Here is a 72089-nt window from a genome sequence, read left to right on the forward strand (position 1 = left end):
TCTACCTCTCCTCACACGTCCCATTCTACTTCTCCTCACACGTCCCATTCTACTTCTCCTCACACGTCCCATTCTACCTCTCCTCACACGTCCCATTCTACATCTCCTCACACGTCCCATTCTACCTCTCCTCACACGTCCCATTCTACATCTCCTCACACGTCCCATTCTACCTCCCCTCACACGTCCCATTCTACCTCTCCTCACACGTCCCATTCTACCTCTCCTCACACGTCCCATTCTACCTCTCCTCACACGTCCCATTCCAGCTCTCCTCACACGTCCCATTCTACCTCTCCTCACACGTCCCATTCTACCTCTCCTCACACGTCCCATTCTACCTCTCCTCACACGTCCCATTTACCTCTCCTCACACGTCCCATTCTACCTCTCCTCACACGTCCCATTCTACCTCTCCTCACACGTCCCATTCTACCTCTCCTCACACGTCCCATTCTACCTCTCCTCACACGTCCCATTCTACCTCTCCTCACACGTCCCATTCTACCTCTCCTCACATGTCCCATTCTACCTCTCCTCACACGTCCCATTCTACCTCTCCTCACACGTCCCATTCTACCTCTCCTCACACGTCCCATTCAATCTCTCCTCACACGTCCCATTCTACCTCTCCCACACGTCCCATTCTACCTTTCCTCAGACGTCCCATTCTACCTCTCCTCACACGTCCCATTCTACCTCTCCTCACACGTCCCATTCTACCTCTCCTCACACGTCCCATTCTACCTCTCCTCACACGTCCCATTCTACCTCTCCTCGCATGTCCCGTTCTACCTCTCCTCCCACGTCCCATTCTAGCTCTCCTCACACGTCCCATTCTACCTCTCCTCACATGTCCCATTCTACCTCTCCTCACATGTCCCATTCTACCTCTCCTCACACGTCCCATTCTACCTCTCCTCACATGTTCCATTCTACCTCTCCTCACATGTCCCATTCTACGTCTCCTCACACGTCCCATTCTCCCTCTCCTCACACGTCCCATTCTACCTCTCCTCACACGTCCCATTCTACCTCTCCTCACACGTCCCATTCTACCTCTCCTCACACGTCCCCTACTACCTCTCCTCACAAGTCCCATTCTAACTCTCCTCACATGTCCCATTCTACCTCTCCTCACATGTCCCATTCTACCTCTCCTCACATGTCCCATTCTACCTCTCCTCACACGTCCCAATCAAACTCTCCTCACATGTCCCATTCTACCTCTCCTCACTCGGCCCAATCAACCTCTCCTCACATGTCCCATTCTACTTCTCCTCACATGTCCCATTCTACCTCTCCTCACACGTCCCATTCTACCTCTGCTCACATGCCCCATTCTACCTCTCCTCACATGTCCCATTCTACCTCACCTCACACGTCCTATTCTACCTCTCCTCACACATCCAATTCCACCTCTCCTCACACGTCCCATTCTACCTCTCCTCACACGTCCCATTCTACCTCTCCTCACACGTCCCATTCTACTTCTCCTCACACGTCCCATTCTACTTCTCCTCTCACGTCCCATTCTACATCTCCTCACACGTCCCATTCTACCTCCCCTCACACGTCCCATTCTACCTCTCCTCACACGTCCCATTCTACCTCTCCTCACACGTCCCATTCTACCTCTCCTCACACGTCCCATTCCAGCTCTCCTCACACGTCCCATTCTACCTCTCCTCACACGTCCCATTCTATCTCTCCTCACACGTCCCATTCTACCTCTCCTCACAGGTCCCATTCTACCTCTCCTCACACGTCCCATTCTACCTCTCCTCACACGTCCCATTCTACCTCTCCTCACACGTCCCATTCTACCTCTCCTCACACGTCCCATTCTACCTCTCCTCACACGTCCCATTCTACCTCTCCTCACACGTCCCATTCTACCTCTCCTCACACCTCCCATTCTACCTCTCCTCACATGTCCCATTCTACCTCTCCTCACAAGTCCCATTCTACCTCTCCTCACACGTCCCATTCTACCTCTCCTCACACGTCCCATTCTACCTCTCCTCACACGTCCCATTCTACCTCTCCTCACACGTCCGATTCTACCTCTCCTCACACGTCCCATTCTATCTCTCCTCACACGTCCCATTCTACCTCTCCTCACATGTCCCATTGTACCTCTCCTCACAGGTCCCATTCTACCTCTCCTCACACGTCCCATTCTACCTCTCCTCACACGTCCCATTCTACCTCTCCTCACATGTCCCATTCTACCTCTCCTCACACGTCCCATTCTACCTCTCCTCACAGGTCCCATTCTACCTCTCCTCACATGTCCCATTCTACCTCTCCTCACATGTCCCATTCTACCTCTCCTCAGAGGTCCCATTCTACATCTGCTCACATGTCCCATTCTACCTCTCCTCCCACGTCCCATTCTACCTCTCCTCCCACATCCCATTCTACCTCTCCTCACACGTCCCATTCTACCTCTCCTCACATGTTCCATTTTAGCTCTCCTCACATGTCCCATTCTACCTCTCCTCACACGTCCCATTCTACCTCTCCTCACACGTTCCATTCTACCTCTCCTCACACATCCCATTCTACCTCTCCTCACATGTCCCATTCTACCTCTCCTCACATGTCCCATTCTACATCTCCTCACACGTCCCATTCTACCTCTCCTCACACGTCCCATTCTACATCTCCTCACACGTCCCATTCTACCTCTCCTCACACGTCCCATTCTACCTCTCCTCACACGTCCCATTCTACCTCTCCTCACACGTCCCATTCTACCTCTCCTCACACGTCCCATTCCAGCTCTCCTCACACGTCCCATTCTACCTCTCCTCACACGTCCCATTCTACCTCTCCTCACACGTCCCATTCTACCTCTCCTCACATGTCCCATTCTACCTCTCCTCACACGTCCCATTCTACCTCTCCTCACACGTCCCATTCTACCTCTCCTCACACGTCCCATTCTACCTCTCCTCACACGTCCCATTCTACCTCTCCTCACACGTCCCATTCTACCTCTCCTCACACGTCCCATTCTACCACTCCTCACACCTCCCATTCTACCTCTCCTCACATGTCCCATTCTACCTCTCCTCACAAGTCCCATTCTACCTCTCCTCACACGTCCCATTCTACCTCTCCTCACACGTCCCATTCTACCTCTCCTCACACGTCCCATTCTACCTCTCCTCACACGTCCGATTCTACCTCTCCTCACACGTCCCATTCTATCTCTCCTCACACGTCCCATTCTACCTCTCCTCACATGTCCCATTCTACCTCTCCTCACAGGTCCCATTCTACCTCTCCTCACACGTCCCATTCTACCTCTCCTCACACGTCCCATTCTACCTCTCCTCACATGTCCCATTCTACCTCTCCTCACACGTCCCATTCTACCTCTCCTCACAGGTCCCATTCTACCTCTCCTCACATGTCCCATTCTACCTCTCCTCACAGGTCCCATTCTACCTCTCCTCACATGTCCCATTCTACCTCTCCTCACATGTCCCATTCTACCTCTCCTCAGAGGTCCCATTCTACATCTGCTCACATGTCCCATTCTACCTCTCCTCACATGTCCCATTCTACCTCTCCTCACATGTCCCATTCTACCTCTCCTCAGAGGTCCCATTCTACATCTGCTCACATGTCCCATTCTACCTCTCCTCCCACGTCCCATTCTACCTCTCCTCCCACATCCCATTCTACCTCTCCTCACACGTCCCATTCTACCTCTCCTCACATGTCCCATTTTACCTCTCCTCACATGTCCCATTCTACCTCTCCTCACACGTCCCATTCTACCTCTCCTCACACGTTCCATTCTACCTCTCATCACACATCCCATTCTACCTCTCCTCACATGTCCCATTCTACCTTTCCTCACATGTCCCATTCTACATCTCCTCACACGTCCCATTCTACCTCTCCTCACACGTCCCATTCTACATCTCCTCACACGTCCCATTCTACCTCTCCTCACACGTCCCATTCTACCTCTCCTCACACGTCCCATTCTACCTCTCCTCACACGTCCCATTCTACCTCTCCTCACACGTCCCATTCCAGCTCTCCTCACACGTCCCATTCTACCTCTCCTCACACGTCCCATTCTACCTCTCCTCACACGTCCCATTCTACCTCTCCTCACATGTCCCATTCTACCTCTCCTCACAAGTCCCATTCTACCTCTCCTCACACGTCCCATTCTACCTCTCCTCACACGTCCCATTCTACCTCTCCTCACACGTCCCATTCTACCTCTCCTCACACGTCCGATTCTACCTCTCCTCACACGTCCCATTCTATCTCTCCTCACACGTCCCATTCTACCTCTCCTCACATGTCCCATTCTACCTCTCCTCACAGGTCCCATTCTACCTCTCCTCACACGTCCCATTCTACCTCTCCTCACACGTCCCATTCTACCTCTCCTCACACGTCCCATTCTACCTCTCCTCACACGTCCCATTCTACCTCTCCTCACACGTCCCATTCTACCTCTCCTCACACGTCCCATTCTACCTCTCCTCACACGTCCCATTCTACCACTCCTCACACCTCCCATTCTACCTCTCCTCACATGTCCCATTCTACCTCTCCTCACAAGTCCCATTCTACCTCTCCTCACACGTCCCATTCTACCTCTCCTCACACGTCCCATTCTACCTCTCCTCACACGTCCCATTCTACCTCTCCTCACACGTCCGATTCTACCTCTCCTCACACGTCCCATTCTATCTCTCCTCACACGTCCCATTCTACCTCTCCTCACATGTCCCATTCTACCTCTCCTCACAGGTCCCATTCTACCTCTCCTCACACGTCCCATTCTACCTCTCCTCACACGTCCCATTCTACCTCTCCTCACATGTCCCATTCTACCTCTCCTCACACGTCCCATTCTACCTCTCCTCACAGGTCCCATTCTACCTCTCCTCACATGTCCCATTCTACCTCTCCTCACAGGTCCCATTCTACCTCTCCTCACATGTCCCATTCTACCTCTCCTCACATGTCCCATTCTACCTCTCCTCAGAGGTCCCATTCTACATCTGCTCACATGTCCCATTCTACCTCTCCTCACATGTCCCATTCTACCTCTCCTCACATGTCCCATTCTACCTCTCCTCAGAGGTCCCATTCTACATCTGCTCACATGTCCCATTCTACCTCTCCTCCCACGTCCCATTCTACCTCTCCTCCCACATCCCATTCTACCTCTCCTCACACGTCCCATTCTACCTCTCCTCACATGTCCCATTTTACCTCTCCTCACATGTCCCATTCTACCTCTCCTCACACGTCCCATTCTACCTCTCCTCACACGTTCCATTCTACCTCTCATCACACATCCCATTCTACCTCTCCTCACATGTCCCATTCTACCTTTCCTCACATGTCCCATTCTACATCTCCTCACACGTCCCATTCTACCTCTCCTCACACGTCCCATTCTACATCTCCTCACACGTCCCATTCTACCTCTCCTCACACGTCCCATTCTACCTCTCCTCACACGTCCCATTCTACCTCTCCTCACACGTCCCATTCTACCTCTCCTCACACGTCCCATTCCAGCTCTCCTCACACGTCCCATTCTACCTCTCCTCACACGTCCCATTCTACCTCTCCTCACACGTCCCATTCTACCTCTCCTCACATGTCCCATTCTACCTCTCCTCACAAGTCCCATTCTACCTCTCCTCACACGTCCCATTCTACCTCTCCTCACACGTCCCATTCTACCTCTCCTCACACGTCCCATTCTACCTCTCCTCACACGTCCGATTCTACCTCTCCTCACACGTCCCATTCTATCTCTCCTCACACGTCCCATTCTACCTCTCCTCACATGTCCCATTCTACCTCTCCTCACAGGTCCCATTCTACCTCTCCTCACACGTCCCATTCTACCTCTCCTCACACGTCCCATTCTACCTCTCCTCACATGTCCCATTCTACCTCTCCTCACACGTCCCATTCTACCTCTCCTCACAGGTCCCATTCTACCTCTACTCACATGTCCCATTCTACCTCTCCTCACATGTCCCATTCTACCTCTCCTCAGAGGTCCCATTCTACATCTGCTCACATGTCCCATTCTACCTCTCCTCCCACGTCCCATTCTACCTCTCCTCCCACATCCCATTCTACCTCTCCTCACACGTCCCATTCTACCTCTCCTCACATGTCCCATTTTACCTCTCCTCACATGTCCCATTCTACCTCTCCTCACACGTCCCATTCTACCTCTCCTCACACGTTCCATTCTACCTCTCCTCACACATCCCATTCTACCTCTCCTCACATGTCCCATTCTACCTCTCCTCACATGTCCCATTCTGCATCTCCTCACACGTCCCATTCTACCTCTCCTCACACGTCCCATTCTACATCTCCTCACACGTCCCATTCTACCTCTCCTCACACGTCCCATTCTACCTCTCCTCACACGTCCCATTCTACTGCTCCTCACACGTCCCATTCTACCTCTCCTCACACGTCCCATTCCAGCTCTCCTCACACGTCCCATTCTACCTCTCCTCACACGTCCCATTCTACCTCTCCTCACATGTCCCATTCTACCTCTCCTCACATGTCCCATTCTACCTCTCCTCACACATCCCATTCTACCTCTCCTCACACGTCCCATTCTACCTCTCCTCACATGTCCCATTCTACCTCTCCACACATGTCCCATTCTACCTCTCCTCACACGTCCCATTCAACCTCTCCTCACACGTTCCATTCTACCTCTCCCACACGTCCCATTCTACCTTTCCTCACACGTCCCATTCTACCTCTCCTCACACGTCCCATTCTACCTCTCCTCACATGTCCCATTCTACCTCTCCTCACACGTCCCATTCTACCTCTCCTCACATGTCCCATTCTACCTCTCCTCACACGTCCCATTCTACCTCTCCTCGCATGTCCCGTTCTACCTCTCCTCCCACGTCCCATTCTACCTCTCCTCACACGTCCCATTCTACCTCTCCTCACATGTCCCATTCTACCTCTCCTCACATGTCCCATTCTGCCTCTCCTCACACGTCCCATTCTACCTCTCCTCACATGTTCCATTCTACCTCTCCTCACATGTCCCATTCTACGTCTCCTCACACGTCCCATTCTCCCTCTCCTCACACGTCCCATTCTACCTCTCCTCACACGTCCCATTCTACCTCTCCTCACACGTCCCATTCTACCTCTCCTCACACGTCCCCTTCTACCTCTCCTCACAAGTCCCATTCTAACTCTCCTCACATGTCCCATTCTACCTCTCCTCACATGTCCCATTCTACCTCTCCTCACATGTCCCATTCTACCTCTCCTCACACGTCCCAATCAAACTCTCCTCACATGTCCCATTCTACCTCTCCTCACTCGGCCCAATCAACCTCTCCTCACATGTCCCATTCTACTTCTCCTCACTTGTCCCATTCTACCTCTCCTCACACGTCCCATTCTACCTCTGCTCACATGCCCCATTCTACCTCTCCTCACATGTCCCATTCTACCTCTCCTCACACGTCCTATTCTACCTCTCCTCACACATCCAATTCCACCTCTCCTCACACGTCCCATTCTACCTCTCCTCACACGTCCCATTCTACCTCTCCTCACACGTCCCATTCTACTTCTCCTCACACGTCCCATTCTACTTCTCCTCACACGTCCCATTCTACCTCTCCTCACACGTCCCATTCTACATCTCCTCACACGTCCCATTCTACCTCTCCTCACACGTCCCATTCTACATCTCCTCACACGTCCCATTCTACCTCCCCTCACACGTCCCATTCTACCTCTCCTCACACGTCCCATTCTACCTCTCCTCACACGTCCCATTCTACCTCTCCTCACACGTCCCATTCCAGCTCTCCTCACACGTCCCATTCTACCTCTCCTCACACGTCCCATTCTACCACTCCTCACACGTCCCATTCTACCTCTCCTCACACGTCCCATTCTACCTCTCCTCACACGTCCCATTCTACCTCTCCTCACACGTCCCATTCTACCTCTCCTCACACGTCCCATTCTACCTCTCCTCACACGTCCCATTCTACCTCTCCTCACACGTCCCATTCTACCTCTCCTCACAAGTCCCATTCTACCTCTCCTCACACCTCCCATTCTACCTCTCCTCACATGTCCCATTCTACCTCTCCTCACAAGTCCCATTCTACCTCTCCTCACACGTCCCATTCTACCTCTCCTCACACGTCCCATTCTACCTCTCCTCACACGTCCCATTCTACCTCTCCTCACACGTCCGATTCTACCTCTCCTCACACGTCCCATTCTATCTCTCCTCACACGTCCCATTCTACCTCTCCTCACATGTCCCATTCTACCTCTCCTCACAGGTCCCATTCTACCTCTCCTCACACATCCCATTCTACCTCTCCTCACACGTCCCATTCTACCTCTCCTCACATGTCCCATTCTACCTCTCCTCACACGTCCCATTTTACCTCTCCTCACAGGTCCCATTCTACCTCTCCTCACATGTCCCACTCTACCTCTCCTCACATGTCCCATTCTACCTCTCCTCAGAGGTCCCATTCTACATCTGCTCACATGTCCCATTCTACCTCTCCTCCCACGTCCCATTCTACCTCTCCTCCCACGTCCCATTCTACCTCTCCTCACACGTCCCATTCTACCTCTCCTCACATGTCCCATTTTACCTCTCCTCACATGTCCCATTCTACCTCTCCTCACACGTCCCATTCTACCTCTCCTCACACGTTCCATTCTACCTCTCCTCACACATCCCATTCTACCTCTCCTCACATGTCCCATTCTACCTCTCCTCACATGTCCCATTGTACATCTCCTCACAAGTCCCATTCTACCTCTCCTCACACGTCCCATTCTACCTCTCCTCACACGTCCCATTCTACCTCTCCTCACACGTCCCATTCTACCTCTCCTGACACGTCCCATTCTACCTCTCCTCACACGTCCCATTCTACCTCTCCTCACACGTCCCATTCTACCTCTCCTCGCATGTCCCGTTCTACCTCTCCTCCCACGTCCCATTCTACCTCTCCTCACACGTCCCATTCTACCTCTCCTCACATGTCCCATTCTACCTCTCCTCACACGTCCCATTCTACCTCTCCTCACATGTTCCATTCTACCTCTCCTCACATGTCCCATTCTACGTCTCCTCACACGTTCCATTCTCCCTCTCCTCACACGTCCCATTCTACCTCTCCTCACACGTCCCATTCTACCTCTCCTCACACGTCCCATTCTATCTCTCCTCACACGTCCCCTTCTACCTCTCCTCACAAGTCCCATTCTAACTCTCCTCACATGTCCCATTCTACCTCTCCTCACATGTCCCATTCTACCTCTCCTCACATGTCCCATTCTACCTCTCCTCACACGTCCCAATCAAACTCTCCTCACATGTCCCATTCTACCTCTCCTCACTCGGCCCAATCAACCTCTCCTCACATGTCCCATTCTACTTCTCCTCACATGTCCCATTCTACCTCTCCTCACACGTCCCATTCTACCTCTCCTCACACGTTCCATTCTACCTCTCCTCACACGTCCCATTCTACCTCTCCTCACACGTCCTATTCTACCTCTCCTCACACATCCAATTCCACCTCTCCTCACACGTCCCATTCTACCTCTCCTCACACGTCCCATTCTACCTCTCCTCACACGTCCCATTCTACTTCTCCTCACACGTCCCATTCTACTTCTCCTCACACGTCCCATTCTACCTCTCCTCACACGTCCCATTCTACATCTCCTCACACGTCCCATTCTACCTCTCCTCACACGTCCCATTCTACATCTCCTCACACGTCCCATTCTACCTCCCCTCACACGTCCCATTCTACCTCTCCTCACACGTCCCATTCTACCTCTCCTCACACGTCCCATTTTACCTCTCCTCACACGTCCCATTCCAGCTCTCCTCACACGTCCCATTCTACCTCTCCTCACACGTCCCATTCTACCTCTCCTCACACGTCCCATTCTACCTCTCCTCACACGTCCCATTCTACCTCTCCTCACACGTCCCATTCTACCTCTCCTCACACGTCCCATTCTACCTCTCCTCACACGTCCCATTCTACCTCTCCTCACACGTCCCATTCAACCTCTCCTCACACGTCCCATTCTACCTCTCCTCACACGTCCCATTCTACCTCTCCTCACACGTCCCATTCTACCTCTCCTCACACCTCCCATTCTACCTCTCCTCACATGTCCCATTCTACCTCTTCTCACAAGTCCCATTCTACCTCTCCTCACACGTCCCATTCTACCTCTCCTCACACGTCCCATTCTACCTCTCCTCACACGTCCCATTCTACCTCTCCTCACACGTCCGATTCTACCTCTCCTCACACGTCCCATTCTATCTCTCCTCACACGTCCCATTCTACCTCTCCTCACATGTCCCATTCTACCTCTCCTCACAGGTCCCATTCTACCTCTCCTCACACATCCCATTCTACCTCTCCTCACAAGTCCCATTCTACCTCTCCTCACATGTCCCATTCTACCTCTCCTCACACGTCCCATTCTACCTCTCCTCACAGGTCCCATTCTACCTCTCCTCACATGTCCCACTCTACCTCTCCTCACATGTCCCATTCTACCTCTCCTCAGAGGTCCCATTCTACATCTGCTCACATGTCCCATTCTACCTCTCCTCCCACGTCCCATTCTACCTCTCCTCCCACGTCCCATTCTACCTCTCCTCACACGTCCCATTCTACCTCTCCTCACATGTCACATTTTACCTCTCCTCACATGTCCCATTCTACCTCTCCTCACACGTCCCATTCTACCTCTCCTCACACGTTCCATTCTACCTCTCCTCACACATCCCATTCTACCTCTCCTCACATGTCCCATTCTACCTCTCCTCACATGTCCCATTGTACATCTCCTCACACGTCCCATTCTACCTCTCCTCACACGTCCCATTCTACCTCTCCTCACACGTCCCATTCTACCTCTCCTCACATGTCCCATTCTACCTCTCCTCACACGTCCCATTCTACCTCTCCTCACACGTCCCATTCTACCTCTCCTCGCATGTCCCGTTCTACCTCTCCTCCCATGTCCCATTCTACCTCTCCTCACACGTCCCATTCTACCTCTCCTCGCATGTTCCATTCTACCTCTCCTCACATGTCCCATTCTACCTCTCCTCACACGTCCCATTCTACCTCTCCTCACACGTCCCATTCTACCTCTCCTCACACGTCCCATTCTACCTCTCCTCACACGTCCCCTTCTACCTCTCCTCACAAGTCCCATTCTACCTCTCCTCACATGTCCCATTCTACCTCTCCTCACATGTCCCATTCTACCTCTCCTCACATGTTCCATTCTACCTCTCCTCACACGTCCCAATCAACCTCTCCTCACATGTCCCATTCTAACTCTCCTCACACGGCCCAATCAACCTCTCCTCACATGTCCCATTCTACCTCTCCTCACATGTCCCATTCTACCTCTCCTCACATGTCCCATTCTACCTCTGCTCACATGTCCCATTCTACCTCTGCTCACATGTCCCATTCTACCTCTCCTCACACGTCCCATTCTACCTCTCCTCACACGTCCAATTCCACCTCTCCTCACACGTCCCATTCTACCTCTCCTCACCCGTCCCATTCTACCTCTCCTCACACGTCCCATTCTACTTCTCCTCACACGTCCCATTCTACTTCTCCTCACACGTCCCATTCTACCTCTCCTCACACGTGCCTTTCTACATCTCCTCACACGTCCCATTCTACCTCTCCTCACACGTCCCATTCTACATCTCCTCACAAGTTCCATTCTACCTCTCCTCATATGTCCCATTCAACCTCTCCTCACACGTCCCATTCTACCTCTCCTCACTTGTTCCATTCTACCTCTCCTCACACGTCCCATTCTACCTCTCCTCACACGTCCCACTCTACCTCTCCTCACATGTCCCATTCTACCTCTCCTCACACGTCCCACTCTACCTCTCCACACATGTCCCATTCTACCTCTCCTCACACGTCCCATTCAACCTCTCCTCACACGTCCCATTCTACCTCTCCTCACACGTCCCATTCTACCTCTCCTCACATGTCCCATTCTACCTCTCCTCACATGTCCCATTCTACCTCTCCTCACACGTCCCATTCTACATCTCCTCACATGTTCCATTCTACCTCTCCTCACATGTCCCATTCTACCTCTCCTCACATGTCCCATTCTCCCTCTCCTCACACGTCCCATTCTAATTCTCCTCACACGTCCCACTCTACCTCTCCTCACATGTCCCATTCTACCTCTCCTCACACGTCCCACTCTACCTCTCCACACATGTCCCATTCTACCTCTCCTCACACGTCCCATTCTACCTCTCCTCACACGTCCCATTCTACCTCTCCTCAAACGTCCCATTCTACCTCTCCTCACACGTCCCCTTCTACCTCTCCTCACAAGTCCCATTCTACCTCTCCTCACATGTCCCATTCTACCTCTCCTCACATGTCCCATTCTACCTCTCCTCACATGTCCCATTCTACCTCTCCTCACATGTCCCAATCAACCTCTCCTCACATGTCCCATTCTACCTCTCCTCACACGGCCCAATCAACCTCTCCTCACATGTCCCATTCTACTTCTCCTCACACGTCCCATTCTACCTCTCCTCACACGTCCCATTCTACTTCTCCTCACACGTCCCATTCTACTTCTCCTCACACGTCCCATTCTACCTCCCCTCACACGTCCCATTCTACCTCTCCTCACACGTCCCATTCTACCTCTCCTCACACGTCCCATTCTACCTCTCCTCACACGTCCCATTCCAGCTCTCCTCACACGTCCCATTCTACCTCTCCTCACACGTCCCATTCTACCTCTCCTCACACGTCCCATTCTACCTCTCCTCACATGTCCCATTCTACCTCTCCTCACATGTCCCATTCTACCTCTCCTCACACATCCCATTCTACCTCTCCTCACACGTCCCATTCTACCTCTCCTCACATGTCCCATTCTACCTCTCCACACATGTCCCATTCTACCTCTCCTCACACGTCCCATTCAACCTCTCCTCACACGTTCCATTCTACCTCTCCCACACGTCCCATTCTACCTTTCCTCACACGTCCCATTCTACCTCTCCTCACACGTCCCATTCTACCTCTCCTCACACGTCCCATTCTACCTCTCCTCACACGTCCCATTCTACCTCTCCTCACATGTCCCATTCTACCTCTCCTCACACGTCCCATTCTACCTCTCCTCGCATGTCCCGTTCTACCTCTCCTCCCACGTCCCATTCTACCTCTCCTCACACGTCCCATTCTACCTCTCCTCACATGTCCCATTCTACCTCTCCTCACATGTCCCATTCTGCCTCTCCTCACACGTCCCATTCTACCTCTCCTCACATGTTCCATTCTACCTCTCCTCACATGTCCCATTCTACGTCTCCTCACACGTCCCATTCTCCCTCTCCTCACACGTCCCATTCTACCTCTCCTCACACGTCCCATTCTACCTCTCCTCACACGTCCCATTCTACCTCTCCTCACACGTCCCCTTCTACCTCTCCTCACAAGTCCCATTCTAACTCTCCTCACATGTCCCATTCTACCTCTCCTCACATGTCCCATTCTACCTCTCCTCACATGTCCCATTCTACCTCTCCTCACACGTCCCAATCAAACTCTCCTCACATGTCCCATTCTACCTCTCCTCACTCGGCCCAATCAACCTCTCCTCACATGTCCCATTCTACTTCTCCTCACTTGTCCCATTCTACCTCTCCTCACACGTCCCATTCTACCTCTGCTCACATGCCCCATTCTACCTCTCCTCACATGTCCCATTCTACCTCTCCTCACACGTCCTATTCTACCTCTCCTCACACATCCAATTCCACCTCTCCTCACACGTCCCATTCTACCTCTCCTCACACGTCCCATTCTACCTCTCCTCACACGTCCCATTCTACTTCTCCTCACACGTCCCATTCTACTTCTCCTCACACGTCCCATTCTACCTCTCCTCACACGTCCCATTCTACATCTCCTCACACGTCCCATTCTACCTCTCCTCACACGTCCCATTCTACATCTCCTCACACGTCCCATTCTACCTCCCCTCACACGTCCCATTCTACCTCTCCTCACACGTCCCATTCTACCTCTCCTCACACGTCCCATTCTACCTCTCCTCACACGTCCCATTCCAGCTCTCCTCACACGTCCCATTCTACCTCTCCTCACACGTCCCATTCTACCACTCCTCACACGTCCCATTCTACCTCTCCTCACACGTCCCATTCTACCTCTCCTCACATGTCCCATTCTACCTATCATCTTGCACATCCCATTCTACCTCTTGTTTCACTGGTTGCATTCTCCCTCTCCTCACACGTCCCGTTCTACCTCTCTTCGCACATCCCATTCTACCTTTACTCATATCATCCCATTCTACCCTTCCTCACATCCATCCCATTCTAACTCTCCTCACACATCCCACACCTGGACTGTTAGCTCTCCTTTCCCGACAGAAGAGCTCGCACTTTCAAGAGAGTAGATGAAATGCGAAAGGAGCAGGGGAAGGATACACACTCTTTAAATGTCTGGGCTTAGTTCATAAACAACCTTAAAAATCCATTCATTTCGCCAAAGAGTGAAATATAACTCACATATCTAGACTCTTATCCATTCTCCATTAACCTAGACCTGCAGTTTCCAGGCTGGTGTATGTGGCTTAGTCAATTCTAAAGGCATGTGTTCATTAGCCGTGTTCCATATATATGATTAATAACCCAATCTGCATCGTAAACCTGCCCTTCAGAAAGAACTAGATGCTCATTCCATTGATCAACGGAAACCCCAGACTGTGTGTGTTTATCTGGCCATAATGGGCCGTTCCCACTGGTTTTGTGACCTTTTGTTGCTGCGGGTCTTTCTGGGCCACTTGGCTCCAGGTTGATTCCTGGATCATTGGGAGCTGCTGAATGGGGAGCACTCCCAAGTCTCGCTCTAATCCAGGGCTGTCAACCAGACGCTCTGCAGACCTGATCACTTTCATTCAGCTCAGCCCCTCCCTTCACAGGCCGAATGGCTAGTGGGGAATTTTCCCGAGTCTCTCCCACCTCCCCCAAAACTTTACCGATGCACTCTCAGCTTCTGAAGCTCAGTCTCTCCTGGGCTATTAGGCCTTGTCTGGCTCCTCACCTCCCACCCTTTGTAAGCTGCAGGGTTCTCAAAATTCCCGCACTCCCCAAGTTACGGATCAAGGGACCCTGTTTTAGACAAGTTATTGAAAACAGGGTATCCAAAATGGCTTTTGTAAACCTCGTGACCAACATTGACAGGATTTTTAAAAGCAAGGCTCTGCCAACAAGCAGGCCCGGAGACGAAACATTAAAATGCAGGAATCTGTGATCAGAGACTTTTTGGAGCCTAGCCAGACAAAGTAAACAAGGAATACGCCTTTATTTGACTCGAATCGAATCAATTTAGAATGGGCCCATAATTGTGGCCATTACCTTTCTGCATGTTTAATCGATAGCAGCTCACAGTAGCCATCAAGGTAGGATGGGGACAATCAAGTCTTATCCATGACAAAGCAACCAGGACATCGGGGCCAATAGACCCGGAGATAACCACTCCTAAAGTAGTTAAAATAAATGGTTGTAATCATTTAAAACAGCCCGCCAAAAGTTAAACAATGGACTGACCTGATTTGGCGCGCAGATAAGGAGTTGAAGAAACGGGTATAATTGGAGGCCCATCAGTAGCAATCGCTCTCTTACTCTTGCTCTTGACTTTGACTCTTGCTGGTGGCCTTGGGCTGCTGCTGCTCGTACTCGCGCTCTGGCCTCGTGGCGGGCTCTCTTCTCGCTCCCCGCACCGCTTAACAACCGAGGACGCCCATTACACCGGGGCAACCATGGGAGGAGAACGAGACCCGAGTTCAATAACACACCAGACACACAGGCCACAAAGGGGCGAGACGAGACGAGACGAAGAAGAAGGTAACCGATAACAGCAGAGAAGGGCAGCGAAAGACGCATTGGTAAAAACCAAATGCCTAGTTATAAGCTGGCATTTGGGGAAGAAATTAGCAGTGTATTAGCACTTTGGTGACAGTGACCATAATATGGTGAGATATAAGGTGGTCATGGAAAAGGACAGGGATGGGCTGGAAATAAAGGTTCTAAATTGGGGGAAGGCCGATTTTAATAGGATAAGGCAGGATCTGGCCAAAATGAACTGGGATCAGCTACTTGTAGGAAAATCCGCATCGGAGCAATGGGAGGCTTTCAGAAGGGAGATTGAGATCATACAATGGCAACATGTTCCCGTAAAGGTCAAGGGTGGTTCCAAAAACCACAGGGAACCTTGGATGTCAGGGGATATACGAGAATGGATTAGAAAAAAAAGGAGGGCTTTTGGCAGATACAAAAGGCTAAAGGCAGAGGAAGCCCTAGAGGAGTACAAAAAGTGCAGGGGGATACTTAAAAAAGAAATTAGGAGATCAAGGAGGGGCCATGAAATAACACTGGCGAGCAAAATAAAGGAAAATCCTAAGATGTTTTATAAGTATATTAAGGGTAAGAGGATAACTAGGGAAAAAATAGGGCCCATTAGGGACAAAAGTGGCAATCTGTGTGTGGAGCCGGAAGATGTAGGAGGGGTACTAAATGAATTTTTTGCATCTGTTTTCACTATGGAGAGGGACGATGTAGACATAGAAATAGGGCGGGGGGACTGTGATATGCTCGAACATATTAACATCGAGAGGGAGGAGGTATTGGCGGTTTTAGCAGGCCTAAAAATGGATAAATCCCCAGGCCCGGATGAAATGTATCCCAGGCTGCTGTGTGAGGCAAAGGAAGAGATTGCGGGGGCTCTAACACATATATTCAGAACCTCTCTGGCCACAGGGGATGTGCCAGAGGACTGGAGAACCGCTAATGTAGTACCATTATTCAAGAAAGGGAGTAGGGAAAAACCGGGGAACTACAGGCCAGTGAGCCTAACATCAGTGGTGGGAAAATTATTGGAAAAAATTCTGAGGGACAAAATTAGTCTCCACTTGGAGAGGCAAGGGTTAATCAGGGATAGTCAACATGGCTTTGTCAAGGGAAGATCATGTCTGACTAATTTGATTGAATTTTTTGAGGGGGTGACTAGGTGTGTGGATGAGGGTAACGCAGTGGATGTGGTATACATGGATTTCAGTAAGGCCTTCGATAAAGTCCCGCACAGGAGACTGGTCAAGAAGGTAAGAACCCATGGAATCCAGGGTGCCTTGGCACATTGGATACAAAACTGGCTTAGTGGCAGAAGGCAGAGGGTGATGGTCGAAGGTTGTTTTTGTGACTGGAAGCCTGTGGGCAGTGGGGTACCACAGGGATCGGTGCTGGGTCCCTTGCTGTTTGTGGTCTACATTAATGACTTGGATATGAATGTAAAAGGTATGATCAGTAAGTTCGCGGATGATACAAAAATTGGTAGGGTGGTAAATAGCGAGGAGGGTAGTCTCAGTCTACAGGACGATATAGATGGGTTGGTCAGATGGGCGGAACAGTGGCAAATGGAATTTAACCTGGAAAAGTGCGAGGTGATGCACTTTGGGGGGACTAACAAGGCAAGGGAATACACAATGAATGGTAAGACCCTAGGCAAGACGGAGGGGCAGAGGGATCTGGGTGTGCAAGTACACAGATCCCTGAAGGCGGCGGAACAGGTGGATAAGGTGGTAAAAAAGGCATAAGGGGTACTTGCCTTCATTAGCCGAGGCATAGAATATAAGAGCAAGGAGGTTATGATGGAGCTGTATAAAACACTGGTTAGGCCACAGCTGGAATACTGTGTGCAGTTCTGGTCACCACACTACAGGAAGGATGTGATAGCTTTGGAGAGGGTGCAGAGGAGATTCACCAGGATGTTACCAGGGCTGGAGCGCTTCAGCTATGAAGAGAGACTGGGCAGATTGGGTTTGTTTTCCTTGGAGCAGAGGAGGCTGAGGGGGGACATGATTGAGGTGTACAAAATTATGAGGGGCATAGATAGGATGGATACTAAGGAGCTTTTTCCCTTAGTAGAAGGGTCAATAACTAGGGGGCATAGATTCAAGGTAAAGGGCGGGAGGTTTAGAGGGGATTTGAGAAAGAACTTTTTCACCCAGAGGGTGGTTGGAGTCTGGAACTCACTGCCTGAAAGGGTTGTGGAGGCTGGAACCCTCACAACATTCAAGAAGCATTTGGATGAGCACTTGAAATGCCATAGCATACAAGGCTACGGACCAAATGCTGGAATATGGGATTAGATTAGACAGGGCTTGATGGCCGGCGTGGACACGATGGGCCGAAGGGCCTCTATCCGTGCTGTATAACTCTATGACTCTATGACTCTATGTATGGACAGTGAGAATAAGTTGGCATTTGAACACTGCGAATAGGCTGGCGTTAGACGCGGGTGTCCACGCCACAATGAATATACTGGCGTTCAAAGCTTGGGTAGTAAAATCAAGTAAGCAGTGAAGACCGCCAACCGACCCCCAACCGCAATATTACCGCCGACGACCGCCCGGGGGAGAAGAAGAAGAAAACCCATCACAGCGAGACGACGACGGTAGCTGAGGAGAGGGAGGGTATGTTGCAGCAACAACTCCAGCGCCGCACCCTGAGACCACGTGGCGACGGGTTACCCCAAAGGACAGCAGAAACAGACCTCAAAACTCACAACCGTTAAAGCAACAGGTTTTGGATTGGTGAGCATGAATTCCTGGCCCCTCATAGCTTAATCTAGTTAGGAATAGGGGTGGGATAAGGATAAGGGGATTGTTAATGTAGTTGTTTTTCCCTCGATGTGCCGTGTGTTCCCCATTCCCATATAAGTATAATTATTGTATTTGCCTGTATTTCATACCAGTAAATTTTCATAAGATTGTTGTATTCTGCTTTTTAAAAAATCTTGGTTTTCTTATGCCAAACCACTTGTCTACTCGAATTTCTGCATCGCCGCCTGTACCTAAGTCCGGTGTCTAGAACCCAGGGGTGTGGGAGCGATTCAAACCACTCAAGGGACAGTCAGAGGTGAAGCTGACTGGGCGCATGTGCCACACGCCACCCCCTACACCTTCTCCTCATGCGCTGTTCACTTCCGGATACACCTCCCCCTCCCCCAGCTCGAGCTTGCTGCTGCTCTAATCACAGTTACACTTTTTCCTGCTCTCTCTGTCCAGCCGCTCGTGCTTTTGCCATTGGGTTTTGGTGCTCAGCCCCTCCCCCTGCTTGAGGTCACTGTTGTGCATGGCCTGTGTATTTCAGTGCAAATTACCTTCCAGATTGATGCGTGGCCACGCACATGCATGCCTTAGAGGGAATATTGACATGGTGTAAAAATTGCCGGGAACCAATGAGAGTGAGGCACTTAAAGTAATTAATGTTAGCAAAGAAAAAGTACTGGTGAATTTAATGGAACTAAAAGCCAACAAATCCCCCAGACCTGATGGCCTACATCCTAGTGTTTTAAAAGAGGTGGCTGCAAAGATAGTTGATGCATTGGTTTTGATCTTCCAGAATTCCCTAGATTCTAGAACAGTCCCAGCAGATTAGAAGGCAGTAAATGTAACCCCGCTGTTCACGAAAGGAGGGAAAGAGAAAAAAGGGAACTATAGGCCAGTTAGCCTGACATCAGGAGTAGGGCAAATGCAAGAATCTATCATTAAGGATGTGGTAACAGGGCACTTGGAAAATCACATTATGATTAGGCAGATTCAACACAGTTTTATGAAAGGGAAATCGTGTTTGACAAATCTATTAGAGTTTTTTGAGGTTGTGACTAGCAGGGTAAATATAGGGGGAACCAGTGGATGTAGTATATTTGCATTTTGAGAAGGCATTGGATAAGGTGCCACACAAGAGGTTATTACACAAGATTAGGGCTCATGGGATTGGGGGTAATATATTAGCATGGATTGAGGATCGGTTAATGGACAGAAAAGAGAGAGTAGGAATAAACAGATCATTTTTGGGATGGCAGGCTAGTGGAGTGCCACAAAGATCAGTGCTTGGGTCTCAGCTATTTACAATCTATATCAATGAATTAAATGATGGGACCGAGTGTAATATATCCAAGTTTGCTGATGATACAAAGCTAGGTGGGAAAGTAAGCTGTGAGGAGGATGCAAAGAGGCTGCAAAGGGATATAGACTGGTTAAGTGATTGGGCAAGGACATGGCAGATGGAGTATAATGTGGGGAAGTGTGAATTTATCCACTTTGGTCGGAAGAATAGAAAAACAAAATATTTTTTAAAAGGTTGAGAGACTACTAAAAGTTGGTATTCGGAGGAATTTGGGGTCCTTGTAGACGAATCACAGAAAGTTAACATGCAGGTACAGCAAGCAGTTAGGAAGGCAAATGATATGTTAGCCTTTATTACAAGGGGGTTGGAGTGTAAGAGTAAGGAAATCTTGCTGCAATTATATAGGGCTTTGCTGAGACCACGTCTGGAGTACTGTATACAGTTTTGGTCTCCTTAACTAAGGAAGGATATACTTGCCGTAGAGGGGGTGCAATGAAAGTTCTCTAGATTGATTCCTGGGAATCAGAGGACTGTACTGTGGGGAGAGATTGAGTAGAATGGACCTATATTCTCTGGAGTTTAGAAGAATGAGAGGTGATCTCATTGAAATGTATAAAATTCTTAGGGGGCTTGACAGCGTAGGTGCTGAGAGGCTGTTTCCCCTGGTCTGAGAATCTAGAACTAGGGGTCATAGTCTCATGATAAGGGGTTGGCCATTTAGGACTGAGATTAGGAGAAATTTCTTCACTCAGAGGGTTGTGGATCTTTGGAATTCTCTACCCCAGAGGGCTGTGCATGCTCAGTCAATGAATATATTCAGGTCTGAGAGTGATAGATTTTTGGGTACTAAGGGAATCAAGGGATATGGGGATAGGGTGGGAAAGTGGAGTTGATGTATTGGTTCAGCCATGATCGTACTGAATAGAGGAGCAGGCTCGATGGGCCGTATGGCCTACTCCTGCTCCTATTTCTTATGTTCTTAAAGCAGGCTGCCAATTTACTTTTAGCCCTTTTCACCCTACTGGGGAAGACCAATTTCACTCCCAAAAAGCCTTGACACAGGAAGTTGGATTTTCCTCTTTGGCACATTCACCATCACCTATCCGGTTCACACAGTGCTATCCACACTCAATTTTCCAGGGTCTGTCTGATTTGAATATTATGCATATATATATTAAACACCTGCAGCAATCAAAATAGCCAAACATCATCACTGAACTTATTTTTTGAAAGCAGGATTTAAAAACTGCTTGGCAGGATGTCCTAGAGGTCAATTGCAGGGCACAAAGCCCCCAACTTAGCAGAGTCTACAGTCAAGGTGTTTCTGGCTAAATGACAAAAAGGAGGGTGGTCCTGTTTGGGACAGATTGGAGAAGTGCTTTAAATGGTACTGTCCAAGCCCTGTGGAAGCAGGTTTTCTGGACAGTCAGTGCGAACTTCACTACCCATGCATGGCAAATCAGTGCCACAAGAAGTTTATGGCTTAACTAGCTAAAACAATGGAAGAGGAGCAATCCAGCTCACACACCTTTACCTCTTAGGTAATTCCTAGGAGGAGCAATAGAATAGGTTTAAGAGTGATGCGCTATCAATAACTCAAAAGACTGAGATTAAACGAGTAATTAACAGGCTTTTATTAACAAGAGAATGAAGGTGTGCCTCGAGTGGTCGACCAGTCCAGAATACAAAGGGGCTGTGGAGCAGTCACCTTTATACCTGGATTCGTGGGAGGAGTCAGCCGAGGCATGTACAGGCATGTACACAGTGGAATACAAACAGTGGTTTACCACATTCACCCCTTGTTTAAAATTGAGTCCGGCGGGGTGAAGTGCATTAAAAGTTAATGTATTGGAGTCTCTCCGGAGGTCTTGTCTGCCGCTGTGATCGACGTGGCGACGGCAGGGGTAGTGGAGCTTCCGGCGTCGAGTCCCGCGTAGGCTGGGGCACTGGTGTGTAGTCCTCGTAGATGTCGAGCGGGTCGCGGGGCCCAGGCCTGCCGTCTGCTGGGGCTGGATATCGGATCATGGGGGGGGTGGTAGTGGGTAGTGGGTTACTGTGGCCCCCGAGGGTGCGAGGTCTCTTATGGAGACTGTGTCCTCCCGCCCGTCCGGGTATGTAATGTAAGCATACTGGGGTTTGGCGTGGAGGAGGTCGACCCTCTCGACCAGGGGGTCCATTTTATGGGTCCTCACGTGTCTTCTCAGTAGGACCGGCCCTGGGGACGTCAGCCATGGCGGTAGCGATGTCCCCGATGTGGACTTCCTTGGGAAGACAAACATTTTCTCATGAGGGGTGGCATTAGTGGCAGTGCAGAGCAGTGACCGAATAGAGTGGAGCGCATCGGGGAGCACATCCTGCCAGCGGGAGGTCGGAAGGCCCCTGGACTTTAAGGCTAGCAGGGCGGCCTTCCAAACTGTCGCATTCTCTCTTTCCACCTGTCCGTTCCCCCGGGGGTTGTAGCTGGTGGTCCTGCTTGTGGCAATACCCCTAGCTAGCAGGTACTGATGGAGTTCGTCGCTCATTAACGATGAGCCCCGGTCGCTATGGATATAGCTGGGGAAACCGAACAGGGTGAAGAGGTCGTTCAGACATTTAATGACCGTGGCACTGGTCATGTCCGGGCAGGGGATGGCGAATGGGAAACGGGAGTACTCATCAATAATATTGAGGAAGTACACATTGCGGTCGGAGGAGGGGAGAGGCCCTTTAAAATCAACGCTCAGGCGCTCGAAGGGGCGAGTGGCTTTTATCAGGCGAGCCCTGTCTGGTCTATAAAAGTGCGGTTTGCACTCAGCGCAGACTTGGCAGTTCCTGGTCATGGTCCTGACCTCCTCAATGGAGTAAGGCAGGTTGCGGGCCTTGATGAAGTGGAAGAACCTGGTGACCCCCGGGTGGCAGAGGTCATTGTGGAGGGCCCGCAGTCTATCGATCTGCGCGCTGGCGCAGGTGCCACGCGATAGAGCATCCGGGGGTTCATTGAGCTTCCCGGGCCGGTACAAGATCTCGTAATTGTAGGTGGAAAGTTCGATTCTCCACCTCAAGATCTTGTCGTTTTTGATTTTGCCCCTCTGCTTGTTGTTAAACATGAAAGCAACTGAACGCTGGTCAGTGAGCAGGGTAAATCGTTTTCCGGCCAGGTAGTGCCTCCAATGACGCACAGCCTCCACAATAGCCTGGGCCTCCTTCTCAACAGCGGAGTGTCTGGTCTCCGGGCCCTGGAGGGTTCGTGAAAAGAAGGCCACGGGTCTCCCCGCCTGATTGAGGGTAGCGGCCAGGGCAAAGTCGGACACGTCGCTTTCCACCTGGAAGGGGATGGATTCGTCCACTGCGTGCATGGTGGCTTTGGCAATGTCCTCCTTGATACGGTGGAAGGCTAAGCGGGCCTCTGCTGTCATGGGAAAAGAGGTGGACTTGATCAGCGGACGGGCTTTGTCCGCATAGTAGGGGACCCACTGGGCGTAATAAGAGAAAAACCCTAGGCACCTCTTCAGGGCCTTGAGGCAGTGGGGCAGTGGGAGTTCCATAAGGGGACGCATCCGGTCGGGGTCGGGACCGATGACTCCGTGTTCCACAACACAGCCAAGGATGGCGAGGCGGGTTGTGCGGAATATGCACTTCTCCTTGTTATACGTCAGGTTGAGGAGTTTGGCGGTGCAGAGGAATTTTTCGAGGTTTGCGTCATGGTCCTGCAAGTCATGGCCGCAGATGGTCACATTGTCCAGATATGGGAAAGTGGCCTGCAACGCATTTTGACCGACCATCCGGTCCATCTCCCTTTGGAAGACGGAGACCCCGTTGGTGACGCCAAAGGGAACCCTAAGGAAGTGATAGAGGCGGCCGTTTGCCTCAAAGGCGGTATACTGGCGGTCCTCAGGGCGGATAGGGAGCTGGTGGTATGCTGATTTCAGGTCAATGGTCGAGAAGACGCGGTACTGCGCGATCTGGTTGACCATATCAGCTATGCGGGGGAGTGGGTAAGCGTCCAGCAGGGTGTAGCGATTTATTGTCTGGCTGTAGTCAATGACCAGGCGCTGCTTCTCGCCGGTCTTAACGACCACAACCTGGGCTCACCAGGGGCTGGTGCTGCCCTCAATAATCTCCTCCTTCAGGAGCCGCTCCACTTCGGTTTTAATGAAAACCCTGTCCCCGGCACTGTATCGCCTGCTCTTTGTGGCGATGGGCTTACAGTCGGGGGTGAGGTTAGCAAACAGTGGTGGGGGGGGGTGACTCTGAGTGTGGAGAGGTTGCACCTGGTGCGCGGCGGGCAATTTGGAAGCTGCTGGCTGCGGACTGTGAGTGGGGGGAGGGGTCCACCGTACGCCATCGTAACACTTTTAAGGTGGCACTGAAAATCTAACCCCAGTAGAACGGCAGTGCAGAGGTGGGGCAGGACCAGAAGTTTAAAATTATTGTACACAGTCCCGTCTACTACGAGTGTCACCACGCAGTAGCCGCCAATATCCGCCGACTGGGACTCGGAGGCCATAGAAATCTGCTGGTGCGCAGGCAGGACTGGGAGAGAGCAACGCCGCACCATGTCGGGGTGGATGAAGCTCTCCGTGCTCCCAGAGTCAAAAAGGCAGATTGTTTCGTGACCATTTACCTTAATGTCCATTGTGGAACTGGCCAGCTGGTGCGGTCTCGCTTGGTCCAGTATAACGGAGGCCAGCGTAGGGGTCGGTGTGTCACTGCGGGTATCAGATGAGGCGGTGTTGGGGGCCTGCTGCGTCCCGGCTGTCGTCCAAGATGGCGGCGTCCATGATCCCCATGTGGCCGGAGGCGTCCAAAATGGCTGCTGTTCCGGTGGTTCGCACATGGCTGGGGAGGCCCAAGATGGCGGCCCGCACGGCCCACACGCGGCGCTGCTGGGGTTCGGGGTGGCTTTGGCCCTGCAGACACTGGCGTAGTGTCCCTTCTTCCCGCAGCCCGAGCGGATCGCATTTTTCGCCGGGCAGCGCGCTCTGGGGTGTTTGGCCTGGCCACAGAAGTAGCATTTCTGGCCTTGGGGCACTGCTGTCTGGCCTTGGGACACTGCTGTGGTAGTTGCGCCATTGCTGGGATGTGGCTGGGGTGGCACGGCGCTATGAGACGGTCCTACCGTGTCCCAGGCTGTCGTTCCCCGCGGCATCCATGGTGCAGAGGAGTAGGCATCCATGCCCCGGTAGGCTGCGTCCAATGATAGTGCGAGTTCAGAGGCCTTGTTGAGGTCGAGGTCACTCTGCTCCAACAGTCACTGTCGGGTGTAATTGGACCTGTGGCCCGCTACAAAGCGTCCCGGATAAGTTCCTCTGTGTACACGGCGGCCTTTACATCCTTACAACCACAGGCCCGGCCAAGCACAGACAGTGCCTGAAGGTATTCCTCGGTCGATTCCCCAGGTTGTTGTTTACGACTCCCCAGAAGGTGCCTGGCGTACACTTCGTTCACTGGGCGCGTGTACTGGTCCTTGAGGAGCTTGATAGCATCCGCGTACGAGGTCGCATCTTGGATGACCGAGTACACTCGGTGGTTCACTTTGGAGGTCAGGACATCCAGTTTGTCCTCGTCCGATTTGATTGCAGCGGAGGCGGTCAGGAATTTTTCGAAACACCTAAGCCAGTGAGTAAACTTGGTGGATGAGTCCGCCTCCTGATGATCTAAGTCCAGGCATGCTGGTGTGAGGATCCTCTCCATTATAAAAATCTTGTTAATAAAATTGATGCGCTATCAATAACTCAAAAGACTGAGATTAAGCGAGTAATTAACAGGCTTTTATTAACAAGAGAATGAAGGTGTGCCTCGAGTGGTCGACCGGTCCAGAATACAAAGGGGCTGTGGAGCAGTCACCTTTATACCTGGATTTGTGGGTGGAGTCAGCCGAGGCATGTACAGGCGTGTACACAGTGGAATACAAACAGTGGTTTACCACAAAGAGATCATACATCACACACTTGCACCAAGGGGAAGCATAGTGGTAAGAAACACTAGGCACATATAAAGTTTGGGTTTTCACTGTAATTACAGTTGCAATAACATTGAAGTGCATGCAAGAATTGTTCTTGGAAAGGTTTGGAAGTGGCTTTGATGAGGTGGCATTAATGGGAGCTGTGTGAGTTGATGCGTGCAGAAAAAGTCCATAGATAATGGCATCTTTGTGATGGGATGGAACAAGACATAGACAGGAATGCTCATGCAGAGGGCAAATACAGTGGTCAAGAGATGGAGTACAGCACAGACTCACAGAATAATAAAAGGGATGAGAAAATATAGTTATGAGCAGAGACTTATGATACTGAAACTATTCCCACTGGAGCAGAGAAAGCTAACAAGAGATGTATTTGAGCTTTTCAAAATGATGAAAGATTTTGGTAGGACTGAATAAGGAAAATTATTACCTCAGGTTGGGAAGTCAGTGACTAGGGGTCATCAATTCAAAATTGTCAATAAGAGAGTAAGGAGATAGGTTAGGATAAATCTATTTGCACAGAGGGTTATTTAATTGATCTTTTCATATTTCAGTGGGCAAATATTCTACTTATTGCACGTGGGTATAAAGCATCCCTTTGGCGTAGCACATAGAGGGATATCATAGAATCAGAATGATACAGCACAGAAGGCCATTCAGTCCATCGCGCCTGTGCCGGCTCTTTGAAAGACCAATTCAATTAGTCCCATGCCCCTGCTCTTTCCCCATAGCCAAGTCAATTTTTCTTTTTCAAGTATTTATCCAAATCCCTTTTGAAACTTATTATTGAATCTGCTTCCACCACCCTTTCAGGCAGCGCATTTCAGATCACAACAACTTGCTGTGTAAAAAAATGTTTCCTCATGTCGCCTCTGGTTCTTTTGCCAATCACCTTAAATCTGTGTCCTCTGGTTACCAACCCTTCTGCTACTGGAAGCAGTTTCTCCTTATTTACTCTATCAAAACCCTTCAAGAGTTTGAACATCTCTATAAAATCTCCCCTTAACCTTCTCTGCTCTCAGGAGAACAACCCCAGTTTCTCTAGACTTTCCGCATAACTGAAGTCTTTCATACCTGGTACCATTCTAGTAAATCTATATATCAGACAGGAAGGGTTGTATGTATGTAATGAAGCTTGTCCAATTTTTCAGCCATTAATTTAAATAGACAGTAAATCAAGCAGGCACCAATACACATGTGCAATCCCTCCCCATCCAATTTTCCTCTATGTGCTGTGCTCAGGGGACCATTTATGCTCATGTGCAATGAGGAAAATTGGCCCTCAATAATCTACGTTCCAGCATGAGTCACTGGATAACATTGAGGATCAGGGATTCTCGATGATTTTCTCCTCCTTCACCCGGGGCTCTAAGGTCTATTTGTTGTAGCACGACTGTTGTTCTAGTTAAGATCAGCTAACACACCACAGACCCAGGATTGAACCTGGAACTCTCTGGTTTGTATGGATCATTTACATACCAGTTTTACCAACAGTGAGCAAAATCAGCAACATTTTTGAATTTATGCGCTGCATATTCAGATGATAATTATTTCATCTGAAGTCATAACATGTCTTGGGGCACTGCAGAAGTTAATGGGCTGATGGCGAAAGGTATATAAAAACTGCTTAAGTACACAGTGATTTGACATAAATCGAGTGGCATTGGCTCCCTGCTGTAACTATTACATTATGCAGTCTGGTATATAAGACGTTATGGCATGGGGTTGTACATTACTTCAACACTTACGACTCCTCTGTATTTTACTGTTTGTAGTACATGTAACAGGAGCTAGGATCTAGTGTCAGGAAGAAATTACTGCAGTGGTTTAACATGGTGTGAATTTATTCATGATTGCTATATTCCACTGCAGTGTGGGGCACGCTGGGGTTAGTTTTGGCAGTACAGCAATCCAAACACAATTAGGACTTTGTGAAGCTGTCTGGAGGGTTTCAGTTAGTGATCTGGTTTAATTAACTGTCCAAGGAATTGAGAGTATAATTCTTGACCCCATGACTTTCAGCCATTGCTACCATGAAATTATCCGTTGGTTTGTAAAATAATTAAGACACTTCACAATGTTAGAACAAGATGTGACACAAGATAGGGGATACTTTTGTAGCACACTGTGTGGATGGTGTGAAATTTCAGTCTGATATTACAGAACAGTAAGAACTGCTGTTACAAATTCTTTTCGCCTGTTACTCTCTTTATTTTTGAGCTTTTTGGGTGACGTTTGAACTTATCAACAATGTGTCTTCACCACAGCCTCATCAATGCATTCTCTACTATAACAGCCTATTAACCACATTGGCTGTTGTGTGTGTGTGGCATTGGGTTTAACTAATGAAGAGAAACCATTCCTTTTACAAGTTCAATGGGCAAAATTTGAACCTAACCTCCCTGGAGACTGCTGGGATCGGGTGCAATGCTGGGTTTACACCCCACCCGATTTTACTCTCCATTGAAATCAATGGAGGGGTGTAAAACTGACATTCCATCCAATCCCTTGGTTTCTGGATGGACGAATTAGATTAAAATTACCCCCAATGTTTCTGTGTGTTTGTTCAGCAACCATGTTCTAACTTGTTGAACCTCCACATTACAGCCAATACCTTACTAAATTAGTGATCGCATCATCTCCAGAACCAAGTTCCCTCTGCTGGACAGATATTTAATTACATGATAATCTGAATCATAACATCCCTCCTTTCCTTCAAAATTAAATATTCAGTGACAACAAATATTTAGCTGGGAAGTATATTAACTTGTGAATTATACTCTAGTCACAATGTCATATATTAAATATTGTATGAGACAATCTAATTTCTTAAATTTTTAGTTCACCACATAATTCTTCAAACTTTGTAGGAAGTCTCCTAACCAACGGTAGACCATAGCAAACTGAGATAGCTCCTTTCTGTTCTGTTAAGTTTACACTCATTGAAACCTCATGCTCACTCTTGAAATCACTCAAGTCAAACACATCAGGTTTAGTTTTCTTCTAATAAGAGACGTTCCTTGAAATTCTATGACTATGTGAAGTAGATTTTCCCCCGATGCAGACTTTGGGTGGCCAGCTGATGATCTGCGCCCACTGGCTGCCCAATAATCCTGGTGGGAGGCCCAGTCCATTTTGAAGATTGGGATTCATTAGCATTGGACTGGTAGGCTGTGGGTGGTAAACTAGCGCCCCAGTGGAGTCCACTGGCTCTGGACAGTGACAGTATTGGGCGTCCCAGTGGGCTTCCAGGCCAGAAGAAGGTAGGTCCAGCAGGATGGATGGGTGGGGGAGGGCCAACCTCAGGTGTGGGGGGAACCAGAGCGGCAGTGTCCAAGACGGTTTTGTGGTCCGTGGAGGAGCACAAATATACAGTAAAACCTACCTGTGGGCTCCTCTTCAGCTGGACCATCAGCTGATACTGAGCAGAGCCCAGTACTGTCCTAAAATGGTAAACAGAGTCCAAGGTATGTCATAGGACCCTAGTTTACATATTAAAAGAGCCTACCACCTGACTCAGGCTGCCCAGCAGTAGGCACGGAAGAAGATTGTGGCAGCCACAGTGACAACGGGAATGGAGCGGTAAGTCATGCCCCATCATTTTCGGGGTGCTACTGCTCCATTTCCGCTGAGTGAGAGGCCTCAAAAACTCCCCCTCCCTGTCTGTAGTCTCAGTTGACTCCTTCTTGTATGTCATAGTATATCCCAGAAGCATAGAATCATAAAATGATACAGCACAGAAGGGGGCCATTCGGCCCATCGTGCCTGTACTGGCTCTTTGGTAGAGCTATCCAATTAATCCCACTTCCCTGCTCTTTCCCTATAGCCCTGTACATTTTTCCCTTCAAGTATTTATCCAATTCTCTTTTGAATGTTACTATTGAATCTGCTTCCACCACCCTTTCAGGCAGTGCATTCCACATCACAACAACTGTGTAAAAAAATGTTTCCTCTTGTCACTTCTGGTCCTTTTGCCAATCACCTTAAATCTGTGTCCTCTGGTTACCGACCCTTCTGCCACTGGAAACCGTTTCTCTTTACTTACTCTATCAAAACCCTACAAGATTTTGAACACCTCTATCAAATCCCCTCTTAATCTTCTCTGCTCCAAGGAGAACAACCCTAGCTTCTGCAGTCTCTCCACATAGCCGAAGTCCCTCATCCCTTTTACCATTCTAGTAAATCTCTTCTGCAACCTCTCCAAGGCCTTGACATCCTTCCAAAAGTGTGGCGCCCAGAATTGAACACAATACTCCTGCTGAGGCCTAACTCGTGTTTTATAAAGATTTAGCATAACTTCCTTGCTTTTGTACTCTACCCCTCTAGTAATAAACCCAAGGATTCCCATATGCATTTTTAACAGCGTTCTCAGCTTGTCCTGCACCTTCAAAGGTCTGTGTGCATACACAGGTTTCTCTGTTCCTGCACCCCCTTTAAAATTATACCATTTAGTTTATTTTGCCTCTCCTCATTCATCCTACCAAAATGTATCACTTCACACTTCTCTGCATTAAATTTCATCTGCCGTGTGTGCCCATTTCACCAGTCTCCATATGTCCTCCTGAAGTCTGTTACCATCCTCCTCATTGCTTACTATATTGTTGAATTTCATATAATCTGCAAACTTTGAAATTATGCCCTGTATATCCAAGTCCAGGTCATTAATATATATCAAAAAGAGCAATGCTCCTAATACCAACCCCTGGGGAACACCACTGTATACCTCCCTCCATATGTTAGACTGATAACAATCGGTGCAAAGTCTTTTGTGTTTTCAGCAATTACCAGAGTCAAAGTTATCCATCCAGTTTTGTCTGGCTGCACCGTGCAATTATGCCACTTAATTCACAACCGCTCCAACAACCCAGAATATCTCACTAGACATCCTTTCACCCAAGTGAAAAACCATCATAAATCATAATCATCCGCCACCCTTGTAAAGGAATAAGCCTCTACTTACCCCATAACTATTCATGGGATGAGCACCAAGTGACCAGTAAATTCACAGCATGTGGCACATGGACTTACATTTATCATGGGGTGGAAGTCATCAACCAAAACTGTCCTTTTTTAGCCTCCTGCTGCTTACACATCTGACAAAGAAGCCTTTCCACCTGCAGTGTGGAAAATGTTTGAGCATTATTTTTAAAGTTAGAAAGCTCAACAATTCCTATCGCACAATAGAATCGTATTGAAACTGGTTGGAACCGGTTCTGGGACCAGTTCAAACCGAACGGTTTGCACCTGGGCAGGGCCGGGACCAATGTCCTAGGGGGAGTGTTTGCTAGTGCTCTGGGGGAGGGTTTAAACTAAAATGGCAGGGGGTTGGGAACCTGAGCAGGGGGACAGAGGAAAGGGAAACAAGGATAAAAGCAAAAGATAGGAAGGAGAAAAACAAAAGAGGCAGTCAGAGAATTCAATGGTTTAAATCAAACATGGCCACAGTAAATAATAATTCTAATAGGTCTAAGAGCGTTAAAAAAACAAGCCTGAAGGGTTTGTGTCTTAATGTGAGGAGCATTCATAATAAGGTGGATGAATTAGCTGCAAATATAGAGGTAAACGAATATGATTTGATTGTGATTACGGAAACATGGCTCCAGGGTGGCGAAGGCTGGGAACTCAACATCCAGGGGTATTCAATATTCAGGTAAGATAGGCAAAAATGAAAGGGAGGTGGGGTAGCATTGCTGGTTAAAAAAGGGATTAACACAATAGTAAGGAAGGATATTAGCTCTGATGATGTGGAATCTGTATGGGTAGAACTGAGAAATACCAAGGGGCAGAAAACGTTAGTGGGAGTGGTATATAGACCTCCAAACAGTAATGTGGAGGTTGGGGATGGCATTAAAAGGGAAATTACAGAAGCGTGCAAAAAGGGCACAGCAGTCATCATGGGTGACTTTAATCTACATATAGATTGGGCTAACCAAATTAGTAACAATACTGTGGAGGAGGAATTCCTGGAGTGTTTACGGGATGGTTTCCTGGACCAATATGTCAAGGAACCAACAAGAGATCAGGCCATCCTAGACTGGGTATTATGTAATGAGAAATGATTAATTAGCAATCTTGTTGTACGAGGCCCTGTGGGTCGGAGCGATCATAATATGAACGAATTCTTCATTAAGATGGAAAATGAAGTAGTTGACTCAGAGACTAGCGTCCTGAATTTAAATAAAGGAAACTACGATGGTCTGAGGCGTGAATTGGGTAGGGTTGACTGGGGAATGTCACTCAAAGGGTTAATGGTGGATAGGCAATGGCAAACATTCAAAGACTGCATGGATGAACTACAGAATTTGTTCATCCCAGTTTGGCATAAATATAAAACAAAAAAAGGTGACTCAACCGTGGCTAATGAGGGAAATTAGGGATAGCATAAGATCCAAGGAGAGGACATATAAATTGGCCAGAAAAAGCAGTAATCCAGAGGATTGGGAGCAGTTTAGGATTCAACAAAGGAGGACAAAGGGATTAATTAAGAAAGGGAAAATAGAATATGAGAGTAAGCTTGCAAGGAACATAAAAACTGACTGTAAAAGCTTTTATAGATATGTGAAGAGAAAAAGATTGGTGAAGTCAAGCATAGGTCACTTGCAGTCAGAATCAGGGGAATTTATAATGGGGAACAAAGAAATGGCAGACCAATTAAATACATATTTTGGTTCTGTCTTCACAAAGGAGGACACAAATAACCTCCCAGAAATTTCAGGGAACATAGGGTCTGATGAAAGGGAGGAACTGAAAGAAATCAGTATTTGTAGGAAAATGATGTTAGAGAAATTGATGGGATTGAAGGCCGATAAATCCCCAGGGCCTGATAATCTACATCCTAGGGTACTTAAGGAAGTGGCCCTAGAAATAGTAGATGCATTGCTGATCATCTTCCAACATTTGATGGAACCTGGAACAGTACCCATGGCTTGGAGGGTAGCTAATGTTACCTCACTATTCAAAAAAGGTGAAAAAAGAGAAAACGGGGAATTACAGATCGGTAAGCCTAACATCGGTAGTGGGGAAAATGCTAGAGTCCATTATAAAAGATGTACTAGCAGAGCACTTGGAAAACAGTGACAGGATCGGACAAAGTCAACATGGATTTACAAAAGGTAAATCATGCTTGACTAATCTACTAGAATTTTTTGAAGATGTATCTAGTAAAATAGATAAGGGAGAACCAGTGGATGTGGTGTATTTGGACTTTCAGAAGGCTTTCGATAAGGTCCCACATAAGAGATTAGCGTGTAAAGTTAAGGCACATGGGATTGGGGGCAAGGTATTGACTTGGATAGAGAACTGGTTGGCAGATAGAAAGCAAAGAGTTGGAATAAACGGGTCTTTTTCAGAGTGGCAGGCAGTGACTAGTGGGGTACCACAGGGATCGGTCCTTGGACCCCAGCTATTCACAATATATATTAATGATCTAAACAATGGAACTAGATGTAATATCTCCAAATTTGCAGACGACACAAAGCTGGGTGGGCGTGTGTGCTGTGAGGAGGATGCCGAGAAACTACAGGATGATTTGGACAGGTTAGGTGGTTGGGCAGAAGCATGGCAGATGCAATATAACGTGGATAAATGTGAGGTTATCCACTTTGGTGCCAAAAACAGGAAGGCAGATTATTATCTGAATGGCAATAGATTGGGAGAAGGGGAAGTGCAACGAGACCTGGGTGTCCTTGTGCACCAGTCGCTGAAGGTAAGCATGCAGGTGCAGCAGGCAGTTAAGAAGGCAAATGTTATGTTGGCCTTCATAGCGAGAGGGTTTGAGTACAGGAACAAGGATGTCTTGCTGAAGTTGTACAGGGCCTTGGTGAGACCACATCTTGAGTCTTGTGTGCAGTTTTAGTCGCCTTATCTGAGGAAGGATATTCTTGCCATGGAAGGAGTTCAGAGAAGATTCACCAGGCTGATACTTGGGATGGCAGGAATGACGTATGAGGAGATTTTTGGGTCGATTGGGCTTGTACTCGCTGGAGTTTAGAAGAATGAGAAGGGATCTCATTGAAACTTATAAAAAACGGCAGGACTGGACAGACTAGATGCAGGGAGGATGTTCCCGATGGTTGGGGAATCCAGAACCAGGGGTCACTGTCTAAGGATAAGGGGTAGGCCTTTTAGGACAGAAATGAGGAGGAATTTCTTCACCTAGAGAGTGGTGAACCTGTGGAATTCTCTACCACAGAAGGCAGTAGAGGCCAATACATTAAATATATTCAAGAAGGAGTTGGATATATTTCTTAAGGCTAAAGGGATCAAGGGGTATGGGGAGAAAGCAGGGACCGGGTACTGAACTTGGATGATCAGCCATGATCGCATTGAATGGCGGAGCAGACTCGAGGGGCCGAATGGCCTACTCCTGCTCCTATCTTCTATGTTTCTATGTTCTATGAAAATATGTGATAGATGACTTTAGATTGTTTTCTTCCAGATCAGGTGGGACCACTGTCTGAAGGACATGCATCGGGGTCCGTCTCAAGCAGATTTATTTTGGTCCATAACTTGATTTGAATTGTTTAGACTATTGGACCATAAATTATGAGCAGCCTTTACATAAGTCCTGGTGCTCTGCATGATCTGCTGCTGGTTATTAAGTGCTGTCCGATGTGTGAATCGTTTTTGATTTTTTACACATATGATATACTGATTTTGTGAGCAGTCAAATTGCCACACATGTTTACAGAATAAAGGGTGGGTACATTATGCATCCACAAATTGATTCCAGTAACAGATGGCAATTTTACAATCAAAACCTTTTTTGGAAAAAACTGGCAAACTGATGCCAGTTCTACTGAAAGATTGAAAAACCGCTGCAGAAATCAGAGACAAATCAGTATTGTTACAGAGCTGTACCTAAAAGCAATTCCCCCCTCCATTTTTGTCCCTCCTCTCATGAGAGTGATGACTCTTGCTGGGGTACAGTCATGTAACAGATACCCTCTGGTTTCTCAACCAACTGGTCATTCCTTGCTTGTGAGCCTAGGCGATGAATGTCACTCGGCTCTTTGACTATGGGCATCACAACCGAGCCTGATTTTACCCTCAGACCATAGCTACAAACACATTCCAATAGGCGTCAGGAGCTGGAATCCTAAATAATTTTCTGCTCCCTAGCCCTAGGGTGTTGAGGCCAAATCTGACACTGCGGCTGCCACCCTGGCTGAAATCAGCTAAGTCAGCACAGTCCAGGAATTAAACCAACAGCTTTCCTGACCTGTACGACTCAGTACCTCAGTACATGATGCATGAATCCATTAAATCATTGGGGAAGCTCTGATTACAGAGTGTTTACGTGGGAAAAATGATTTTACTATATTCACTGCATGCTGTTATTGGTTAAATTAATACTGTAGCAATTGGGAATACTGCTGATTGATTCAAATTAAAATAAAACAGGACACTACAGGGTTACAGAATGGTCCCAGGATCACTCTTCTATAATCTCTCCCTCTCTCTCTCTTCCCCAGAGCATGATTATGGCATAATTATAGCTCTTTTCCATTTAGTAAAAGAAGTCTCCATCAGAGCAGTCTGAGAAAATAACTATTTTCTGTGAGGCGGCCTCTGAGTCTGAATAATCCAGACTGTCACAAAAGGCAATGGGCAAGGACTTTGTAATCTTATCCCTTTGGCTTCACGTCCACTTCCATGAAGCAATTTTAAAAAAAGGCCGTGCAGTATTTGGCTTCTTATAACAATACAGCTGAAGGATCAGTTGAAATATTTCAGCTGGCTAATGGAAACTCTCAGAGGTTAAACAAAAAAAAACACATTCCCACTGATTTGGGTTGACTTGACACTAAATAGGAAGTATGAAAACGAAGAATCATCATTGTAGATAAGCAAGATAACAGTACCATGGGTAGGAGCGTAGGAACTGTGAAAAGCTGCAAATGTTTTAGTTAGAAAAACACTGGTATAGCTATCATGGTTTTATTCTTATTTTAATTTATTACATTTTCAGGGCTAAACCCATGTGGCTAATTTGTAAGGGAGACTTAGCGTTTTTGGATATAGAGCAAAAATCCTGCCCTAATCCTTCAGAAGTTAATATCTAACAATGTATTTTCAAAGTTCTGGTCTAGTTTATTCTTCTGTTGCCATGGCAATGTTTTGTAATCCTCAGTGGAAAATCTGAAGTAAAAGCTATCTATAAGATACTTGAGCTCACGCTGCCATAACGATGTTAACACTGTTTGCTGTGACTGATTGGTTACACGTAAAAATTTAGTTCCAGTCTGCTGGCAGAAATTTTCTGCCTAAAGTTTTCCGACCCCTGCATAGTCCAAATGCACCATCAATGGATTCCCGCAGGAAAGAACATTAAAGTGTGGCATTTGTTATGTCCAACAGTAGCTCTTTGCTACTGTATTTCTGATACTATTTTCTATCTGAATTTAAGATATCCTCTGCCATCTTGTGCATTGTTTAAGTGAACCAGGTTAATTACACTTTATTCATCATCACTGATTTGATGTCAATTTAAAGAGAGAGAATCCCGACTGGGTTTGTCATGTTGAAGAAGAAATCATTAAAGTCTGCATAACATTCGTTTTTTTGTACAGCATTTCAGAATTGCTGAATAAAATATTTTTAATTTAATTAAATATCCTGCTAAAATGACATAAACATGTCCTCATCTATAGGCCTATAAAATATTTTTTGGCTACTTGTTTTGAAAAATATAATGGGAGTTTTCTCTTCACTATTTTGGAATGCGTGAGTGTGCCCTGGAATCAGGCTCTTTGAATTGTGGTGTAAGAATGCTTTATAGGTTTGTATGAAATTTCTTTGTCTGTTATTTTAACAGAGATGTTAACCCATTCATTTTAAATGGTTTGGCATCTCTATTATAATAGCAGACAAAGGAATTGCAACAAGTGTTTGTATGCTGGAGCCTAACTGAAAGCCATTGAGGGGAATTTTAGCCACCCAGGAAGGGCGGGAGAGGCGTGGGCGAGGGGGTTCAATCCTTAAAAACAAGAAACTTGACCCTAACCCGCATTTGTACCTACTTCCGGTTTAAGCGGGGTGGGTTGGGGGGCAGATGAGTAACCTAGTCTCGCGAGGCGGGTCACTAAAATTAATATGTTAATGAGACTGCCTTAGATTTTAGCATGCGGGCCGCGTTTCCCAGGGCTCTGGAAACCCAACAGTAAATGGAGGCGAGAACTGTCAGATCCAGCAGTTAAGTGTTTTTCCAGCACTGCTTGTGGGCCAGGTGGAGGAAGAGTGCTTTCTCCCAGAACCCCCAAGTTAACCTACTGCAATCTGCCTCACTTCCCGTGATCCGATGCTGATCCCCCCGCAATGATCTGATCCCCTTCGTGATCCAAAGCCGACCACCCACAGCGATTTCTTCCCCCCGCAATCTCCCTCCCGCAATCTCCACCCCTACGGTCTCCTCCCTCCACCCCACACCAGCAATCTCTTCCCCCCCCTCGCCGGCGATGACTCCCTCCCTACCACTCTCCTGCTGCCTTCTACTGTAAGCCTTCCTGCCTAACAATCGGCCAGCCTCTCAATCTGGCCAGCTGCCAGGTGGGAAATGGAGAAAAAAAATTCAAATGGGTCCTGCTGTTAAATTCGGCACTCCCTCCCCGTCACCCGTAAATATCGCGACTATTGTTACTAAGATTTTTTGCCAGCTTTAGGGCTGAGTTTAACGTTTGATGGTGATGAAAAACAGATGTTAGAGAGTGACCGCCCTTTATACACCCCGCCTCATCTGGAAAATGGAGCGGGGATGCACAATGGGTGGTCAATCTGCTGCTGCGATTTTACCTTCTTCTCACTCATGCTTGGGCATTTTTCCATTGTTTAGAGAGGCAAGGGAGGAAATAGCGGCGGCTCTGACCATCATTTTCCAATCCACTCTGGCTATAGGTGTGGTGCCAGAGGACTGGAGGACTGCTTACGTTGTGTCATTGTTTAAAAAGGGAGAAAGGGATAGACTGAGTAATTACAGGCCAGTCAGCTTAACCTTGGTGGGAAAATTATTGGAAAAAATTCTGTGGGACAGTATAGATCATCATTTAGAAAGTCACAGATTAATCAAGGACAGTTAGCATGGATTTGTTAAGGGAAGGTCATGTCTGACTAACTTGATTGAATTTTCTGAGGCGTTAACAAGGAGGGTCGCTGAGGGTAGTGCGTTTGATGTAGTCTACATGGACTTTAGCAAGGCCTTTGACAAGGTCCCACATGGCAGGTTGGTCAAAAAAGTAAAAGTTCATGGGATCCAAGGGAAGGTGGCAAGTTGGATCCAAAATTGGCTCAGTGGCAGGAAGCAAAGGTTAATGGTCGACAATTATTTTTATGACTGGAAGGCTGTTTCCAGTGGGGTTCCACAGGGCCCAGTATTGGTCCCTTGCTTTTTGTTATATAGCAATGATTTAGACTTCAATGTAGAGGGCATGATTAAGAAGTTTGCAGATGATACAAAAATTGGCCGTGTGGTTGATAGTGAGGAAGATACCTGTAGACTTCAGAAAGATATCAATGGACTGGTCAGGTGGGCAGAAAGTAAGGCTAACAAAGCAAGGGAATACACAATAAATGGTAGGATAATGAGAAATGTTGAGGAACAGAGGAACCTTGGAGTGCATGTCCACAGATCCTTGAAGGTAGCAGAACAGGTAGATAAGGTAGTTAAGAAGGCATACGGGATATAGATTGAGCGTCCAAAATCCGGCAACCTCGGGACCGAGGCCGAGCCGGTTTTCGTGTTTTTCCGGACTTTGGAGCATGTTTCTGATGTCTGAAGTCCGGAAATATCGCAACCTGGGCTCGGGTGTTTCGGACTTTGGACATCAGAAACACATTCCGAATCCGGAAATGCCTGGGCCACTCCGCGTAGCACTGACGCGTTTCTCCGTCCCTCCCTTTCTGTTAAAGCGGAGGGACACTGCGAGCTCTGCAGAGCACCCGATGGCCCACACTAGGCCACCAGGGCAGCGTGGTGCCGTGGCCGCAGCCTGGCGGAAACACTTAGTGGAGCTGTGCAGATTAAGGAGGATAAAACACAACACTAAAGTTTTATTGCATCACTCGCATTTTTCATAGGATTTTTCAAAAAAAGACAACAAAAGTTCATGGCTTTTTGAAGTATAGGTTGAGCCTCCAAAATCCGGAGTTCTGTATTCCGGAATATTTTACGGATTCCGGACGACCCTGCCACCAATTGTCCCGGAGTTCGGATTCCGGTACATTCCAGATTCCAAAACTCCGGATTTTGGATGCTCAACCTGTGCTTTCCTTTATTAACTGAGGCATAGAATATAAGAGCAGAGAGGTTATGTTAGAGCTGTAGAAAACACCAGTTAGGCCAGAACTAGAGTACTGCGTACAATTCTGGTCACCACATTACATGAAAGATGTGCAATATAGAAAGTATAGAGGAGTTTTACGAGGATGTTCCCAGGACTGGAAAATTTTAGCTATGAAGAAAGATTGGATAGGCTGGGGTTGTTTTCTTTGGAACAGAGGAGCCTGAGGGGAGACTTAATTGAGGTGTATAAAATTATGAGGGGCCTAGATAGAGTGGATAGGAAACACCTATCCACTCTATCCAGGATGATGAACCAGGATGATCCCTGAACCTGAGTGTGGGTCTAATCCCTGACCTTGGGCCGGGGTTTGATCCCAAAGGAAGTCCGATCCCTGACCCCGGGGCTAGGAGTCTGATCCCAAAGGGGGTTTGTTTCCCTGACTCGGGGGGGTGGGGGGGGGTCCGATTCCTGACCCCGGGGGTGGTTCAATCCTGGAGGGAGGGGTGGTTTATGGGGGTGGGGGCGCTGATGGTGGGGAAGCTTGGGGGGGCCAGGAGGAAACACTCCTGCTCCTCCTGGCCCAAAATTATTGCTCCTTGAAGCTGTCCTTGCCTCGCTGCAGCTGTCGGGTTTCCCGAAGCGGGAAACCTGGGAGGCCACAGTTAAATCTGCAAAGCAGGTTAAATCCGAAGCTTCCAGCCTCATTAACACATTTAAAATACCAACCCGCCTCCTGCCCACCCCTTCTCCCGCCTGACTAAAAGTCGAAAGTCAGTGGGTTGGAGCTGGCTTCCCGACCGACACATTACATTTTCTGCCCATTTAACCCCCCACTCTCACCCAATCCCACTTGCTCCCCCATGTCAAAATTCCCCCCAAAGTTACTACTAGCATCCCCATAGATAAGTTTAGCAAACAACACAGATGAAGGATTGAACTTGAGAGCTTCCTGGTCTCAATACTTCAGTGCTAATTTAGATTTTTTTTAAATGCCTTTTGTACTTAGCTCATATAGCCAACAAAAATAATGTAATTGCTTAGTGTTCCTGACAAGATGTTTCTAATTACAGGAAACTTTCTGGTATCCGGCACTGATGGGACCGAGCTGGTGCCGGTCGATCAACACTGCTGGAGAAACCAGCGCTAATGTTAAAACATACGGAGCTTCTGAGCTCCGTATCTAGCAACAAACCCTGTTGCTTAGCAACAGCTTCAAAACAGTCGGCGCAGCTTGCAAGTGTCTCTGTAGCTAAGCAACAGCTTCAGCTAGACGCTTGCAGAGCCAGGAATGGAGAAAAAAAGCAATGAAAAGTAAAAAAAGTTATCTGAACCGACTCCTGAATTTTGCCGGTGGATAGAGCATTCCGGAGATTTAACCTCCGTTTAAACAAAAGTTTCCTGTACAATGAAGAATTAATTACCTGTCAGCAGAACAATATGGAAAAAGTAATCAGCAGCACAATGGAGATATCTTAAAATACATTACTCCCTAAAGAGGATTAGAAGGGAGAGAGTGGAGATTTAGGCCGGAATCTTTACATTGGAGTCGGGTCGGGTGTGTACAGGATGCGTAGCAAGTTGACATCCCGAAGATTTGAACAGCGTGTTCTGCACTGTGCATTTAACTCAATGGCACCAATTAAAAGAGTCATGTGCACTTTCCAGCCCAGTTAAATGAAGCGGGTTTGATGACATCACTGATGACTTGTTTTCAGTGCAGATATTTAAAGCAGCCTTGCACACATCTCATTTGAAGGTTGCTGTAGGAGTGTTGAAGGTGATTTCCAGAGCTCTAAATTGCTGAATAACATTGACAAATCTGTGGGTCATGGAGACACAAAGGCAGAGGGCAGCCCCAAGATTCCCAGATGCCTCCCTCAAAGTGCTGGTCCAGGGAGTAAGAGTACGAAGGCAGGTCCTCTTCCCTGCGGATGGCAGAAAAAGACCAGCAAAAGAGACAAAGAAGGCATGGCTAGAGATCACACAGGAGGTCAGCAGCATGGATGTCGTAAGGAGAAAATGGATCCAGTGCCGCAAGAGATTCAATGATCCCATGAGAGCAGGAAAGATGAGTGCAATGCCACATTCACCTACATCCTGATGTGCCTGTCACCGCAACCCCATCACTCTGCCTTTCCAAGCCTACTCCTGCATATCATTCCTCACACCAACCTATCTTGCAGATCCACCCATCCATCTCTGTCTATGAACCTACTCACATCTCCATCTGACTAACCACCCCTGACACTCACCCTCATCCTAATGCAATCATAGCAAGTAACACCACAGAAGGAGGCCATTTGGCAATGTCACGCCACTCCTTCATAGTCACCCTCTATGGATATAGCCCCTCCATTCCTTACATTAATTCCATCACTTTCACTCAAAGTTCTCTTCTTTCCCTCCTTGCAGAAGAAGAGAGCCCACAACAACAGGGAGAGGCAGAGAACTGGAGGTGGCCCTGGAGATCTCTGGAGTTGCAGAGCTGCTGACGGGAGACAGAGAGAGGGGGACCTCCCAGCAACCTGGTGACAGAATTACATCTCATACAGCCACATGGCATACAGCAGTCACCCATATAGTGCACTGAAGTCAGCAGCCAGTGAAATATCATGATGTGCATAATGGTAACGTTACCCATTCTTATCATAACACTTCTAATTCATCTCTTTATTCTCCCCCAGGTCCATCAAGTGCCCCTACCACTGTCCAGCCACAGGAGGAAGATGACTCCTCAGAGGAACCTACAGCCTCTGAGGGTGCACCGTCAGCAGACCCAAGTGCAGCCAGCACCAGGACAGATACGCACACCTGGGTGGGTCATGTGCAAGATAGAGTAGTGTTGTCACCTGGTGTATCACACTACACAAGTGAGCAAGAGCACATGGTGTTGACAGGGACAGCAGTGGAGACTCCTCGCTGGAGGGTGCAGGATGCTCCAAGCTCTGCTGAGCTGCATTCAGATGCTGAACCTCAGGGGCCACCGAGAAAGAGGGTGATCTTGGAGAGGCAGCAACAATTGCATGAGGCTCTGGCATCTGTTGCAGCCGTGATGTGTGAAATGTAGAGAGAATGGAGGAGTCCATCTCCAACATGAGCACTACCATCTCGCAGGTGATGGTGATGATGTGCTGTGCCATGGAAAGGATGGCCAACTGCATGGAGCAGCAAATGTGCCATTCCAACGAGAACATACTTGCTGTGAACAATAGGTTGCAGACTCTCGTTGACCTCATCTCTGTCTTGTTTTGCACACTTTGTACAAAAATAATAAATTGCAGGACAACGGAGTATTACAGTTTAAACTCTTTTAATGAAGCATCGGGTTTGTTCTGACTCTCAACAGTACAGCACCGTGTGGACAAGATGGAGTCAGGACCCTGGGTCCTCCAAAACAATAGCAGTCCTTACAGATGCCTGCAGGCCAATGACAACTCAGCATGTGATCACATGTGAATATAACAGGTATTCCTCACAGATGCCTGCGGGCCAATGATAAATCAATATGCAAATGTTACATCCCCTTTCTTTTAAAAGAAAAATGTTATGCATTACTTTTGAACCTTTCTTCTACATAATGTTCACAGTAGCATCAACATATATGTAAACTCAACATTTAACTAGCACTGAAAACATCTCAACGTTTCAATAACAATGTACAGCTTTTTTAGGGCAGCAATCCGCCTGCACCCTTTGGCAGTTCACAAGGCAAGGATAACTCTAGGCTTGACCTCTCGTCCCGACCTTGTGTGGTATGAAACTGAGCATGCTCCTGAATCGGTCAATAAATCAGGTTCAGGTTTAGGTTCAGGTAAGTATGATATGTTTTGTGTATTGCTCTGTTCATCACACTCTGTTGAACTGATCCTCTTGTCGGAATGACGGTGTTGTTACTTGGTGTTCAGGAGGTGCCTGCGATTGTGGCGGTACACCTGTCCTTCTGGGGTGCGGACGTGATACGATCGCTCAGTGTCAGCTGGCTGGATGACTACTGCTGGCTTCCAGTAGTCATGCTCCTGGATTCTGACGGATTCTCCATTGTGCAGCGGCGGCAGTAGTCTAGCTGACCTGTCATAGTATCTCTTTTGGTGTTGCTGTCTCTGTACACGTTTTGCATGCACTTGCTTGCAGCTGACGACCTCTGGCTGCAGCTGCTGGTTGGTGCTTGGAAGGATTGAGCGAAGTCTGCGGCTCATCAACAGCTGTGCTGGTGACTTGAAGTTGTCAACCGGAGTATTGCGGTACTCAAGGAGACTGATGTAGGGGTCTCTTTTGTCCGCTTTGGCTTTGTCCATGAGTGTTTTTGCAATCTGGACAGTTTTTTTCAGCAAGACCATTACTTTGAGGGTAATGTGGGCTTGATGTGATATGTGTGAAATCCCATGCCTTGGCAAACGACTCAAACTCTTTTGATTTGTATTGGGGTCCATTGTCTGAGACTAAGGTCTCTACAATGCCATGCCTGGCAAAGGCTGCCTTTAGCTTGTGGATCACAGCTGCAGATGTGGTGCTGTGAAGCTTGTCCAATTCAAAAAATCTGCTGTAGTAATCAACAGTCACTATGTAATCCTCGTTGTTCCATGTGAATAGATCCGTTGCCGCGACCTGCCAGGGCCTGTCTGGGATATGGTGAGGTATCATGGGCTCTTTGACATTTGATGGGCGGCGTTCTAGACAAATGGAACATTTTCCGACAATGTCCTCAATGTGTTTGCACATTCCGGGCCAAAACATAATGTCATGTGCTCTTTGTTTGCATTTTTCCATGCCCATGTGTCCAGCATGAATTTTTGTCATCATCTCTTCTCTGAGACTGGTAGGAATGATGATTTTCTCCCCTTTGAAGAAGAATCCATTGATTTGTGACAGTTCATCTCTGTGGTTCCAGAATTCAGATATGCTCTGAGGGCATTTCCTCCTTTCCTCAGGCCATCCTTCATGTATGACTTTGCTCAGCAGTGTGAATTGTGCATCTTTCTCTGTTTCTGCTTGGATCTCCTTCAGTTTTGAGTCACTCACAAGAAAGCTGTTGTACACCATGTGCACCTGCACATCCATGCCTTCACTGAGGCTGCTGTTCTGGTAGCTAAGAGACTTTCTGGAGAGCGTTTCTGCGACAGGAATGTCTTTGCCTGGATGGTGAATGATTGTGAAGTCATACTTCTGTAGCTGAAGGATCATTCTCTGTGGCCTTGGTGGGGCTGCGGCTGGTGGTTTCCTCATAATTGACTCGAGGGGCTTGTGGTCGGATTCCAAAATGACTTGTCGGCCATAGACGTATTGGTGGAAACGCTTACATCCAAACAGAATTGCATATAGCTCTTTCTCGATTTGAGCACAGTTGATTTCACTGTCTGTGAGAGATCTGGAAGCGTAGCCGATGGGCTTTCCTTCTTGCAGTAATACTGCGCCTAGTCCGTACTTTGACACGTCCACTTGTAATCTGAGCTCTTTGTTGGGGTCGAAGTAGGCAAGAACTGGTCCTGGGTCTCTGGTGATTAGATCTTTCATTTTCTGAAATGCTGTGTCATGTTGTTTGTCCCACAGGAACTCATTGGATTGTTTGAGCAACTGATGCATGGGTGCGTTGATTTCGGAGAGGCTCGGGGCAAACTTGGTTAAGAAGTTAATCATGCCTAGTACTGTCTCTAGCTCTGCGCGGTTCTTCGGCGGCTCCATCTTCTTGATGGCGGAGATTTTCTCTGGATCCGGCTTAATGCCATCAGTTGAGAGGCGATGCCTGAAATATCTGATCTCAGTGGATCCGATTATGCTTTTCTCGGGGTTGAGCCGGATACCTTTCTCCCGTGATCTTTGTAGCATCGCATGGAGGTTCCTGTCATGTTCCTCTCTTTTCCTGCCATAGATGAGGATGTCGTCTACGATTGCGACTACTCCGTCGAGGCCTTCATAGGTTTTGTTGATTTTCCGCTGGAATTCATCCTGAGCTGAGATAAGACCAAATGGTAAATGCAGAAATCGGTAGCGTCCAAATGGTGTGCTGAACGTTGTTAGCTTAGATGACTCTTCCGTGAGCTTGATAGTCCAGTATCCTGATTGTGCGTCCATTACACTGAAGTAACGTGCTCCCACTAGCTTGGGTGTGATGTCATCTAGCGTTGGTAGAGGGTAGTGAGGGCGTTTGATAGCCCTGTTCAAATCTCTGGGGTCGAGACAGACTCTGAGCTTACCTGTACGTGGTTTCTCAACCACTACTAACGCGTTGACCCACATTGTCGGTTCTGTTTCCCGGACGATGATTTCTGTATTCTCCATGCTCTGCAGCTCCTCCTTCAGGCAACTATGTAGAGCAAGGGGTATCCTTCTCGGTGGGCAAACCACAGGGGTTGCTGCTGGGTCAAGGTGAATAGTGCATTCACCTGGGAATAGTCCGATTCCTTTGAAAACATCAGCAAACTCCTCCATGACTGTCTGCTTCTCGACTGGTGCTGTCAATTATAGCACTAGCTTGATGAGGTCCATGTCTAAACATGCCTTTAGACCTAGCACTGGAGGTGCTTGACTGTCAGCAATGTAAAAGTTCAACATCATGTCGCTTTCTTTGTACTTGCATTTCATCATGTATGTGCCTTTTACAATGAGCTGCTCACGTCCATAGCCGGTCAGTCTGCGTGAGGTGGGCTGTAGCTCACACTCATCCTTCAAGCTGTGATACTCACTCAGAGGAATTATGTTAACCTGAGATCCAGTGTCTAGTTTAAACTTAAGCTCTTTGCCCTGTTTTCCTATCTCAATATCGGCATAGGCTTGCTCAGTCTCTGAAATCTGTTTTTTCTTTGACACAGAATCAATAAACAGTTCCTCTGCATTTGGCTCTCTATCTGGCATTTGGCTGTCCCTCACTGTGTGTACTGCTTTTCCGAAAACAGTCTTGCAAACTTTAGCAAGGTGGTTCCGTTTACCACATTTAGTACATTGCCTTCCTTTGGCAGGGCAGTACTCCTTTTCTCCATGCCAGTTGTTTCCACAATATCCACAGTTTTTGAAGCATTTTATGTCTGTGTCGCCCATTTTTAGAACTCTCGCTGTTCTTTCTGTTCTGAAACATGCTCTCTGGGCAGTGTTCCTTGGTGTGTGTCTATTAACTGCGTGCACTGTCTGTTCACGTGAGCTGCTCGTGGCGCCGGTTATGGTTTTCAACTGTGCTTGGGCTATCTCGTGCGATCTAGCTATGTCCATAGATTTGTCCAGCGTTAGCCCGGACCCAACATTCAAAAGTTTCTCTCTCACTTTAGCTGAATGTATTCCAAACACGATGCGGTCTCTGAGCATCTCATCTTTATCTGAATATACACAGGGGGAAAAATTGGGTGAGTAGCGCCACCTGTTAGTGCCTAAAGAGGCAGTCAGTGGCTGTAGCACCACTGGCTGCGCCTCCCACGATATTCAGCAGGGGCGCTAATGGTGGCGCTAGCCTTTTGCGCTGCACCGCCACCGATGACATCATCGGTGTGCGCAGCTCCCCATTTGCGCCCCGATCGTGATATTTGGTAGCGAACGCCGCTGTAGTACCGTTCGCTACCCGCGCCTGGTTCACGGGGCCTTGCTGTGCCGGCAGAGGCGCAAGTTAAGGTGGAGGTGCGGGGCGGCCGCTTTTTCGGCGGCCGCCTGCCAGCACCTCCGTCCCCGGCCTCCTGGTACCCCCCCCCCGCGGCATTGCCGGCTGTTTCCCGAGAGCCCGGCACTTCTCCTTGGTGCTGGGCTGTTTTGCCGGCACTCGCGATCGGGGCTCGCGCTGTTGCAGGCCCTTCCCCCTTAACAGTGGGAGGAAGGCCTGCAGTACTGCAGCGTGCCGTGCCGCAGCGTGTGGCACTGCGGCACGTAGCGCTGCAAAATTCACTTTCAGCGCCCTAAGAGGGACGCGGAGCGCCTCGAGCCGCGCCCCGTCTCCCTCTAGGGGTGTTTCAACTGAATTTGCGGCGATCGCTAATGTGGCGATCGCAGCGCAAATTCCAGCGCCCATGCAAACTTTGCGCCGCTTGGGCGCCTCAGGCCAATTTCTAGGCGACAGTCTTTTACCAGCAGTTTTAACTCAGCCATGAACTGTTCAAACGACTCACTAGCTCCTTGTACTTTCTCCTGAAACTTGTACCTAGCGAATATCGTATTTGTCTTGGGCATCACATATGCTTCAAAACGGTCAAAATAATTTTTCAGTACCTTTGCTTCATCCGCAGTGAGAGACCATGTGTTAAAAATGTCTCTCCCTTATTCTTCGATCCACAGGAGTAGGTAGCTGCATCTTTCTTCCTCCCCTTTGCTTTTCAGTGGACCCGAGAACATCAACTCAACGGCCTAGAAATTGAGTGGGCTTAGCGCCCATTTTGCGGCGCTAGAGGGCATTGCGCTGGACTTACAGCCGGTTTTGAAATTGACTAGGGCCCAACATCGGCGTTACACCGGTAGCGCTGCGCCGGCACCGATGACGTCATCGGTGTGCGCAGCGTCCCGGTTGCCGTGGTGACGGGCCCCAGCGCCGAAATTCAGTTGTGGCCGCCTCGCCCATGGCAGCCGCAATTAAGACTCTGGCAACAGAGTCTTACACGACTTTGCGCCGGCGCATAAAGGTGGAGCGGCGGCCGGCCGCTTTCCCGCCGGCCGCCTGCCCGCACCTCCCTCCCCGGACTCCCCCACCCCCCCCCGCGGAACAGATGCTTCTCGGCTGCGAGCCCGGCACTTCCCCGAGGTGCCGGGCTCATTTTTGTGGCAATTTAACCGGCCAGCGGGCGGGTGCAGGCAGCTCCTCCTTAACTGAAGGAGGAGGCCTGCACTTCCCGAGCCTGCCGCACCGCATCGGGCGCCGCAGCGCCGGAATAGCGCCGCAATGCGGCGCGTAGCGCCAGTTTTCAGGCGCAAACAGCCTTCAGTAGCGCCGGCAGCCGTTTGGGCGTGGCGCTACTGAATTTTTGGCGCGCACAGCGCGACTTAGCACCGGCGCTAAATTTCCGGCGTTAAGCCCCGGCGCAGTGCAAACTCAATTTCTAGGCCAACGTGTTGCTTGAACTTGCACCATTCTCTATGTAAGTTCAAAGATCCCCAATTCATTCGAGTTAAGGGAGCTCCAACGATGTCAATTTCAAATCCCTGTTCTGACACCATGTCTTGTTTTGCACACTTTGTACAAAAATAATAAATTGCAGGACAATGGTGTATTACAGTTTAAACTCTTTTAACGAAGCATCAGGTTTGTTCTGACTCTCAACATTACAGCACCGTGTGGACAAGATGGAGTCAGGACCCTGGGTCCTCCAAAACAATAGCAGTCCTTACAGATGCCTGCAGGCCAATGACAACTCAGCATGTGATCACATGTGAATATAATAGGTATTCCTCACAGATGCCTGCGGGCCAATGATAAATCAATATGCAAATGTTACAATCTCTAGGAGGGATATTAACCTACACTTAGGCGGTCATCGCCCCACTGATGTGCAGCAAGGTGCTCCCCAGCTCCTTGCTAGCAGGGAGGTGCGAGTGGCCCATGAGAGGGATAATGGTGAGAGGAGACATGGAAGTGGGGTACTCCTCTCAAAGTGCTCGCACTTTGTCCCCGTTGCCTCTCCCTCAGTCAGAACCCCACATGCTTCCTCAGATCTCAATGGCTGAGTCTGCCCCAGCACAGTTACTGGAGGAGCAGTCTTTAACGGGGCCCTCACAGGTTCCAAAACCCAGAAGACGCCCGCCAAAAGTGTCTAAGCAGTCAGAGCAGGGAAGTGAGCAGCCTGCCTCTACCTCTGCTGAAGCCACAGGGGTTACACCTCGTAGAAGCACTCAGAAAAGAAAAAAAGACACAATCCTAGATGCACAAGGGTATGCACAGGGGTGTATGAAAAAATGTTAATGTTAATTTTCAGTTATATTTATGACGCACGTGAATTTCTTTCTTTGCACAACTTTCCCGTCTTGTCCATTTTTGCCTGCTACCTGGGAAGTGGCTTTGCCACTTGGAGTGAATGGTGAGACATTACTTAACCTCGAGCTATGTGGGTTTGGGTGACAGGAATGGTATGGTATTTGTAGGGCTGCTTTGTGGTGTTGTGGGGGGCTGGGGAGGGGGAGTTAGTGCAGCATTTGAGAGCCATATGGATGCACTGGTACAAGTTAAGTAAATCTGGCCATGATGAGGCCATCACAGGCCTCCCAGGCAACAATATGCACCACTGCTGGTGCCATCTCCGCCTTAGGTTCTTCCTCCTCCTCGTCTTCCACCTGCTCCTCCTCCTCCGAAAAGGCTGTGGGCTCTGGCCTTGCTCCTCCTGCATCTCCAATCTTTGCTGCTGCACTATGTTGTGCAGCATGCAGCATACGATGATGATTCTGGAGACCCTGGCTGGTGCGTAGTGAAAGGCTCCTCCAGGTCTGTCAAGGCATCTGAAATGCATCTTCATCATGCCGATTTCTTGGTCTGTGACACATCTGGTGGACATATGGCTCTCATTATATCAGTCCTTGGCCTCAGTACTTGGCCTCCTCAAGGGTGTCATGAGCCACGTCTTCAGTGGATAGCTCTTGTTTCCAAGCAGTAAGTATGTTTTGAGGTGCAAAGAGCTGAGGGAGGGTGAACTGACACAGCATGAAAAAGTCATGTCAGCTGCTAGGGAATCTGGCACACATGCATGATGATCTTTTTGTGGTTGCAGATGAGCTGTATATTGAGGGAATGGAAGCCCTTGTGCTTCACAAACACTCCTGGGTGATGATGCATTTCCTTCATGGCCACATGTGTGCAGTCGATGATGCCCTGCACCTGTGGGAAGCCAACCAGAGCTGCAAAGCCAAGCACCTGCTCAGTAATACTGGCTTCATCAGTGGCAAAGTTCACATAATTGGCTGACTTGTGAAACATGGCATCAGTGGCCTGTGAGATGCATCTGGGGGCAGCCGACTGCGAGATCCTGCAAATGTCTGCTGCAGATCCCTGGATGAAGCCTGAGGTGAATAAGTTGAGGACAGTGATGACTTTGACAGCCAAGGCATGTCCACCAGGCCCTCTACGTAGCAGGTCTTGTTCCAGAAAGCTACAAATATCTGCGATGACCTGGCGCGATAGCCTGAGCCTCCTGAAGCACTGCTGCTCAGTCATGTTGAGGAAGCTCATCCTCTGCCTGTATATAACCCGTGTTGGGTGAATCACCTCCGGTGCAGTGCAGCCCTGTGGTGCCCCCCTCTGTCCTGTGCAGCATCAGGTCATTGAGGAGAAGGCTGCTGTTTTGCTGGCTGCTGCTGCTGGTGTTGTGGCTGCTGCTGCTGGTGTGGCTGGTGTTGTGGCTGCTGCTGCTGGTGTTGTGGTTGCTGCTGCTGGTGTGGCTGGTGTTGTTGGTGCTGGGGCTCACCTTGGTCCGATTCTGAGGTCCAAGGTGAGACAGCATAATGGTACCCATGCTGAACTAATAGATGGTAGGTAAAATGGAGATCAGAGGCTCAATCCTCCAATGTACTGAGAGTGACTAGCAATGTGGTGAGAGTGGCTTCCGAGGTTGCAGAAATGACCCGCAAACTGCTGACAATTAAACCTCTGCACAAAATGGAGTCAGCGAGAGCCTTTCCATTAGGCAAGGAAGCTGGTGTAAGGTGTGAATATTTATGTGTTTTTTCCAGCTGTCACTTAATGGACTCACACAATATCCACTGAGCTTCCGCCGACCCTTCATAGGCGAGGTTCCCGAGGTGCGAGAATCCCGTGCGCAAGAAGTTAAAGCCAAAACCTGATGTTAAAAAGGCAGTTAAGGCTCTCAACAAATAGTTAATGACCTCAATGATGTCGCCCGCCTCTTCCGATCGGGTCCGTGGCGCGCCTCCAAACGCGCTCGAGTTAAATGCGGAAGTCGGTGGGATGGCGGCGGGTTCCCAACGCACTGGCAATTTCCGTGAATTTAACTGCCGACTCGCCCCCAAACCTGCACGCTCGGCACCGGGAAAATTCCAGCCTTAGAATATTTTCCTTGGTAACAATTCCCTATCACTAATGTTCTCCGGAAACAGCCATAGAACTAAAAGTCATCTATTTTTATTATTTATTCTTTATTTTGTTTCAGTGACCACTCAGCTACTATTACTAGAAGAAATATTGTTCTCTTTGTCATTACTTAATGTATTCAGGGAATAGGGGAAATGAGATCTGTTTGGGATCACGTTCCAAAGTAGGTATGGTTTACACCTGAGTAGTTTGAGATGGGTGTTATGGTCACTCAAACTGCAGTGTGCTATTTCCACCCAATTCTTGTGGTCAGCTCATAACCATCATTATATATAGGTTCAATTAAAAGTGAAATAAAGAGGAAAAATTACCACTACTAATCCTGCAGGAAAGAAGAAGAGGCTCACTGGGATGAATGGAGGGTCACACAGAAACAAGTTCAAAGGATGATCAGAGGAGCAAAGAGAGACCTAGGAAAAAGCACAGCTGCAGAGACAAAACATAACAGAAAAACATTTAAGTGCCACAATAGCAAGAGGACAGTCAGAGAAGAGGTGAGAACATTAAAAGATGCAAATAGACTTTAAACTGAGAATGAACAGAAGAGAGCAAATATTCTGAATGATTACTTCTTCAAAGTATTCACAAGGGAAGACATGAACAACATGGCCTCCCACAAAATTCAAAATTAGAATACTAAGGTGAAATTCAGGACTTGGAAATAAATGAGTTGAAAGCTGTTGACAACTTAAAAGGGCTTAAAACAAATAAATCCCTAGAGTTAGAAGGTATTTATCTATCTACTCACAATTCCTGAACCCACTAACAAACCATGGGGGGTTACAAGTTGAAAGATAGCCATTTACACTGATATTTAAAGGGATCCTCGCCTATTCTTGGCTAAAAATTTGCGAAGGATTTGGAGACAATGACCCCGATATTTACGGAGTGGCGGTGAGATGCAGGGAGGCCAAAACGGCAAGGCCAGTGGACATGGAGGTACTGCCTAACGTAACTGCAGAACCTCATTAACATTTTTTATTCTGTTTCCCGCCTGGCAGCCGGACAAATTGACAGCCTGGCTGGTGGCTGGGAGGGAAATCTAGCGGCAGTAGGATACTGCCGGGGACCCTTGGGGACGGTCCCTGGCAATTGGGAGGGGGTAAGGTCAGCGATCAAGGTTGGGAGTGGAGGAGGTTGGCAAGCGAGGCTGAAGGGGGGGAGGTCGATGATTGGCAAGGGGGAAAAGAGGCCGCGAGAGAGATTCCCTCCCCCGCCCGTCATGAGGGGGGCTAATATCGAGGCCAATTTGTTTGTATGAGATCATTTCAAAGGGCTTGTAGTGGCTGAACAATGTTTTGAACTCTTAAGGGGCTTCTCATAGGGGATCCTTCTGGCAATTCCACTCTGGCTAGATGAGGAAGAAGAGGAGCAACAGCAGAAAGGAGCAAACAGAGCTGCAACAGCGAAAACAAGTAGAAGGAGGCCTGCTCTGCTCACAGGAATCCTTACCCGTCCAACAGAATGTATTGACCCGGGACAATGTACCTGGAGTCCTCTGAGGAGCAGTGCATAACTTCTCAAGGGAGGTTGTCACAGATTTGCGTTGCCCCCTGCAGCAAGACCTGCAACCAACTGCCACATCAAGCATTGCATTGTATATTGTAGTCAAGGTCCCGACAGCCTTCAACTCCTTTGCCTCTGGCTCGTTCCAGGCTGCCACAGGGGATATCAGTAACATGCTTGCACTAAGCAGCTGTGGGGTTTGCACAGATTGTAGGCTTCCCCAAGTCCAAGGGCTCATTAACTATACCTGTGTCACCCTGCGGGCTCCCTCAGATGATCCCACTGCCTTCATGAATCGCTAATACTTCCACTCTGTTGATGTACATTTGTCCACTTTCCTGGCATAGCCATGATGCCTTTATATTGCAGCAATCCTCCATTCCCCACTCTTTGCCCCTGCACAGTGAGAGATTGTTTGGGGACAAGGGCTATCCCCTGTACACGTGGCTCATGTCTTCTCTCAGGAACCCACCAAATTCACAATGCTACAATTGTATATTTCCTTACAGTCATATACATTATAGAACAAAAACTTGAACTATTATTTCTACATTTCCACACTAGAAGATAAAAATAAAAGTTCCTTGTGTATCTCACAGCATGTAAAGTAACAGAGACCCAGGAAACAGTTCAAGGATGTAACACAATCTTGAGGTTCAGATGACATTAATAAATCACTATTGTGGTTTATGATATTGTCTGAATCCCTCAATTGTGTTATAGCTGTCTAACTCCTTGCTACGTATCCATTATTCTATGTGTATATTTGACAGTTCCATTGTTGTGCCTTTGTTTAAATGGAAGCTCACCATCCAATGCAATGAGAAGGCATGTTATTGTTCAAGAATTATTTTTCTGGCAGTCAGAAGGCACGGCTGGGAGTAATGCCAATCTTAACTCAACACAATCAAAATAGAAGATTTTGTAAAACCTAATCCTTAATCGCATTGGAGGCATTTAGGATTCTGCCTGTGGTCAAGCATCAAAGTAAAGCAAGTTTTTGATGGTATTATATAATGAAGGCCCTATAACCTTTCACAAAAATAGGAACCTTAAGTATTTACAAACTGAAAGGTAAATGTCATCTGCCCATTAAATTATACAAAACAAACAGGAACTTGAAATTCCATGGGGCTTCTGCCAATCTCCCACTGTAACTCCAACGGGAGATCGAAGAGCCCCTGCAGAATTTCAGGGTGCAGTTTCATAATCTGTAATAATTTCAAATTCCATATATATGGGATAAATATTGAGCAAGACACCAAAAGAACTCCACTACTCTTCTTCAAAATAGTGCCACAGGATATTTTATGTCCCCCTGAGAGAGCAGAAGGGGCTTGGTTTAACGTCTCACCTGACAATACAGCACTTGCTCAGTAGTGCACCGAAGTGTCAACCTGAATTATGTGCTCAAGTCCCTGGAGTGGGATTTGAACCCATGATGTATCTGACTCAGAGGTGTATGTGCTATTAACTGAGCCAAGGCTGACAATGATTATCAAAACTCAGGCTATTATTATTTACAAAATGGTGAGCTGGTAGCCTGGAGGCATGCTTGAACTTGAGCTAGTCATTAAATGATAGGTCAGGAGTTTAGTGCAGTTCCCATCCATGGGAATCCACATGGTGTGTCTCTTTGACTCACCAGTTGTCAGACAAATACAGTCTACTTTTATTATTTCAAAATTATTTTTTGGATGGAAACAATTCAGGTTATCCAGTAATTCAAGTTAAGTGACTTAATTAAAACAACATTTACCTTTTTTGCACTTGAAAAAAAATTCAAATTAATAAATAATTTGAATGAAGCAACTTTGAATTAAATGGATGTGAAGAAATGATTTTTCTGGACATTTTTACCATCCTCAGTAAATCTGACCCAGACTTGTGAAACTTTCCCATCTGAGGCTGGTATTCATACTCTGGTCACCGAGGTCAGAGTCGAATCAAATCCACCCTAACTTCAGCACTGACTAAAATGAGTGTGTGAGTTAGTTAAATATACCTAGTGATATGTCATGGGTAGCTATGGTCTCCTGGAGCTTGCTTGATTGCCTTAGGGTATTGGAGAGGAATTTGCCAGAACATTTCCTGAAATTGGTTGCAAGTATTTTTTGCTTTATCTCCTCTAGGAGTTAGCGTTATTAGTGACTGGAGACGATGGTGCACAAGTTTGGACCATTTAACAGAGCGTGTGAGCATTCTTTTCTCACCTTTTTTCTTTGTATGTTTGTAAGTGTTTAAAGACTCAGAATGACATGTTTTCATATTAGCAACAAAGATGACAGCAAACATGTTGAACATTGATATTGTGGCGGAGACCACATAGGGACAATAACAAAATGTATAGCCAATGCTGTTATATGTACTTAAACATAATTCACCTTGTATAGCAAAGTTGTGATATGTACATGCTGGATTGGGTTATTGGTGCAGTGTCCCTGTAAGAGCGTCGGGAATGTGATGACGTCATGACGTCGGTTGCGTGATGACGTCATAGCCCCTGCACGGGGCTGAGCCTTCAGACCTCGTGGAAATTGATTAAAGTAAGACACGTTTTGTTTTTGCTTAAAGAAAAGTCTCAGCCTGTTGATTTCTGTCGACTCCAACATTGGTGACCCCGCTGCTCTTTTGGACGATTCCAAAGACCTCAGCTGAAATGGCGACGAACGCCGTTTCCGTTCAATTACCCGAGTTTTGGGAACAACAGGCTGCCGCTTGGTTCGCCCAGGCCGAGGCTCAATTTGTGATCCGGGACATCACCGCGGATGACACGAGGTACTACTACGCCGTCTCTGCTCTCGGCAGCTCCACTGCAGCCAGAATCGTGAACCTGCTCGAAAACCCCCCGGAGCTCAACAAATACGAAACGCTGAAGGCGCACCTCTTATGAACTTTCGGACTCACCGAAGCCGAACGCGCACGCCGGCTTCTCTCTCTACCCGGGCTTGGCAACTCCAAGCCCTCGGAGCTGATGGACCACATGCTGGCCCTCCTGGGCACACACAGGCCATGCTTCCTCTTCAAGGAACTGTTCCTCCAACAGCTGCCAGGTCAGGTATGGTCGGCGTTAGCCAACTCTTCCACTACCGATTTCTGTGACCTGGCCAAGGAGGCCGACAAATTTTTCTTCGCCGGGCAACAGTAATGCGTGGCCACGCGGAGCCCTGCCCCCACTGATACAGCCCAACAGCGGCAACCCTCAAGCCTCTACTTTTACCATGCGCAGTTCGGCCCCAAAGCCAGGAAGTGCCGATCCCCGTGCAGTTTTCCTGCGTCGAAGCAAACTAAAGACCACTCGTCGGCTGCTATGGCTGTCGGCCGTTCAGGCAGTTTGTTGTTTATTACAGACACCGACTCCGGACGTTGTTTCCTTTGCGACACGGGCGCCCAGGTGAGCATCCTGCCCGCGTCAACCATAGACATTCAAGGGGGGAACCATGGCCCCATCCTCGAAGCTGCCAACGGCAGTTCCATCCGCACCTTCAGGAAACGGAACGTAGCGCTTTGTTTTGGCTGGCAACGGTTCACCTGGGACTTTGTCACAGCAAAAGTGTTCACCCCCCTTCTCGGCGCTGACTTCCTCTGCGCCAATGGCCTTTTGGTGGATGTCAAGAACCGACATCTCATCAACGCGGAAACCTTCAGCTCGCTCCCGTGTTCCCTCAGCGGGTCCAGCACGACACAGTTGTCCAGCGCACTCTCGGCCTCCGGCGATCTTTCCCGCCTCCTCGCCCAGTTCCCGGACCTTATGAAACCCACGTTCTCGTCCACCGCCACTAAACGCGGGGTAGAACACCATATTTCGACCACCGGTCCGCCCGTCTACGCCCGCGCTCGGCGCCACGACCCGGGGAAGCTCGCTATCGCCAAAGCCGAGTTCGACACCATGGAGTGCCTCGGCATCATCCGCCGGTTGAACAGTCCGTGGGCTTCGCCCCTCCACATCGCCCCAAAACCAGGCGGCGGGTGGCACCCGTGCGGAGACTACCGGCACCTCAACGACGTGACGACCCCCGCCTGCTATCCGATTCCACACATCCAGGACTTTTCCGCCCGCCTGGCCGGGAAAGTGGTATTCCCGAAAGTGGACCTCGTCCGGGGTTATCACCAGGTCCCCGTCCGGCCACAGGACATCCCGAAAACCACGGTGACCACCCCGTTTGGGCTATTCGAATTTCTCCACATGCCATTCGGCCTCAAAAACGCCGCACAGGCTTTTCAACGCCTAATGGACACTCTGTTATGGGACCTGAGATTCCTGTATTATACCTGGACGACATCCTCATCGCCAGCGCCTCCAGGACGGAGCATGTGTCCCACCTCCGGACTCATTTCTAACGACTCAGCCAACACGGCCTAATCGTCAACCCGGCCAAGTGCCAGTTCGGGCTGTCCTCAATCGACTTTCTTGGGCACTGCATCACGAAGGAGGGGCGGTGCCACTCCCATCGAAAGTGGAGGCCATTATGGACTTCCCGCGACCCCTCACCGTGAAGGCCCTGCAGGAGTTTTTGGGCATGGTGAACTTTTACCATTGTTTCGTCCCCCGAGCAGCCCAGCTTATGCGGCCCCTTTACGAGGCCCTCAAAGGCAAGCCCGACAAACTCGCCGTCAACTGGTCTGATGAGATGGCCAATTCTTTCATAGACATGAAAAGGGCCCTGGCTAACATGACCATGCTGGCGCATCCATTGCCCGATGCGCCGATCGCTCTCACCACCAACGCCTCGGACTATGCGGTCTGCGCCGTCCATGAACAGTGGGTCAACGGCGCCTGGCAGCCACTCGCCTTCTTCAGCCGGCAGCTCCGCGCCAACGAGCGGAAGTACAGCACCTTTGATCGCGAGCTTCTCGGCCTCTACCTCGCCGTCCGACACTTCCGTTTCCTGCTGGAGGCCCGCCCGTTCACGGCGTTCGTGGACCACAAGCCATTGACCTTCGCCATGGCCAAAGCCTCCGAGCCGTGGTCGGCCCGTCAGCAATGCCAGTTGGCCTTCATTTTGGAGTTTACAACGGACATCCAGCATGTGGCTGGGAAAGACAACCCCGTCACCGACTGTCTCTCCCGAGCCGTCGCCAGCACCATGCACCTCGGCATCGACTACACCCGCATGGCGGCCGACCAGGCCTCCGACCCGGACATCCAGGCCTACAGGACGGCGGTCACGGGCCTTCAACTTGCAGATGTCGCATTCGATGCTGCCGGCACCACACTCCTGTGTGACATCTCCGTTGGGCAGCCACGTCCCATCGTGCCCGAAGGGTGGAGACGGCAAGTATTCGACGCCATCCATAATCTTTCCCACCCAGGCAGGAAGCCATCACAGAAGCTGGTGGCAGCCAAGTTCGTCTGGCACGGGCTCAGGAAAGACGTCCGCGACTGGGCCAGCACCTGCGTGGTATGTCAACGCTCGAAAGTACATCGCCATGCTAAGGCCCCGTTGGTGCCTTTCGCGGTGCCCGAGAGGCGGTTTGACCACGGTAACATGGACCTGGTGGGGCCCCTGCCGCCCTCCCGCGGGTTCACCCACCTCCTCACAATGGTCGACAGAACCACCCGATGGCCGAAAGCCATCCCGCTGTCTTCAACGACGGCCGCCAATGTGGCTCCGGTGTTCATCAGCACTTGGGTCGCCCAGTTCGGCGCCCCATCTGACATTTCCTCCGACCGGGGGCCCCAGTTCACGTCAGAGCTCTGGAACGCTGTCACCCGAGGCCTCGGGTTGAAACTCCACCGCACCACAGCTTACCAACCTCAGGCTAACGGGCTGTGCGAATGGTTTCATCGCTCCATGAAGGCCGTGCTCCGAGCCAGCCTCCGGGACGACGGCTGGATCGACAGACTCCCGTGGGTCATGATGGGACTCAGGACCGCTCCCAAGGAGGGCCTCCAATCCTCGTCCGCCGAGCTCATCTACGGACAGCCGCTGCGGGGTCCCGGGGATTTCATCCCCAACGCAACGGAACCTTGGTCCGCAGCCCGTCAGCGGTCCGACCTTCTGGACAACGCCAAGGTTTTCGCTCCGGTGCCCACGTCGCAGCACGGCCTCCCACAGTCCCACGTTCCGCTCGACCTTCATGCAGCGGAGTACGTTTTCGTCCGCCACGACGCCCACCGGGGACCTCTTCAGCCACCCTATGATGGACCATTCCGCGTCCTGGAAACCGAGGACAAGACCTTCGTCGTGGATGTCGGCGGTAAGCCGGACTGCATTTCCGTGGACCGTCTTAAGCCGGCCCACCTGGATCTGGACCGACCTGTTGAGTTGGCACAGCCCCCGAGATGGGGCCGACCTCCGGTTTCCACACCCTCAACCCACCACCGAGCGCCTGAGGTCCCTCTGACGAACCCCCCCAGTCCCCACCCCGGTATTGAGGAGCCGTTCCAACCGTGTGATCCGGCCCCCCCAACGACTGATATTTCCAGTACTAGTGAATTCTGGGGTGACATATGTGGCGGAGACCACATAGGGACAATAACACAATGTATAGCCAATGCTGTTATATGTACTTAAACAGAATTCACCTTGTATAGCAATGTTGTGATATGTACATGCTGGGTTGGGTTATTGGTGCAGGGTCCCTTTAAGAGCGTCGGTAACGTGATGACCTCATGACGTCGGTTGCGTGATGACATCATAGCCCTTGCACGGGGCTGAGCCTTCAGACCTCGTGGAGATTGATTAAAGTAAGACACGTTTTGTTTTTGCTTAAAGAAAAGTCTCAGCCTGTTGATTTCTGTCGACTCCAACAATATGGGCCCAGAAATTCGGCTCTCCCCGGATGAGTACGCACGGGGTACTCACCTATAGGCCAAATGGAATTGCCGGTTTCCTGCATGCACTGTACATGCGCGGGAAACCAGCACTTCCGATCCTCTGAACGAAGGGGTTCAGAGGTCGAACGCGTGTGCAGGGGAGGCTGCGCGTGCGCTTTGAACTTAGTTTTTTTTTACAGGTTTTCCCGGGAGGGTAGGCCTGCAGGATTTACACATTTGAAAAGCAGGCGTAAGGCCTGCTTTTTGCAAGGTAAGTGGTCAATTAATTAAAATTAAAACATTTTTTCCACAGGTTTATTATTTTTAAATACTTTAAAGCAAGGTAAGTTTATTTTTAGCCCCGTTATAATATAAAATTATTTTTTTCAAAAATTTAAATTATTGTTTAAAATAGTTATTTAATGTAATTTATAGTTTATTTAAAAAGTGAGATTTAAAAAAAAATGTATTTGAATGTTTACTGCTATTTTGGGCCCGTAGTATTTATAAGTTTTGACAAGTCTACCTGTCAATCTTATGAATGGGCTTTTCCCTGCTCTGATTGGCTGCCCATGGCCCACGTGATCCCAGGGGATGCATCGCACTAACTACGCCCCTGGGACACGCAAGCACAGTGCACCGGCAGCCGGGCCAGGCCCCGGAGCGGAATTCCACGGGGCCCTACAGCTCAACTGCCGGTGCGCAAGGTAAGTGCAAATCGGGGGCTTGCACCTGCGGGAAGCCCCCGACCTGAATTTCTGGGCCATGATGTTTACATGTCAGTGCAGTTAGCTGTGATTTTATAATTAACATCAGTATACTGCTACCTTTCCTAGAACTTAATATGTTGGCATGGTTTGAGAAGCACAATCTTTGTAAGCAGCAACAACAGTGTTCAATGCCATTTGCAACTCTTCAGATAATGAAGCAGTCCATGCCTGCTTGCAGCAAGACCTGGACAACATTCCAGCTTAGGCTGATAAGTGGCAAGTAACATTCGTGCCACACAAGTGCCAGGCAATGAACATCTCCAACAAGAGAAAGATTAATCACCTCCCCTTGCCATTCAATGGCATTACCAGCATCAAATTCCCCAGTACCATCATCATTGACCAGAAACTGAACTGGATCAGCCACATAAATACTGGTCAGAGGCTGAGTATTCGGCAGCAAGTGACTCACCTCCTGACTCCCCAAGGGAGGAGGAGGCTCCATGAACATCCCCTTCCTCCATGATGGCGGAGCCCAGAACGCAAGTGCAAAAGGCAAGGCTGAAGCGTTTGCAACCATCTTCAGCCAGAAGTGCCAAGTGGATGATCCAACTCGGCCTCCTCCTGAGGTGCTCACCATCACGGAAGCCAGTCTCCAACCAATTCAATTCACTCCACATGATAACAAGAAATGTCTGAGCGCACTGGATACAGCAAAGTCTGTGGTCCCCTACAGCATCCCGACTGTCGCGCTGAAGACTTGTGCTCCAGAACTAGCCGAGCCTCCAGTCAAGCTGTTCCAGTACAGCTACAACCCGACAATGTGGAAAACTGCTGAGGTATGTCCAGTCCACAAAAAACAGGACAAATCCAATCTAGCCAATCCAACAGAGTTGTGGGCTTGGACCCTCCCCTTTAATGAGGGGAAGAGCCCTTTCATGCGGCAGCGCTACATGGCCCAGTGCATAGTGCTGCAGAACGCAACACCCCGATATTCGGGGTTAACGCACTAAGAAGGAAGTGGAGCGCTTGTCTTAGCACTCCACCTCCCTCTTGGGGCCAAATGGTCACTAACAAATTTTCCCCCTAGCCTTTTATTCCAGATTTATTTAATTAACTGAAATTAAATTCCCCAGCTACCGTGGTGGAATTTGAACTCATGTCTCTGGATCATTAGTCCAGGCCTCTGGATTACTAGTCCAGTAACATAATCACTTATGTTACTGTACTGCATCATTTTGGTAAACTTCCTCCATACCCTTTCCAACGCCTTGACATCCTTTGTAAAGTGTGGTGCCCAGAATTATAAGCAATACTACAGCTGAGGCCTAACCAGTGATTTCTAAATGTTTAGCATGACTTCCTTGTTTTTGTATTCAGTGCCCTTATTTACAAAGCCAATTTTCCCATACACTTTCTTAACCACCTTATCAACTTGTCCTGCCGTCTTCAAACATTTGTGAATATGCACCCCTAGCTCCCTCTACTCTTGAACCCCTTTCAATATAATACCATTTAGATTACACTTCCTCTCCATGTTGTTCCTCCAATGTGCATCACTTCACACTGATCTATATTAAATTGCACCTGCCATGTGTTTGCCCATTTCACCAGTATGTTTATGTCCTCCTGAAATCTGATACTATTCTTCTCACTGTTTACGACATTGCCAAGTTTTCTGTCATCCGCAAACTTTGAAATTGTACTCCCTATACGCAGGTCAAGGTCATTTATATATATCACACGAAAAGCAATGATCCTAATAACGATCCCTGGGGAACCCCACTGTATACTTCTCTCCAGTCAGAAAAACATCCATTCACCACTACTCTCTGCCTCCTATTCCTTAGCCAAATACATACCCAAGTTATCACCATCCCTTAATGTGCTTCTATTTGCCAAATACATCTGTTATGTGGTACTTTATCAAATACATTTTGAAAGTCTACTGCACTACCTTCATCAACCTTCTCTGTTACTTCATCAAAGAACTAAATCAGATTAGTCAGACATGATTTGCCTTTAAAAAATCCATGCTGGCTGTCCCTTATTAACCTATTCTGCTCCAAGTGAGAATTATTTTTGTACTTGACAATGATCTGTGGTAATTTTTTCACCACTGACATTACACTGACTGGCCTGTAGTTACCAAGCTTATCTTTCTCCCCTTGAATAGTCATGTAACATTTGAAATCCTCCAGTTTTCTAGCATCAGATCCAAGGAAGATTGAAAGACTGTGGCCAAAGCTTCTGCTTTCTCCACCCTCACTTCCATCAGCAACCTAGGATCTAGGTGACTTGTTAACTTTGATGATACCAACCTATTTAGCAACTACATTCTAACTATTTTTATCATATCCAATATCTCTTTTCCCTCCTCCAATAAAGCAAAATTAACTTCATCCTATTCTTTTGTGAAGACAGATGCAAAGTACTTATTCAGTAGCTCAGTCATGCCTTCTGCCTCCACAAGAAGATGTCCTTCTTTGGCCCTAATCGGCCCCACCATTCCTTTAACTATCCTTTTACTTTTTATGGGGGAGAAATTGGCCTCCTTTGTGCTTCCCGTTAGTGCCTCTGGGGAGCAATAACAGAGCGCAAATGGGTTTGTGACCGGGTGCGGCAAATTGAGCGACACCCGCAAAATTACTTGCCGCTTTTGCGCTGGCGCTAAGACTTAGTGCCTCTGTCCCATGTGCCCCGGTGATCGTGACGTCGTCCGGTGCGCAGCGCCCCGTTATCGCCCCAGATCTGAAATTCGCTTCCGCCCCCTGCAGCACCGTTGGGCGTCAACAACGGCAGCTGCAGGAGGCGTTGTCACGGTGGATCGCCGCTTGGGGAGCGGTAATTAAAGGCAGTGGTGGTCAGGTAGGCCAAAGTTTTATTATTACCCCAGTGTGCTGTTTTTTGAATTTTTTCCATCCTGCGATTGATCAGCCCTGCACTCTCTTAGAGTGCTTGGGGCTGCTCCTCACAGATCTCAGGTGCCGTCCCCGACCATTCCCAGCCTTACCTTGAAATGATCTCAGCATTGGCCCTTCTCTTTAAGGGAGGGAAGGAGCCTGTGAATGCGGCAGCGCTGCACGGGACATTGTGCAGCACTCTCCCGCTACTGCCCTTCTTGCTCCTTTTAGCACTCCAAGGGAAGTGGTAGCACCTGGTTTAAAGTTCCACTTCCCTCCTGGAGCCCTAAATCGGAAGTTCGCATCGGATTCAATTGTGTAGCACCTGGAGATACTTTTGCTCTCCCGCACAAGTTATCGCCCCAAACGGGGAGCTACGCAATTTCTAGCCCTATATTTTTATTGAAGATATTTGGGTTCCCTTTTATGTTAACCGTTAATATTTTCCTCATATTCTCTCTTTGCCCTTCTTATATCATACTTCAATTTCCCCCTGCATTCTCTGTATTCTGCCTGTTTTTTTTTTACTGTATTCTGTACCCGACATTTGTCATAAACTTCCTTTTCCTGTTTTATTTTAATCTCTATTCCCTTTGTCATTCAGAGAGCTCCAGCTTTGGATGCCCTATCTTTCCTCCTGATGGGAATATGCTTGGATTGTACCCAAACTATCTCTGCCTTGAAGGCCTACCATTGCACATTTAGGGGACGGTAGTATAGTGGTAATATCAGCTGGGCTAATAATCCAGAGGCCTGGGCTAATGATCCAGCGATGAAAGTTCAAATCCCACCATAGCAGCTGGGGAATTTAAATTCAATTAATTAAATAAATCTGGAATAAAGAGTCAGTATTAGTAATGGTAGCCATGAAACTATCGGATTGTCATAAAAACCCATCTCGTTCACTAATGTGGGAAGGAAATCTGCTGTCCTTACCAGGTCTGGCCTATATTTGATTCCAGACCCACAGCAATGTGGTTGATTCTTTAACTGCCCTCTGAAATGGCCTAACAAGCCACTCAATTGTAACAAACTGCTATGAAACACAATGATAAGAATGAAACCAGACGGACCATCCGGCATCGACCGTGGCATCGGCTACAGACACGGCAACAGCACACGCAGCCCAATTAACCCGGTAAAGTCCTCCTCAACAACATCTGGGGACTTGTGCCAAAATTGGGAAAGCTGTCCCACAGACTAGTCAAGCAACAGCCTGACATAGTCATACTCACAGAATCATACCTTTCAGCCAATGTCCCACACTCCTCCATCACCATCCCTGGGTATGTCCTGTTCCACCGGCAAGACATAGATACCAGTCTGGGCCTGCGACAGGTGGTGAGAGAACCAACACGAGGGAAAAACCTACTTGACCTCATCCTCACCAATCTACCTGTCGCAGATGAATCTGTCCATGACAGCATTGGTAGCAGAGACCACCGCACAGTCATTGTGGAGACAAAGTCTCGTCTTCACACTGAGGACACCCTCCATCGTGTTGTGTGGCACTACCACCATGCTAAATGGAATAGGTTCAGAACAGATCTAGCAGCTCAAAACTGGGCATCCATGAGGCGCTGTGGGCCATCAGCAGCAGCAGAATTGTATTCCAACACAATCTGTAACCGCATGGCCCAAAATATCCCTCCCTCTACCATTACCATCAAGGCAGGGGACGAACACTGGTTCAATAAGGAGTGTAGAAGAGCATGCCAGGAGCAGCACCAGGCATACCTAAAAATGAGGTACCAACCTGGGGAAGCTGCAACACAGGACTACATGCATGCTAAAAAGCAGAAGCAGCATGCTATAGACAGGGCTAAGCGATCCCACAATCAATGGATCAGATCAAAGCTCTACAGTCCTGCCACATCCAATTGTGAATGGTGGGGGATCATTAAACAACTAACGAGAGGAGGAGGCTCCATGAATATTCCCATTCTCAATGTTGGTGCAGCCCAGCATGTGAGTGCAAAAGACAAGCCTAAAGCGTTTGCAACCATCTTCAGCCAGAAGTGCCAAGTGGATGATCCATATTGGCCGACTCCTGAGGTCCCCACCTTCACAGAAACCTGTCTTCAGCCAATTCGATTCACGCCAAGTGATCTGAAGAAATGGCTGAGTGCACTGGATACAGCAAAGGCTATGGGCCCCAACAACATCCCGCTATCGTGCTGAAAACTTGTGCTCCAGAACTAGCTGTTCCTCTAGCCAAGCTGTTCCAGTACAGCTACAACCCCGGCATCTATCCGACAATGTGGAAAACTGCCCAGGTATGTCCTGTCCTCAAAAAGCAGGACAAATCCAATCCAGCCTGTTAGATCCGTGATTCTGAGAGTATGATGTTTTTCAATAACCACACGGATGCTGTAACTTAACAATCAACAGGTATTTACTGGAGTAGGGTAGTCTCAAGACTGGGGTACAGAGGCATGCTCAAGGCTTATATACAGGTGTGGTCACTGCTGGTACTACAGTATACAGGAGCTGTAAAAGTAGTTCTCTCTTAAAGGTACATACACTACAATTCCTCCCCTTTTAGATTAGTAGTACCCATAATATTCAAATAACAATTAACACTTTAACATGTACATTAAACAACAATAGTCCATTTATAGATTCAGTCTTTGGGGCGGCTTTGTGATCCTTTCGGGATAGTGCCTTTCCTGAGGTTCTTGTTCTTGGTGCAGAGGCGATTCTGGCCCCTTTTCATCGGTTGGTTCATCGGGTTCCACTGCTACTGGTTCGGAGGTAGATGCTACCGGTATGTTGGGTTCATCCCCAGGTACGCAAGACATGGGGTTGACTCGTTCCTGTGACGCTAAGATCTGATCAACGTGGCGTCTCACAATGTTCTCCCCGACATCCACTGTGTACATTAATGGCGCCTGCCGTGTGCATATCGTTCCGGGTTGCCATTTCTCTGTTCGGTAGTCACGGGCCAAGACTGGTTGTCCTACATTGAAGCTCCTTGTCGGCTTCTCATTGATGTGCTGGAATTGTTTATCCTCAACATTTCTTCGCACATTTGGTCTAAGCAAGTCCAGATGAGATCGCAACCTTCGGTTAAAGAACATCATGACCGGGGTCTGGTTGGTAACTGCATGTGTCGCGTTTCGGTAGGCTAATAAGAAATTGTCCACCTTATGCTGTAGTGGAATTTCATCGTTGCACATGGCCTTTATCGCCTTCTTAAAGGTTTGTACGAACCTCTCAGCCAATCCATTTGTGGCTGGATGATACGGGGCGGGTGTGTAATGCCTTACCCCATTCCGTCTCATAAATTTTCGAAACTCTTCGGACACAAACTGTGGTCCATTATCAGAGCAAATCTGCTCTGGCAAGCCGTTTCTGGCAAATATGGTCCGTAGGACTGCAATCGTTTTCTCTGTAGTGGTTGAGGACATTTTTTCACCTCAGGCCACTACGAATGAGCATCCACTGCTATTAAGAACATTGAGTCCATGAATGGACCAGCAAAATCAATATGCACCCGTTGCCATGGAGAGGAGGGCCACTCCCATGGGTGTAGAGGGGCATGTGGTGGTGCATTTTGGACCTTCTGGCATCCTGAGCAGCTCTTGGTTAGGTCTTCGATTTGTTGATCGATTCCCGGCCACCACACATAAGCCCTAGCAAGGCTTTTCATTTTCATTCCCCCCAGATGACCTTCATGTAGCTCATTTAGCACTCTCTCCCTTAACTTGGGTGGAATCACAACTCTGGATCCACACATCACTATCCCCTGGCATACTGACAGCTGTTCTCTTCTGGATGAGAATGTTGGCAACAGTGAGTCGCCATGTGTTGGCCATCCCCTCATCGTCAAATCATATACCCGAGACAGCGTCGGATCATTGCGGGTCTCCTTCTCTATATCCGCGTTCGTTACTGGCAATCGTTCAATTATTGATGAATAAAATATCTTGATAGGGTCCACTGCTGGTGCTTCATCCACAGTAGGCAGTGGCAGGCGCGATAGCCCATCAGCGTTTCCATGCTGTTTCGTGCCTTTATATTCTATTTCATATTGATTCGCCCCTAGAAACAGGGACCATCTTTGTAACCGTTGTACCGTCATCACTGGAATGCCCTTCTTAGGATTAAAGATGGAGACAAGTGATTGGTGGTCAGTCAGCAAGGTGAACTTCTGCCCATGCAGATAGTGGTTGAATTTTTTTACTCCCCACACTAGGCTGAGGGCCTCCCTGTCAATCTGGGCGTAGTTGCGCTCGGCTGAGGTTAGTGACCGAGACGCAAAGGCTACTGGCCTCTCCAACCCATCTGGGAATTTGTGCGACAGCACCGCTCCAATACCATAGGGTGATGCATCACATGCCAAACGAATTGGTAGTGCTGGGTTGAAATGGGCCAACACCTCTTTAGATGTGATCAATTCTTTACACTTCTGGAAAGCTCGTCTACGTTCGTCATTCCAATTCCATGGTACCCCTGTTTGCAGTAGGGTGTTCAGTGGGTGTAATACCGTGGACAAATTTGGTAAGAACTTATGGTAGTAATTTACCAGCCCGAGGAACGACCTCAGTTGTGACACATTTTCCAGTGCTGGAGCCTTGGCTACTGCCTCAATCTTTTCAGGGGACTTATGTAACCCCTCTTCATCGATGACGTGGCCACAATAAGAGAACTGCTTCTGGAAAAACTCGCACTTGTGGCGATTAGCTCGTAGCCCATATTCCTTTAATCTGGTGAGCACCTTCTCCAAGTTGGCGAGGTGATCACTGTCATTTTCGCCCGTGACCAGGATGTCATCCAAATAACACTGGGTCCCTGGAATCCCTTGCAGGACTTCATCCATCGCCCTTTGCCAAATAGCTGGAGCCGATGCTGCCCCGAACACCAGCCGGTTGTATTGATAAAGACCTTTATGAGTGTTAATCGTAAGGTATTGTTTCGAGGCTTCTTCTACCTCCATTTGCAAGTACGCCTGGGCTAGATCAATTTTGGTGAAGCGTTTACCTCCAGATAGCGAGGCGAAAATATCCTCAATTCGTGGAAGCGGAAATTGTACCGTGTGAAGGACTGGGTTCACTGTCACCTTAAAATCCCCACAGATGCAGACCTTCTTTGGTTCCCCAGGCGTATTACTCAACGACCTCTTCATTACAGGGATGATGGGTGTAGCCCACTCACTCCAGTCTACTTTGGACAGTACTCCTGAACATTCCAACCCTTCCAGCTCTGCTTCGACAGCTGGTCTGATCACATAAGGCACAGGTCTAGCCTAAAGAAACTTTGGGCTTGCATTTTCCTCTATTTTAATCGTTGCTGTTATGCCTTTTAGTGTTCCGAGTCCCTCCTGGAACACTTCTTTTGCATCAGTTAGCATTTTTGACAGTCGTCCAGGTGTGACGTCGTCATCCTTTTTGGCCTCAACCTTCAGTGCCTGTATGGAATGCCAATCTAATTGTATCTTCCGGATCCATTCACGTCCTAGCAGTGGTGGTCCTCCATCTGGCAATACCTATATATCCATTTTAGGTATTTCCTGGCCTTTATATATCACTTTCACCCTTATTTTTCCTTTGGGGTAGACTTTTTGCCCCGTGTACGTCTTCAAGACAATCTCTGTAGCTTTCAAGGATATATGTGAAAATAGCCGCTTGTAGTCCCTTTGGTTTATGACTGTTAGGGCTGATCCTGTGTCCAATTCCATTTTCACTTGGACTCCGTCTATCTTGAGTGTAACCCAGATAGTCTGGTGATCCTCCATTTTGGTTACCTTATGTAGTTTCAGACAACCCAGCTCCTTGCTTCCGGAGTCTGTGTCACTTTTCTGTTCATCTGAACTACTGTCCATCACCTGGTGTACCTTTTTGTACTTCTCCTGTGGAGATTTCTTACTGTTGGTTTTCTTCCCAGACCTGCAGACTCTTGCTATGTGTCCTGCTTTTCCACACTGTCTGCACACTTGGTCCTTGAACCAACAATCCTTCTGGTCATGTGTTGTTCTGCCGCAGCGATAACACTTCCCTGTTCCATAGGACATTTCATTGGTGCCATATTCTTGTGGTCTCTGTTGTATCTCTGCAGCGCCCCTTGCGGCTGCTTCGTGTGATACTGCCATACTGAAAGCCTTGTCCAGCGTAAGATCCTGTTCTGATAGAAGCCGTTTTTGGGTTCCTTCGCTTTGCAGCCCACACACAAACTTGTCCCTTAACGTATCTGCTAGTCCCGCTCCAAACTGGCAGTGTTTCGATAGCTTGCGCAGTTCCGTTAGGTACGCAGCATTGCTTTCGTCTTTGTGTTGGTTCCTTTTATGGAACTTAAATCATTCTGCTATCAGCAGCGGTGTGGGGTTTAAGTGGTCCTGTAGGATTTCTACTATGCTTTCGAAATTCTTGTTCACAGGCTTCTCTGGGGTTATTAGGTTTCGCAGTACCCCATAAGCTTTTGCACCCATGGAATTTAACAAAACCAGTGCTTTCCTAGCATCTGGCACTCAATTCGCCCTGCAGTACACCTCAATACGTTCCACATATGTCGCCCAATCTTCGACTTCATTGTCGAACGTAGAGATACTGCCACTCTTCGGCATCCCTGGGTGTGATTTAACTGTCAAAAATGGCGTCTCCCGCGCTTCCCCTTCTTCTCCGCTGGCACAAAATGGCGCCTCCCGCGCTTTCCTTCCTTCCCGCGCTCGCCCTTCTTCTCCGCTGCAGTTTCTAAAAATGGCGTCTCCCGTGCTCTTCCTTCTTCTCCGCGGCTCAATGGCATCTCCCGCGCTCTCCTTTCTTCTCCCCGCAGACACTGTTCAGCCCTTGAGCCCTGGCTGTGCTCTGCGCGTTCTTTTTTTTTTGTGCGCCTTTCCCGTTTCCATCGCTCGGTCCTGAACCCGACTGCTGCTTTACCCTCTCTCTCTCCGTTTTGTTTTTCCTCGATGCCGCTCGGTTTTCAACCCCCGGCTGCGCCCTGTGCGCTTCACCCTCTGTCTTACCCCGTCGACGCTGCTCGGCTTCCTCTCCGCCGTCGGTCGGCTCCAGCCGCCGCTGTCCGGGAAGGGGCTGCGCTGTACCTGTCGTCAGTCTATTGCTGATCATCGTGGCTGGGGAACCAAGCCCGGCTCTCCACAGCCTCCCTTGCGATGTTCACTCTCTGCCGGATGACTGGGTGGTTGCTCGTGGTCGACGCCCGTGTTTCTGGCCTCGACTTTCTTCCACCGCCCTCCCGGAGCGAATCCTCGAAGGGAAATGCAGAGTTGCAGGTAGATTCGAATCGACACTCGTCGCCACTGTTAGATCCGTGATTCTGAGAGTATGATGTTTTTCAATAACCACACGGATGCTGTAACTTAACAATCAACAGGTATTTACTGGAGTAGGGTAGTCTCAAGACTGGGGTACAGAGGCATGCTCAAGGCTTATATACAGGTGTGGTCACTGCCGGTACTACAGTATACAGGAGCTGTAAAAGTAGTTCTCTCGTAAAGGTACATACACTACACAGCCAATTACCGCCCCATCAGTCTAGTCTTAATCATCAGCAAAGTGATGGAAGGTGTCATCCACAGTGCTATCAAGCAGCACTTACTCACCAATAACCTGCTCACTGATGCCCAGTTTGGTTTCCGCCAAGACCACTTGGCTCCAGACCTCATTACCACCTTGGTCCAAACATGGACAAAGGAGCTGAATTCCAGAGGTGAGGTGAGAGTGACTGCCCTTGACATCAAGGCAGCATTTCACTGTGTGGCATCAAGGAGCCCTAGTAAAACTGAAGTCAATGGGAATCAGGGGGTCGGGGGGGAGGGAACTCTCCACTGGCTGGAGTATTACTGAGCACAAAGGAAGATGGTTGTGGTGGTTGAAGGTCAATCATCACAGCCCCAGGATATCGCTGCAGGGGTTCCTCATGGGAAGTGTCCTAAACCCAACCATCTTCAGCTGCTTCATCAATGACCTTCCCTCCAACATAAGGTCAGAAATAGGGATGTTCACTGATGACTGCACAGTGTTCAGTGCCATTCGTACCTCCTCAGATAATGAAGCAGTCCATGCCCGCATGCAACAAGACCTGCATGACGTTCAGGCTTGGGCTGATAAGTGGCAGTTAACATTCGCACCACAGAAGTGCCAGGCAATGACTATCTCCAACAAGCGAGAGTCTAACCACCACCCCTTGACATTCAACTGCATTACCATCGTCGAATCCTCCACCATTAATATCCTGGGGGTCACCATTGACCAGAAACTTAACTGGACCAGCCACATAAATACTGTGGCAACAAGAGCAGGTCAGAAGCTAGGTATTCTGTGGCAAGTGTCTCACCTCCTGGCTCTCCAAAGCCTTCCCACCATCTGCAAGGCACAAGTGCGTGGGTTTCCTCCGGGTGCTCCGGTTTCCTCCCACAGTCCAAAGATGTGCGGGTTAGGTTGATTGGCTATGATAAATTGACCCTTAGTGTTAGGGGGATTAAATACGTGGGGTTATAGGGATCGGGAAATGGCCTCTATCTGCACTGTGGGGTTTCTGTGATTTCTGTGAAGTAAGGAGTGTGATGGAATATTTTCCACTTGCCTGGATGAGTGCAGCTCCAACAACACTCAAGAAGCTCGACATCATCCAGGACAAAGCAGCCCATTTCTTTGGCACCCCATCCACCACCTTAAACATTCACTCCCTCCACCACCAGTGTACCTTGGCTGCAGTGTGTACCATCTACAAGATGCACTGCAGCAACTCGCCAAGGCTTCTTCGGCAGCACCTCCCAAACCTCTTCCACCTAGAAGGACAAGGGCAGCAGACGCATGGGAACACCACCACCTCCAAGTTCCCCTCCAAGTCACACACCATCCTGACTTAGAGGTATATCGCCGATCCTTCATCGTCGCTGGGTCAAAATCCTGGAACTCCCTACCTAACAGCACTATGGGAG

The sequence above is a fragment of the Somniosus microcephalus genome, chromosome 5 (assembly GCF_052327205.1).
Source record: "Somniosus microcephalus isolate GS21.2 chromosome 5, FLI_Smic_1.0, whole genome shotgun sequence".
NCBI lineage: Eukaryota > Metazoa > Chordata > Chondrichthyes > Squaliformes > Somniosidae > Somniosus > Somniosus microcephalus.